The sequence below is a fragment of the Dasypus novemcinctus genome, chromosome 22 (assembly GCF_030445035.2).
Source record: "Dasypus novemcinctus isolate mDasNov1 chromosome 22, mDasNov1.1.hap2, whole genome shotgun sequence".
NCBI lineage: Eukaryota > Metazoa > Chordata > Mammalia > Cingulata > Dasypodidae > Dasypus > Dasypus novemcinctus.
Genome location: NC_080694.1, coordinates 58,649,278 through 58,721,366, shown reverse-complemented (window position 1 = coordinate 58,721,366; position 72,089 = coordinate 58,649,278). Strand labels below are relative to the sequence as shown.

General features: G+C 38.8%; 1 protein-coding gene across 10 annotated transcripts; it reads left to right on the top strand.

The window, feature by feature from the left end:
• Positions 1 to 17,150: 17,150 nt before the first annotated feature.
• LOC101422437 (sodium-dependent phosphate transport protein 1-like) lies at positions 17,151 to 64,648 on the top strand. Of its 10 annotated transcripts, none has more exons than XM_004463480.3 (13): positions 17,152 to 17,380; positions 20,210 to 20,290; positions 31,558 to 31,730; positions 44,075 to 44,308; positions 44,392 to 44,479; positions 44,834 to 44,920; positions 46,910 to 47,028; positions 47,128 to 47,289; positions 48,226 to 48,373; positions 48,469 to 48,616; positions 56,357 to 56,447; positions 62,656 to 62,792; positions 63,570 to 64,648. In XM_004463480.3, exons 2-12 carry the CDS (start codon positions 20,263 to 20,265, stop codon positions 62,788 to 62,790), a joined length of 1,413 nt encoding a protein of 470 aa, XP_004463537.2. In that variant the 5' UTR covers positions 17,152 to 17,380; positions 20,210 to 20,262; the 3' UTR covers positions 62,791 to 62,792; positions 63,570 to 64,648. The 10 variants fall into 10 exon arrangements, with proteins under 10 accessions (XP_071067103.1, XP_004463537.2, XP_058141325.1 ...); XM_058285342.2 differs by lacking the exon at positions 63,570 to 64,648 and adding an exon at positions 62,002 to 62,041 and having other exon boundaries at positions 62,656 to 62,793; XM_004463481.4 differs by having other exon boundaries at positions 48,241 to 48,373; positions 62,656 to 64,648.
• The last annotated feature ends 7,441 nt before the right edge of the window (positions 64,649 to 72,089 follow it).

Here is a 72,089-nt window from a genome sequence, read left to right as displayed (position 1 = left end):
CATAAATGGGGAAATGATATTAGATAAAATTTTACTTTAGAATTGATGTGCATAAAATGAACTACCAGGTGGTTTATTATTTAGAGCAGCAAAATTGGAAATCAACTTAAAAATAAAGAAATAAGGGGGGACTTTTCTAGAATTAATAAATCTAATTCTGATGTGGGCTATGGGTGGCAGGCTCTTTGTCTCTTCAGAGATAGCCTAAACTATCTGTGACTTGTGGGTGTGGGATGATGAAAGATTGCAGTCCTGCCCTTGGTGAGCAGGAAACAGTTTAACAATGCAAGGTCTATAAACTTTAAGTATTCAGGGGAAATGCAAAGCAAATATGCTAAAAGCTTATCGAATGCCTGAGGTCCATGCTAAAAGCTTACTAAGATGTGGAAATATATGCTAATTCAAACCTATTGAGAACTGAAACAAAAGGACCATTTGGCCTTTCCTCTCTGTATAAAAGGGACTAAAAAATCTTGTTTGGGGCTCGGGATTCAAACAGAAAGCTCCCGAGTCCGGCCGGCCGTCAATAAACCATTTTTCCTTCTCAAAATCATTCCTGAGTCCTGGCCTCTCTATACTCAAATAATTGAACTTCTCTCAAATTCTACAACATTTTTGGTGACTCTGGTGGGATAACAAATGAAGGCCAGAGATGGTAGCATTTTGCTGCCCCTTCCAAATCCCCGAGGAAGCCGGGAGGACTTGGGTGAACCCCAAATCTGGGCGCCCCTGGATTAAATTTAATCCAGAAAAGATGTGGGCTCCACCAGAATCTTCCCGGCAAAAATCGAGGGCAATGGAAGGTCTGAAGAGAAAGATTCTGGGAACGAAAAAGAACTCCGAACATGGAAGAAGGTAAGACTCCCCGGGTGAGCAGAGTCTGGAAGGCCCTAGCTTTAATTGCTAGGAAGGGGAGGCTGATCACCTCCCGAGAGAACCCTAGTAGCCCCAGAAGGTTGGGGGGAAGCCGTTCTCTCTAGGCTTGGGAAAAGGAGAAAAACCGGGGAAAGGCCCTGGTGTGTTGGGTTTGTCTAACTGCATGTTAGAATCTGGTACTGGTCTTATATCCACTAAGGGAGTAGAATCTCGATTTTAATAGGAAGGGCTATTTATAGATTCAAGTCCTAATGTCTTGGAAATTGGTCTAGATTAAGGAAAACAAAACTTGGTTACAGGAAAATGGATCGGCTTTTCTGGTGGAGCTTGGTCTGGGTGTAAAGTTTAAACAGTGGAAAAAGTCTAGCTGAAATATTTTGTTATGGTGCTAATTTGTGAATGAATTCGCTTTATACCAAATGTTAAGTGTTCTGAGGTTTGTGATGGCTGTGGGGGCAGCCATGGTGAAAATAAATATATAAACTTGTGGGTCAGATTAGTGACCTTTGTGCTTCTGTCTGTGTCAGCTCAATGCTAGTGTTGGAGTTGTGTCCTTATGTAAAGTAGAATTACAGCTGAGCTGGAGCCCTCCCTTGCCATTGGCAAGGGGGTGAAATGATTCTGGGGCAAAAGCTGAGGAGTCTGGATGTTTGCGGAATCTAGATGTTTGTGCATGCTCTGCTGTCTTGTCTCTGGTCTGGCCCTTTGCCGGGGCTTGGAGGCCATCTGTATCCGCGCCAAGCACCCAAGTTTGTTGCGAATGTCCCAGTCAGGGTGGCTGGGTCCCCGGGAGAGTTGCCAAATTTGAGTAGGTTCTGTCTGCCCATTTTGGCTGAAAGCTGGAAAGGGGGGAGTGGCTTGCCCCTTTCCAGTGAGTCCACCCTTCTATTCATAAGCCGCATTCCTGTTTGTTGTGCACCCGACTGCCTGGAAGCGGGGGAAGTGAAGGGGGTGAAAAGCAGAATCAGAATAAATGCAGTAAAGTTCCCTCCTTAGGGTGTCAAAGCCAAAATACCTTTGCTTTCTGCCCAGGTTCTTAGAAGGTATTGTAGTAACTTTAAGTAAGAGAATGTGTTCTGTGAAGGTAAAATTTGTCTTAAGGGTATAAATAATTATAAAAGTTTTACAAAGCATTGTTTAAATTAAGGTATTTATTTATTTATTATTTTTTTTAAAGATTTATTTTTATTTATTTAATTCCCCTCCCCTCCCCCGGTTGTCTGTTTTCTGTGTCTTTTTGCTGCGTCTTGTTTCTTTGTCCACTTCTGTTGTCGTCAGCAGCACGGGAAGTGTGGGCGGCGCCATTCCTCGGCAGGCTGCTCCCTCCTTCACGCTGGGCGGCTCTCCTTATGGGTGCACTCCTTGCGCGTGGGGCTCCCCTATGCGGGGGACACCCCTGTGTGGCAGGGCACTCCTTGCGCGCATCAGCACTGCGCATGGGCCAACTCCACACGGGTCAAGGAGGCCCGGGGCTTGAACCGCAGGCCTCCCATGTGGTAGACGGACGCCCTAACCACTGGGCCAAAGTCCGTTTCCCTAAATTAAGGTATTTAAATGGCTAATTGCAGAAAGTCATTATTTAACAAAACTGAATTGATAATAATAATAATAAAAGGCAATTTTATAACAAACTTATTCGGCAGCCAATCTCCCCTGCCAACTTGCTTCCAAAAAAACTGTTTCTGGTATTACATGCTACTAAGTATTTAAAGTGAAGAAAAGTTCATTATTTTAACAAGCTTGTTTAGTATTAATGGCAATTATATGTTGTAAGAAGTTTGCCTGGTAACCTAGTATGTGGGATATATGGAGTGTGTTTTTATTGTTAAGGAAACAGAAGATGATTTTGTCCTAAGATAAAATGATTGATTATTGGAAAGAGTAGAGTGTGGGACAGAACCTGAATGAATACTGAAAGTGTAGAAGGTTTGTGGAAGGAAAATTTTTATGATTAAAATTGAGTAAGATCAATATACAAAGAAAATCTTTTATCAGTAGCTTCTTGTGCTTTAACCTCATCATTTCCTCAGTGTTTAAAGAAGAGTCTTACCTCTTTTAAAAGAACATTTATGTTCTAGAAATCAAATCCTGAAAAGTAGCTTTTTATTTCAAACTAACTGCAAGAGATTTATTCTTTTACTTTAAAGGAAAAATTAAAGTAATGGTTAAGTTCATTTAATATGTTATAAGTCGAATGAAAGGTATTTAAAGGTGTTATAAAATTAATAGGTTTTTTAAAAAAATTAATAAAAACTGTAACTAAGAGTTAAAATCATTTATAAATGCATTTATATTATAAAACAGTGGAAAGACAATAACTGAAATTATAGCTGGGTGAATTTAGCCTGAAACTATTATTTAAGTGTAAATTCTAAACTAACCTTTCCTTTGTTTATGGTTATTTCAAGCCTAACCTCACCCTTTGCCTTTGCCTATGGTTATTTCATAATTGAGAAGGGCTGGGACATCAATGTCTCCTCTCCTGGTATTAGTAGCCCTTTCTCTCATGAATTCAAGTGTAACCTAAATAAATGGCTGCCTGATGGAATAAGGTTAAATGACCCCTGGAGTTTTATTATCTCCAAAATCAAAAAGGGGGGTAGAGGGGGAGAAGTCTCCTGCCTTGACGGTCAGTTTTCCTAAGAGTGGCAATTCATGAGAGAAAGCAGTCTGTCTCCCTGAGGCTTCAAATAGCCTCAGTAAATATATATAAAATTAATCTTGTTGCTTATCCAAAATTCTGCTAATTTCAAGGTAAAATATAAAGTTCTAAAACAAAATGGTGCTAAGGCATTGAGAACATTTTGGTTATTACAGTCCATTAAGTAAGAAGGAAAATTCTTGTGGTAAACTGCATGGTCATAGTGCAAATTCAGAAGAGTTTCAAGAGTCTTTGAAATGTTTGCAGTCACACTTGTTTTGTAAAGATTAGAAGTTTAAAGTAATTAAAGTTATGTTTTTGTCTCAAACTATTCATATCTGCCTATTTGCTCAAATTGTTGAGGTTAAATATGCAGTTATATAAGTAATATGTATTTCTGGACCCCTAATTAATTAAGCTAAACAGTATATAAAATAACACAAATTATAAGTAATATCAATGAGTTGTGTTTGTGTCTAACTCTTATGTGTCTGCCCATTTTTAAAAAATGCTCAATATATGTCTTCATACATCAGGATAATATCAAATTAACAAATAAAAATTCTTAAAAGAGGTCTATTCAAATTGTTAAAAATTAAATATGCAGTTATATTTATAAATATTCTTAAAGCCCAAATTAAACTAAGCAGGATGAAAAAGTCATAGAAATCTGATTATGGAAACAATTGGGAAAGGGCCTCCTCTTTGCAAGAGCTTTTAAGGCAAGACTAGGTGTGGCAGATTAAACCTATCTACTAGGCTAGGGAATTAAGAATCAGTTTGCCTGGTAATTTCCCAGTTTAAACCTTTGTCAGCCATAAAATGCAAAAAAAAACCCCACAAAGATTACGTTAATTTTCACATAAGAAAAAAGTTGATGTAACCTGGTGGCCTGCTGCCTCAGTCTCCCACTCCCGGGTTGGACAGCAGTGGAGGAGACCAGTTTAGGCCAGTCCTATGGGCAGTGGAAGGATGCCCAAGAAGGAGCTAACTAAGTTGGTGCCATTTCAGCACTAAATTCTATTCCTTATTTGACAAAGGGGAGCAGGTAAAAACTAAAATGGTTGGAATGTGATAGAAGAAGCAGTTAAATCAAACTTTTGCGTGGGAAAGTTAAATCTCAGATAAGCTGTAACTTCTGAAGTATCCAATCTATGGAAAAACAGAGGAAGAGCTTGCATGCTAGGCTTAGGGGTATAAATTGTGTCATTTTTCTTTGTTCGTGGCACCAGCCATATCTGGCTCTGCACCCCTTCTTGCAAGATTGAGAATAATTATTTTCTTCTCCACAATCTGGTGAGCCTTATTTTCTTCCAGAAGATTTCTTTCCAACAAAATAAAGGTAATTAGTGGCTCTATTAACAAATTTCAGTAAGTAAAGGAAAGTCCATAAAAACTATGGAGAGATCTTTCCTGGGTTATGATTTTAAAAATTAAGTAATTGTATGCTTGTGAGCTGATAAGCCTAAAATAAGAACAAGGCCTAGAGCAGCATTGTGCCTGGGAATTTCCTCCTGTCAGCCTTCATGTTACTCAAATGTGGCCAGTCTCGAAGCCAAACTCAGCATGTAAATGCAATGCCTTCCCCCCAGCATGGGACATGACACCCGGGGATGAGCCTCCCTGGCACCAAGGGACCACTATCAACTACCAACTGATGATGCAACTGGAAAATGACCTTATACGGAAGGTTCAATGCGGATCAGCAGAATATCCCTGTCTACATAAAGTAACATGTCTTTAAAATGCTGTTTGACCTAATGTAAGGGGGAAATGGAAAGGAGAAATGAGTTTATATGGCTACGAGTCTCTAAAAAAGAGTCTGGAGGCTGGCAGAAGGATTGCCCTTATGCACAACTGAGCAGAGTCTGAGAGACAGATAAAGCAGATACAACCCCCAGATATTGGTTCCTTTGAGGGCTAAAGAGACCCATGGGAGTTATGGTCATGGCCGATGGGGTTAACTACCAGGTCAGATGGCCCCTCTTTGGAAATGGTGTTTATGTTTGATGAATCTGGACTCAGATGGGATCTCTCTTCATAAGACTTTCATGCTAATGTGCTGGAGGTGCAGTTAGTGTTGGGGTTTAAGATATATCTAGGGGATTTGAATCTCTAGACTGACAATGTGATAGCCAGGTCCTGAGCCTCAACAGACTCCAGCACCTACAATCTGATTTATTGGACTTACCACACTCAGCTAAGATGGAGTTGAAGAAGGACAACCACCACACCATGGAGCCTAGAGTGATTACAACTGAAAGTGGGAGGATTGCATCCAGCATCCATGTGGAATCTGAGCCTCCTCTTGACATAGAGGTGCAATGGACACAACCAATCCAATATCCACATAGAAGAGGTGGCATTGGATTGGGAAAAGTGGACATGGTGGCTGATGGGTATGGGGAAAGGCAGGAAGAGATGAGAGGTGGAGGCATCTTTGGGACATGGAGATGCCCTGGATGGTGCTTCAGGGGCAATCACCGGACATTGTAAATCCTCACAGGGCCCACTGGATGGAATGGGGGAGAGTATGGGCCATGATGTGGACCTTTGACTATGAGGTGCAGAGGTGCCCAAAGATGTACTTACCAAATGCAATGGATGTGTCATGATGATGGGAACGAGTGTTGCTGGGGTGGGGGAGAGGTGGGGTGGGGGGGTGGGGTTGAATGGGACCTCATATATATATTTTTAATGTAATATTATTACAAAGTCAATAAAAAAAGATAAAAAAAATTAAAAAAATAAAAATTAAGTAATTGTGTCATGTGTTTTAAAACCTGGTAGTCAGTATGCATGTGTTTTAAAACCTGGTAGTCAGTATGCTTTTAAATTAATAATTTTCATAACTTAAAGAAAAGAAGTTTTTAGCTTCCTGTAAGGGAAAAAGAGAACATTCCTTGCATAAACTATTATGGTTTCAATTTTATTTAACTTGAGTGTAATCTCCCATAGTTAATATATAAACTAAATTAACATTATGTACGAAATCTTTAGAGTAATGAAAATTGTAAGTTCACATTAGTGAAATTAGGCTAAAGGAAAAAGATTGTAGATATGCTCTCTTAAAGAGTGAATTTCTTTCATTGGTAATTGTAATTTAGTAAGTTTATTTAAACATGAGGTGGCTAGTCAATGTGGTTATAGTCAATTATAAAGAGTTTGTAAAACATCTTCCAAACTGAAAATGTTTAAATAGTTCTAGTTGTAGAAGTCATTGTTAACTAAAAAACTTAGATTGGTATTGGTAGCAGAAATAACTTCATGATAATAAACCTGTCTGAAGGCCACTGCAAAGTACACATTTAAGTAAATGGTAATAAAAAGTTGTCTTGATTCTATTGGAAATATTCTGTTTTCATTCTAACAATGAAAAATAATATTTTTCCTCTATTACTAAAGTAAAGTACCTACTGTTATCTTCATAGTAAAATTGTGTAAGTAAACAGTCATTTGATATATGTGTTGCATTAAGTTGTTTAAAATATATATAAAAACAAGGAATAAACTTTAACATTGTCAAACTCTTGTGCATTCAAACCAGGCCTTGAATACATTACAGGTGGCCTCTCCATGTGAGTTATTGGTTAGGCTGGTCACTGACCCCTCAATTAAAATATGTGCTATATCAGTCTCTGGTTCTGCTCCTGAAGTTGATGGAAACTATATTGCAGTTTCAAGCTCCTGCAGCAGCCAATAATGACTCGGTACAGCCAAGTGTACAATGGATATCGCCTCCAGACTGGCACTGTTCCATAGTGCCAGAGAGCACTATGCACCAGGCTAGTGGAATACTGGAAAATCTCTCTAAGATGAAGGATGCTGCAACTTGCTCACTGCGTTGAAGAACATGCTAAGTGAAGCCATGATACCAGGATACTGTAAGTGAAACTTAAACACAATTGGCATTATGGCCTGCTCTCATGGAGAGATAACATGTAAGGTATTACAAACCTGAAACTCAAAACTAATAATTGCAACTCTGAATCCTTATGCATTAAGTAATACATTAGTTAATATTAAGTGATGTACTTTTATCCTGTACTAAATATATGCCTAATAATTGTAATGTTATCTTTTCTATTTTGGATCAAGTGCAGAAGTATATTAGACATGTTAAATTCCTGGTAAAATCATTTTCTAAACAGTTAATAACATGTCTATAGAATAAGGTGGCAGTCTCAGCCAGTCTCAGTCAACTTCTATATTCTGCTGTACTCTGCTGTGTAGCAAAAGTGAGGCTTGCTTGCTGATGGTGAGTCACCTATTGAACAAGTCAAAATTGCTAGAAATTGTACAATGAAAACCAAGGTGTAAAAATCTTTATTCTGTAGTTCTGATCACTCCCACAGGTGAAAACTAAGAGTATTTCCAAATTAGTGTTCTAATCCTGAGTGAAGCCGGTTGCCCAAGGAGTGCCAGTTCACCAGGAGCATCTGAGAGAGCGAATGAGTGTCAGTCATTCAACAGCTTGGAATGTGTCTTCAGACAAAGCTAAGTGTCTGTTGCAATTTATCTCTAAAGATGGATAACTTAAAAAAGAATATATATGCTGTTCCCACCAGCTTTTAAGGAGTGCCATCTTTATAGGCATCTAACCTTGTCTACCTCTGTAATCCAATGTGTCCTCTTTTAAAAATGGGTATTCCAAATTTTTAATTAAGTTTGTTTCTTTCAGAGTGAACATCTTATTAACCATATGAAAACTTCATCCAACTTCGTACAGAATGCCAGATCCATCTTCCTCCAGTTAGAATAAATTAAGAGTTTTACACCTTATTAGGCAATGACTACAGCCCATGGCCAGCAGGAAGCAGTTACAGAAAAGAGATCGTCTCCCTTCAGCACCCCTTTTAAATTAAAGGTGTAAAGTCTTTAAGAGTAAAATAAAAGTAATAGAGGGATCTGGAACCTGACTGGAAATCCACATGAGTGCCAGTGGCAGCAGAATAACTGCAGGAGGCCCCTGCCCAAGATTCTGCTGTCCAGAATGAAAAGTTCTAAACTTCTAAAAACAGTCCTGGATGCTGTACTAAAGACTGATAAATAATCAATCAAAACAACAAACAGCCATCCACCTCATAGCTCCAACAATAATTATGCCAAAGCTTAGCAAGTTAAACTTTGGCAAAAGGGGGGGAATGATGTGGGCTATGGGTGGAAGGCTCTTTGTCTCTTCAGAGATAACCTAAGCTGAAGGCTGTGGGTGTGGAACGGTAAGAGGCTGCAGTCCTGCCCTTAGGGACAATGACAACAGGCTCCAGTCTCAGGAAACAGTTTAACAATGCAAGGGCTATAAACTTTAAGTATTTAGGGGAAATGCAAAAAGTAAATATGCTAAAAGCTTATCTAGAATATCTGGAGTCCATGCTAAAAGCTTACCTAAGATGTGGAAGAGATATATGCTAATCGAAGCCTATTGAGAACTGAAACAAAGGGACCATTTGGCCTTTCCTCTCTGTATAAAAGACGTTTGAAAATCTTGTTCGGGGCTCGGGATTCAAACAGAAGTTCCCGAGTCCAGCTGGCCATCAATAAACCATTTTTCCTTCTCAAAATCATTCCTGAGTCCTGGCCTCTCTATACTCAAATAATTGAACTTCTCTCAAATTCTACAACAGTACCATCTTACACCCATTAGTCTATTGGCTATTTAAAAAATAGAGGATTATAAGTGTTGGAGAGGATGTGGAGGAATGGGAACCCTCATCCATTGCTGGAGGGAATGAAGAAGGATCCAGCCATTTTGGAGGACACTTTGGTGGTTCCTCAAAACACTAGCTATAGAGTTGCCATATGACCCAGCAATTCCACTGCTGGATATATACCCAGAAAAACTGAAAACAAGGAAACGAACCAATATATGCACACCAATGTTCACAGCAGCATTACTTAGTATTGCCAAAAGCTGGAATCAACCCAAATGCTCATAAACAGATGAATGTATAAACAAAATGTGGTGTACACATACGATGGAATATTACTAAGTTGTAAGAAGGAATACGGTACTAACACATGGGATAACATGGATGAATTCTGATGACCTTAGGTTGAGTGAAGCAAGCCAGGTATTGAAGGATAAATACTACATGACTTCTCTGATATAAATTAAGCAAATCAAGCTATCTCAGAGAGCTAGAGACTGGAATATAGGCCTACAGAAAATAGAGGGGAGAGGATGGTTGTAAGTCAATGCCCACACAGGCAAAATCTATGATAAAGTGGAGGTAAGTAGTTGTGCAGTGAAGGGATAAGACAGGGGCATAGGAATACTATTGGGTTAGGTTTTGCAGGCTTGAGGGGGACTAGGTATGGGAGTATGGGTCAGATGGTCCAAAGAATTGGGGGGAGAGTTAGGGGAGAGCAAGTAAACACAGGAGATAGTTGGGTATGTGATTGAAACTATAATGTTGAGAAAACTCATTAAAAAATATAATAAGGAAGGGTTACTGGTTTGAGGTGTTTGATGGGGGCATCTGACACAGAGTGCACCTGGGGCAGGCTTTTAGGAATTGTATGAGTGCTCATCATATCATTGTACGTTATATCAGTGGGTGGAGACCCATACAATGAGTGAGAAGGTCTTATGCCTCCATCCTAGGGTGGCCTGATGTTCTCAAACAGATGGAAGGGTGTCTCTCAAGAGCATGGGTGGCTCCAAAGGGGGAGAATAAACTAGTGTGTCAAGCCCTCAGCATTTTTGCAAGTGTATATGAATCTTGTCCTTCAGCAGTGAAGCTTGGTTATCACTGTGGGCTCTGAGGGGATGGGGAGAAAGGAATAAAAAAGTTCGAAGAAGAGGTAATTGTGGGGTCATGGAAGTGTTCTGCATGATGCTGCAATGATGGATACAGACCAGGTTAAATATCACCCAAAATTTATAGAGGTGTGTAGTCTAAAATGTAAACCATAGTGTAAATCATAATGTAAACAAAAATATATATAAAAGTGTACAGTTTAATATGTAAACCATAATGTAAACCATCATGGAAACATGGTTAGTAGTTATGTCTCAATATCTGTACATCTGTTGAAGGAAATGTAACATCCACATGTAAAAAGATCATTGCTGTTGAAGGGGGAAAATGGCTTGATGTTGAGTATGTAGGAATTCCCTATATTCTATATGTGACTTTACTGTGACCTAAAACATTTGAAGATATAATAATTTTTTAAAAAGGATGTAGAGACTAAGAAAGAAATTAAAGAGTTTGCCTTGCCACTGTACATACAGGGTAACACCTATTAGAGTGATGAAAGGCAGAATATCAAAAAATTTTTTCTTTTGATTTTTCATTTTTTAAATACCCCACTTTATTCTTTTACTTTTAGATTTTCTAAACTATTGTGTATTCTATTTCTAATCGTTAAACCTATCTTTACCATTCCATTTTTCTATTAATTGAATTTGGCAATAAATTAGATTTCATTTTTGAAGAAGTTTTGGATCACAGAGGGGTCCAACTATGGCAGATGTTAATTGGGTATTGACATGGGGGAAGAATTTCACATGACAACTGAAGGAGTGCTGAGTTTGCATTCTGAGAAACTGTGTCTCACTCCCCAATTGAGCAGGAACAATCCCCCAAATACAAGGGCAAAGACCTGTGAAGAAGAAAGGTCCAATGATGTACCCTTGATATGGATGACTAAGCTTATGAGTCAGTTGCACTCGAAACTTTAACTAGGCCTAGAGCTCCAGGGTGTTTCAGAGTTACCTTCTGAGAGTCTTCATGTTGCTCAAATGTGGCCATACTCTACTCTAATCCAAACTCAGCATTTAAATGCATTACCTTCCCCACAACATGTGACATGACTCCTGGGAATGAGCCTTCCTGGCACCAAGGGATTACTACCAAGCACCAGCTGGTGATGCAATTAGTAAAAGGCCTTGAATAAAGGGGGGAAATGGTAAAGACAAATGAGATTATATGGCTAAGAGACTTCAAAATGAGTCAGGAGATCATCAGAGGGTCACGCTTATACACATCTCAGCAGGGTCTGTGAGACAAAGTAAATATAACCCCAGATAGTGGTGTGACTGAGGGCTACAGAGACACCCAGGCCCTACAGTCATGACAAATGGCTCTGGAGTTCAGTGCCATGCCAGTGGGCCCTACTTTGGAATTTGTGTTTCTGAGTGTGATGGAGTTGGACTCAGATGTCACCTCTATATGCATGCATCTTCTATTACTTTTACTGAACCCATGGTTGGTGCTGGGATTTGTGTATGCTCAGGAGACTTGAATCTTTGGACTATCTATATGCCAGCTGGGCACCAAGCCTCAGCAGAGATGCAACACCTACTTTCTGGTTCATTGGACTCATCCAGGTCAGCTAACAGGGAGGTGAAGATGGTCAACCTCCACACCAAGGAACCAAGAGAGCCTACAGCTGTAAACAGTATTCCATCCATCAACCAAGTGAGATCTATGTCCCCTCTTGATTTAGAGGTGGAGTCAATATTACCATCCCAGGAACTTCAGGAAAGGGGAATAAAATATGGATTAGATTGGACTGATTGGTATTCTACTATAGAAATATTGTGACTCTAGCAATGGAAGAAATTATATCATTGATGTGGAGACCAGGGCCATTGGAGATGCTGAAGGCAGGGAGCGGAAAAAGAGGTCTGATATTGGGGCATTTTGGGGACTTGGAGATGTCCTCAATGATATTGCAGTGATAGATGCAGGACATTATATATCCTGCCATAACCCACTGAATGGACTAAGAGAGGGTGTAAACTACAACATAAACTATAATCCATGCTGTGTAGCAATGCTCCAAAGTGTACTCATCAAATGCAATGGATGTACCACACTAATGAAAGAAGTTGTTGATGTGGGAGGAGTGGGGGGTGAGGGAAGTGGGCTATACGGTAAGCTCTTAAATTTTTTAATGCAACATTTTGTGTGATCCATGTATCTTTAAAAAAATGATAATGATAAAATAAAATAAATAAAAATAAATAAATGGAAAAGATGCTCAACATCATTAGCCATTAAGTAAGTGCAAATCAATACCATAATGAGATACCACTTCATATCCACTAGGATGTGTAGAATACAAAACTCAGATAAATGTAAAGAAACATGGAAATATATAGACTTCACATATTGCTGAATAGAATGTAAATATGGTGCAACTGCTTGGGAAAACTCAAATGGTGAAACCTAGAGTTACCATAAATAGGATGGAGGAATTCCACTCCTAGGCATGCACCCAAGAAAAATAAAAATATTTGTCCACACAGAAACTTATATACAGCAGTTTATAGCAGCACTATATATTAAACCAAAGGCTGAAACAATACAGATGTCCTTCAACAGATGAATAGATTAAAAAAATGTTCTGTTATTACATGTAGCTTATCCATACAGTGGTATAGTATTCAGCCAAAAAGGAATGAAGTACTGATACATGAGACAATATGGATGAAGCTTGAAATCATTATGCTAAGTAGAAGAAGCTTGTCCAAAAGATTACACATTATATGATTCCACTCAAATGAAAGCCCCAAATATGGACTCCTATAGAGACAGAAACCAGATTAGTGCTTGCTTAGGGTTGGATTGAAGGAGATGAGGTGTTTGGAGTTGATATCTAAAGTTTATGAGATTTCCTCTTGAGGTGATGAAAATGGTTGAAGGTGCTATTTGTGTAGATCTGTGAAAACATATAAAACCTTTGAATTGTACACTTTAAAGAGGTGAATTTCATGCTATGCACATTTTATCTCAATAAGCCTCTTTAAAAATACTGGAAAGAAGAAAAAACTTGAATCAGTTGATTGAAACGATTCTACTTTTAGGTGCATTATTTTTTTAAAGTTAAGAATTACCTTAGGAGAATGACTTAAGTTTGACAGAAATTTTCTTATTACTGCAATGACTTTTTAAAAGGAACTTATGTTTGTTTTCTCTGAAATCCTAAACATATAAAATGGTTTCTTTCTTGTGGCTTTGTAGTGCTTGCTTTCTGTGACTATACTCTTCCTAAGAAGGGAAGATACCCCTGTATTGTTTGAACAAGGAAGGAAAATAAGTAAAAATAGTACAATGGTGATGATGAGAGAGGAGAGAAAAGTGATGGGATTATGGAGTTGATTTGCTATTCTGGATGAAGGGTTGGTCTGTCCACATGAGTGTTCATTTATGTCCACATGAGAGCATAGTGATGAGTCAGGATGGGTCCATATGACAGTACATTGGGGTTTCACGGGCTCATGATCACAGCCCACCAGCAGCTAGTAGATCCTTTTGAAATGACACTAGATACTGGTAGACCAAAGCGGAGCATACCGATTGGTTTGTATGTTGAGATGACAGCACATTGGGTGCTGCCTCTTCCGTAGGACAGAAGTTTTGGAGTAAACCTGCATGGGAGCACATTATATACTGTTTTCCTCACATGATAGCAATTTAGGTGTTGGTACGTGCATATGGCTGCACATTGGAAGGACTGCATGAGCACCGCCACTGTGGAACTTGTCATTTCAGTATATGGAATACTTACTCACTTCCTTGGCTCTAGGTAAACTGGCAGGTATGACAGTAGTTCTGCAAACTGGTCCTTGCAGCTTTCCCGAAGTCAGCACTTGCAGGAGACACTCTGGGGTAGATTTTTTTTAAACATAAGGGGATTTACCCCCATTGTATTCTGAATTCTGCTCTTTGATCATTTGGTCAGTAGTGACCAATTCCCTTGATGAAAGATTGAGTTATTGGGCCTTTCTACTTGAGCACCCACTTTTGCTTAGAAACACACCCATTGTGGAAAAATATTTTTATTTTTCTTGGGTGCATGCCTAGGAGTGGAATTCCTCCATCCTATTTATGGTAACTCTAGGTTCCACCATTTGAGAAACCGCCAGACTGTTTTCCCAAGCAGTTGCACCATTTTTACATTCTATTCAGCAATATGTGAAGTCTACATATTTCCATGTTTCTTTACATTTATCTGAGTTTTGTACCCTTGCCTTAAGTCGAGACCCTTGGATCTCCCTTCCTGTGATTTTGTGTACAAGTAAATCATTACCAGGCAAACAGACAGCCTCTAGTACAATGTCTTTCATATAACAGGTTTTGAAAGTGAAGTTTTTATAGGTATAATCCACATGGTATTGAGGGTGAACTGTTTGTGAGTAAAACTACTGAGCTTTCTCATTAAAGTAAGAAGTTTTCAGGTGATATTTAAGAAGACCTTATGCATTGAGATACCTGTGTTTCCCACCTGCACTAGCATTCCAGGGGTGGGGAAGATTCCCATTTATAGGAGAACTGCATATATCTGACTTTAGCAACAGCTGGTTCTTACTAACACTTCACCCTCTATTAAAACAGAATTATTTCTGTCAATCTCAACAGTGTTATGTGTCTTGTATCATTTCCACATCAATATTTAGTGTCAAATCAACAGAAATGTATTCCAGGATATTCATTTGACTCACCTCTTTTCATTACTTGGTACACAGGAATGGGAAATGCAAGGAAGGGAATATATGTGTTGGCTTGGTCAGTACCTCTAAAGTTTGAGAAATCTGGAGGTAATGGCAATTACAAGGAGTTCAAAATATGTGGCTTGTTGATTAATTCCACTGATGAACTTAGGCTGCTCAATTATATCAGAACACAGTGTGAAATTCAGAAAGCCTCCAATGGCAGTATATAAAGATATCCTTATAGCCAATAGTTAGAAGGCAAATTATACTGAAAATCAACACGAAATTGACTGTAAATTTAGCAGAAACTCAATTAAGACTGATTTGAGCCACAGCAAGTTTCTGATGCTAGAGTCATTCCTGGGTAGGAGAGAAACTTCTCATCCTGCAGGGAGTGGCTCAATACCCCAGGCTGGGAGATAGCACCTTCTTTGGCCAGAAGATCCCACAGAAGGTGCATTTGGGGCAGGTGACTTGCAAGACAATATTTTCATTCATGAGTTCTCTCCCTCAATTTCTCTAAAATTGTCTAGACAAATCACTAAGTGAGGTCTTAGCATAGTCCAACTGGTGTAGGACCATGCTGGGAAGGGATTATTCACCCACAGAGTAGAGACAAGAGCCTGCCTGGAGTATAGAATGAGAATGTTGAGGGCAGAGTATAAGACTGGTCAAGGGAGAGGTTTCCATACGGAGATATACTATGGTGATTGAGATACAATGTCATTTAATTCAAAAGGAAATTCCCCAAATGGCTCACTCTTCCTGAATTAGTAAATCAGAAGCAATACTGCATCTCAGGTGGAATAGCAGAGAAAAATGCCATTTTTATAGACTTAAAAGCATGCAGGCTGATGGTCACTAACATATTCCCATTCAACTCACCAGTGTGGGCCCAGCAAAAATAGACTTTAGCAGATGGTTGAGGATTATCATAGAAATAATTCAATAGTAGTTGTGCTGCAAGGGCTTCCTTCATTCAAGTTATGCTCTTTTGCATATGCTGTGCCACCTGGGATATCCTTAACAGAGAAGATCAACACAGGCTTTCTTAGCTGGTATGCAGCTACTCATCTGGGGAGTGTGTCTTTTAGAGTAGTCATCAGAAAGGAAGAAAAGAAGCAGCTCACATTCCCTCAGGATAGACAACAGTAGCCATTCCCAATCTGTCCAAGAATTGTGATACCTTTTCAGTCACTTTCAAATATAATCTGAAGGGAACTTGCTCACCTGGAATATCACATTGTCCCATTACATAGATAAAAAATCATGTTATCTGGATGAGAACAAGACATGGCAAGGATTCTGGGTGCCCGGTAAAGATATACACACTCCATAGGGAGGAAGAGAAAGTATACACAGTGTCAGGGACCTGGACATCAGTGGAGTTTTCATAACCTAGTGTTCTGGAAAATGCCCAGAGTTCCTCTCCAAGGTCAGGGACAAGGTATCACTTTTTGATGATCCTGTCACAATGAAATAAAGAACCACATTGTTCAGTAGAAAAAGTCATAAAACCCATGAGGTTTTGCAGACAGCATATATCACACTTGGGCACACTGCTTTGTACAGCTAAGATGACTCAAAAAGGATGCAAATACTGAGTAGGGTCTAGAAAAATAAAGGACCTGTTGGAGGACCAAGCGGCAGTATAAGAAGTAGACTCCATGGTGTCATATAGAGGTGTTAGCCAGTCCAAGTAGGAGAGTCAAAGCTGAGTTCCCAGGGGTTTTGCAGCAAGGTCATGAAACCTGAAACAATGCACATACTCCATTCAGAAGGAATCTCCCAGTATATTACTGGCTCCAGGTAAAGAGCAGCATCTAACCAAGGGAGAAGAAGCTACCCAGAGCTGGAAGCTGTCATCAAGGAGCAACTTTAACAGACCAGAAGCAATCCATCATGCAATGGAAAAAAGTTCATCGAGGATCTGATTTAAGCATATCCAGAGGGCACAAGAAAATTTCATGAGCAGATGGCTGAGATCTCCATGCCATCCACTAGTGTTGCACCAATCCTAGTTCATGCTTTTTTTTGTTGTTGTTAATCCCAGTTTATGATGGAAAATGGCATGATTGAATTGCACAATCATTATTTGCAACATCAGGTGACATGATTTACTAACAGCTACTAAAAAGTCTAGATGAAAGGTCAATGGAGAACCTTATTAATGGATAACTGGAGATTAGCTGAAACCACTGATCAGTCTTACCATCACTAAGAGTGAGACAACCTGCTATCAAATTCTTTTGACAGATAGGAAAGAAATAACTAGTATCTCTCTATGGAACATTCTTACACTGAATCTAATCTGGCATCTGTGTCATAATAGCAGGTTATAGGATATAAGGGGAAAAAGAAAGATATCAGATGGCACTAAAAGGAAGAAGTGAGTCAAGTCAATGATCAGATAATCTGTAAGTAACCTTGCTTGGTTTTCTGTTTCCTAAGTATTAGGAAAGGAAAATGAGGGAAGGGGTTGTGATAGAATAAGAGACATGAGACCCACAATTGGTTGCCATATATGGAACCTGTTTAGATCCTGATTTTTTAAAAATTCCTGTATAAGAAGATAACTTTGAAGCAAGTAGTAAAATTGTTATAATGACTGATTTAGATGATATTAAATGATTATTGTTAATATATTAGGTGTAATGATGACTTAGGAACTATGTTTCGATAAACTTTTTCATCCAATAGATATTCATAGTGAACGATTTACAGGACAAATTACATTATGTCTTAGATTTGGTTAAAAATACTACAGAAAATATCAGCTGGGTATACAGAAACTTGAGCAGTAAAATATTGAGAATTTTTGAAGCTGGTTAGTGGACACTCAGTAATTTTAGTCTGTTCTCCTTTTTTGTAAATGTGGAAGTTTGCATAGTAAAATGTTAAAGTAGAAAATTAGTAAGGAGTCAAGAATCTAGAAGCGGTGATTTTGCAGAGTCTTTCAGAGTGACAGAAAGCTTTGTGGGCAGCAAACAGAAAGACGGTTCATGCTGCGTTAATCCAGGCACAGTGAGAAAAGATGGGAGTGGGAGTTTATTTAAAACGTGGATACTCAGGACCTGCTGACCTCATGCTTTCAATCAGTAAAAAGGGCCCTGATTGTGGCAAGTGTCCGAGACAACAAATAGCACAAATAGCCTGGGATATCCAGAGGACTCTCAGCAGAGCCTGCACTTCTGAAAAAGAAAAAATAGAAATGAAAAATAAGGCATCAAGTTTCCTTAGGCAAAGGAGTTAGAAGTTTTTAATATTTCTTTAAGGAGAAATAACTCGCTCCATTTATTGACAATCTGCTATGCACCACGAGTATACTGGGCACTTTAGAAACAATACGAAAAGAGAAAAGTAAAAAATGATGCTTGAATAAATTATTTACTGTGCAAAATGACCAATTTAAGGGTTTTTAGGTTCCTTACTGACGATAACATTGTTTTCAAAATTTTCCAACTTAAAGTCCTCCCAGGCACTGGTATGGGCAAGGCGCTGAGCCAGAAGAACTTACATATTATTTGCAGAAGCCCGGTACAGAGGACATAGATTTAAAAATGTTCTTCTCCCTGGGGCATTCGTGACCCTTAAGAGAGAGTGAAGAGGAAGAGTGGAAAGGAGAAGGGTAGAGAGGGGAGGGGAGGGGAGGGGAAAGGAGGGAGGGGAAAGGAGGAGAGGGAAGGGAGAAGGGGAAAGGAAAAGAGCTAATAGGACATCTATAGGGCACTTAGAAATCATAGCATTTCCTATAAGAATAGTATGGCATATCCAGAGCCATCCTCAGGGGAAAAAGTCCAGAGAAAAAGTCCTGGGAGCACGTGTGGAGTGGCATGCTCTACCTTCTAGGCCGGAAGTCCAGGGGAATCAGTTAATGCAGCCATGAAATTATCGCCAGATTCCCAGTAAGTTTCTAGTCCATCTGGGATTTTTGTCCTAGCTCTCTCTCTGAAGAGTCAAGGCAAAGTTGAAAGTAAAGTTAAAAATTAAGCTTTTAACTATTACATACTGAGGTTAAAGGATTTAGTGAAAGATAACGGGCTGGAATTAGTACCCGTGGAAACTGAATATTTTGCAAAGTGGAGAGGAAGTCTTCTCAGTAGAAGAAGGTCTCTTGTTTTCTGCCCTGAATCAGGTTAGTTTTATTCTTGTATTCTGCTTGTTAAGTGATATTTTCAATCAGTTAATTCCCCAGAGGACAGTAAAGAGCCTTCTCTGGCTAAGAGCTTTTCAAAGGAATTTAACAATTTGGGGAAATCTTTTGGAAAAAAATATGCATACCTCCCTTCAAAGATTTTTCAGAAGGAAGAGAGGAAAGAAAACTTTCCTGAGGTGGATGAGGATTGGGGAATGCGTGGATACACAAGGAAAGAGGAGAGAGAGAGAGACAGAGAGACAGAGAGACAGAAAGACAGAGAGAGACAGAGAGAGAGTGTTTGGCACTCGTATACTTACAAGTGGTGTGGTGTGTCTGTGATGTGTGTGTTGGGGGCTGTATGTGTATTTATGAGTGTAGGGCATGTGCGGGGGTATAAGTGGTAAGTGTGATGAGATGTGTGGAATGTGTACTGTGCATGTGCTGTGTGTGGTGTGATGTGTATGGTTTGTACGTGTGTGGTGCATATGTGCAGTGTGCCTGAGTGTTTGTGGTACACGTGTGTGTGCAGTGTGTGTGTGCTTTCTGTGTTGTGCATGTGTGTGATGTGTGTGCTGTGTATGTGTGTGATGTGTGTGTGCCTGGAAGTAAAGAGCAGCCTGGGCTCAGTTCCAGAGTGTGCTACTGCTCAGCGAGCTGCCTCTTGAGACACCCGTGGCCTTGCGGGCCTGCGGGCACTGCTGTCCTTAGCGGGTGAGGTCACAGGTCGAGGTCGAGGCTGCCTAGTGCCTGCTGCACTGCCCTCTCTGTTCACCTCCTGGGCTTCCCTGCTGAGCTTCCAGCTATAGGCATTTTGAGGATAAAATCTTTATTTCTCTTCTGCTTTTGAAAGATATTTTCACTGGATGTAGAATTCTGGGTTGGAAAAGGGTTTTTCTTCTTTGCTTTCTGTAGTTTTCAGTTTTCTGTGTATTTTTAATCAGCCAAAACATTTAAAAAGTGAAATATCAAAAGGAGCCCATGATGGAGGTGACTGATGGGATGAAGCAAGTTTCCCTCTGGAGCACGTCTGAATCAGGGAGGAGTGCGGGGCAGAGGAGGCACAATTCCCTCCCATGTTATGCTGATATGGATGTGTTTTGACTCTCAGTAGGTGGAGACAAGCCCTCTGGGAAGGAGAGAGCAGCTGCATCCCGTTTCCAAATGGAGGACGAGCAACCTCCCCGGAAAGGTGACACTCTGCCCATCTCACAGGGTTTCTTCTGTTCAATATAACGTCACAGAGTCCATATGAGAGGATTTTCCATGGAAATATGTCAGTGTCTTCAAAATGTTCAGGAAAGGAGGTGGGAAAAAAATCAGTCCTACTACTGTTTACATCTGGAAAAACCTAAATGAAAGTATCCATGTGCCCTAGCTCCTCAAATTTTTAAAATTTTTTTCCATGTTTGTTCACTTGTCTGTGTATCACTTGGAGGTGAATATAGAAAGAGGTAGGCTATCACCATGTCATCTGAAGCAACAGGAGACCCATCAGGGGAGGGAAATGAGGCAGAATCAATGTTCTTGAGTCCTTGCATCTTTGGATGAGAGCAGGAACCGTAGATGTTCACTGATCATCTTTAGAGAGAAACTTTTATGTTAAGCAGGGGAGGGACAATGAGGAAATACTGTTATTGACTCAGAGTTGTGTCCATGTCATTGGGAACAAAATCACAACAAAGAAAGGTGGGATAGTGGGTTGAATACTTTTGGAATTTATATAAAGGACAATAGTTTAATTTTATATTTCTTCTTCAATCAGTCTTGATATTTCATTATTTTTATATTATTAATATTCCATTTCATGTAGTTTCAAGTTTCTATATATGAAACATATATCTTTATACATAAAAATATTTCTATATATCATTGATATTTGTTTTTTTTGCAGAGCATTTCTTTCATCTTTTGGCTCTTTGGGCTTGTTCCTTTTCCAAGTTTTTGAATTTTCTCCTTACCTGATAAACATATTTGGAGATACACATTTTGCTCTAACTGAAATCCATGAGTTTCACATGTAGTGTTTTACTTTTCTCATTTCCAAGTACTTTAGAATTCCCTGTGACTTTATTTTTAACTGAAAAATTATGTAGAAGTAATTTGAGGTCTTCCTTGAGGAAGATAGAGGAAAGAAATGAACAAAAGTCAAAGGCCATCCCTAGGCAGTCACTGGGCCATGACATCCAGCCCTCCTCTGCCCACCATAAGGATTTCTTCTCCATCCCCCTCCAACTCATGGCCTTATTCTCTCTCCTAGCAGTTTTCATAGGGTGTCTGCTAGCTCTCCAGGACTATTCTCTTCCTCTTTCTTTTGGAGGGTTATGTTTTGGAATCTTTGGGGGAGGCCATACTGAATATTTGCTTGTGTCTGTGTGTCCAAATGTGATTCCATTTTAAACACAACTCCTTGGTTTGAGATATTTATAGTTAGTCCAAGTACAGTGAATTAAGGTTGCAAAGCAAAGCAAGGGCTGGCTGGTGACAAAGATTTCTCAGGGCCTTTGCTTTTTTTCCTTCTGTTCATTTGCAGGGTTCATACAGGGCAAATTATTTTACTAGTCCCTGGCAAGGTGGAGATCCTTTAGCATCAAAACTTTTGTGAGAGGATTCCAACTGAACTCTGCCATTGTCAGATCCCTAGAATTAGACTCTGATGTCCCTATGTCCTGGGAGGTAAAAAGAAAAACTTAGACAAAATGTCTTTCAAGCAAATCTGCATCCACTGCTCACCATATGTCTGAGGACCCATTTACACAAGATCCTTTCCCTGGATGTTTTATCTTTTCTGCATAATTATCCATTCTTTTGATGAAATGTGCAGTTTAAATACATCTTATCTAATATGTTTTCAATAGGTGTTCAATCCAGGAAACTAGCCCACTGGTTTCACAGGCACTAATGTTTAGGTTTCTTTTTTTTTTTTTTTCACTTTATAATATAACTGAGAAAATATTTAGAATTGTATATAGAAATCTTCCTCAACCATTTTTTATAGTTGTATATGATTAACAAGTCTTTCATTTATAGACATCTAATTTGTTTAAAATCTTTTACTACTTCAAAAACTTATACAACAAATTTGCTTAGTGATGTAAAACTAATTCATAAGATATATATATGGTAACACATTATAATGTGTATAACATTTGTAAATGTGATTTGTAAATCTAGTGAAGTTAATTTTAATTGAAACAACTAGAGGATAATCTAGGAACTGTATAATATAATATTAGGTGGCATATGAAGATTGTGGCTAATAACAAGAATACAAGAAAATCCTCTTTCATGGTGTTAAGGATATGTGATATATGGGAAAAATACATCTAATATAACTTACATATTATAGTTAGTCATATTACAATATTACAGCAAAAGTTAAGCAGGTATTATATCATTGATGAAGGTTAAAAAAAGAATATGGGAGAGAACCAGCAAGATGGTGGTGGAGTAAGGAGCTCCTAGAGTCAGTCCTGCTACAAGGCAGTTAGCAAACACCTAGTCCTCTCTAGAGTTAGCTGAAGCACCTGTTTGGGAGCTCCAGGAAGCCAGAAGAGCATCCTGCAATATCCTTGGGGGAGTAGAAGGAAGAGACTACCTGTGTGCAGAGAAGACTGTAAGTAGAGTGCACCACGCTGCGGAGGCCAGTGCCCATCCTCCACTGGAGGCAAAAGTCGCCTTGGGAGCTGTTCTGTGGCTGAATTGAAAGCTCCACTTCATCAAAACAGGGGAGGAAGAGACAGTTGGGCACTCATTTCAGCTATGATGAGAAAATTCAGTGGGCTACAGTATGATCCTTAGGACAGCTAAGGTTTGAGTCTGTCTAGGTCAGAAAGAGGCTGGGAACTGCCATCTTAACTCTGCACCTGGCACGAGGGAAAGTGGTGTGGACTGAAAATCCCATTGTTGATGGGGACTGGCTTCCTCCCATCCAGATCACATTATAGGTCTAGCCTAGGCCCCAGTGTCACCTCCAGAAGGGAGGAAACTGCAGGGACCTGCACCAGTTTCTCCAGGAACTTACCAGCCAAGCCGCAGTGACCGGTGATTGTTCTACTCCGGTGGTATGAGCCACCCCAAGAGCTGCTCTGTGAAGGAAATTGGGAGCTCCATTTCCCAGACACAGGGCAAGAGGAGTGAGTTGGTTGCCGATTTTGGCTACTGATTGGGAGACTTTGCTGGCTAAGAGATAACCCTGGGAACAGCTGGGGTGAGAACCAGCTCAAGTCAGAAAGAGGCCAGTAGTCACCATTCTGACTCTGCCCCCAGCCTGAGGGGAAGCCAGACTAACAGTTTCTTTCATGCAGATCAGCCTGCAGCCCACCTAGACTTCAGCCCCACCTCTGGCAGGGAGGAGGCTGAGGAAACCTGCATCAGCCTATACAGGTAACTGCAGGTAACTTTGGCCAGCATAGACTGAAAATCAGAAGTCTACCAGGGCAACTGCAGTCATCTTGGACCCACACTGCATAGATTGATGCCTATACCTGCAACTCCATCCCCGCACCATGCAGGGGAGAATAGGGCTTGAAGTTTCATCAGTCTTTCTGGGCAAACAAGGTCTAGGCCTGCATGTGGATTATTCCATATAGCTGTAACACTGTCCCTACCCTTGGCAAAGGAAAAAGTTGGAAGAAGCTGCATTGGTCCCTGGTGCAATGAGGGCAGCTCGAGCCTCCACAGCTTGCAGCACCAACTACCTGCTTGACTCCTACTGCATAACCAGCATGGTAGAAACCATAGGAAGCCCTAAACTAAAGAGAAAAACTGCACCTAGAAAAATTACTCTAGTATGCCAGATGCAAAGACACCAACAAAAATTATAATCCCACCAAGAAAGAGGAAGCTATGGTCCAGGTAGAGGAACAAGATAAGCCTCCAGATGTCATAAAGGAGTTGAGACAACTAATTATAGATGTTCAAACAAATCTCCTTAATAAATTCAATGAGATGGCTAAAGAGATTAAGGATACTAAGAAGACATTGGATGAGCACAAAGAAAAATTTGAAAGCATACATAGAAATATAGGAGATCTTATGGGAATGAAAGGTGCAATAAATGAAATTGTAAAATTATTGGAATCATATAGTAGCAGATTTGAGGAGGCAGAAGAAAGGATTGGTGAGCTGGAAGACATGGCCTAAGAAAGTGAGCATACAAAATAAGAAATGAAGAAAAGAATGGAAAAATTTGAACAAGGTCTCAGGGAACTAAATGATGGCAAAAGGCATGCAAACATTTGTGGCATGGGGGTCCTAGAAGGAGAAGAGAAGGGAAAAGGGACAGAAGGAATATTTAAAGAAATCATGGTAGAAAATTTCCCAACCCTATTGAAAGATGTAGATATCCCTGTCCAAGAAGCACAATGTTCTCCCACCCAAAAAAATCCAAATAGACCAACTCTGAGACGCATACTCATCAGAATGTCAAATGCCAAAAACAAAGAAAGAATTCTGAGAGCAGCAAGAGAAAAGCAATGCATAACATATAGGTGATATCCAATAAGATTAAGTGCTGATTTTGTACCAGAAACCATGGAGGCAAGAAGACAGTGGTCTGATATATTTAAGATACTACAAGAGGAAAACTTCCAGCCAAGAATCTTATATCCAGCAAAACTGTCTTTCAAAAATGAGAGTGAGATTAGAATATTCACAGATAAATAGAAACTGAGAGAATTTCTAAGCAAGAGACCAGAATTTCAGGAAATAGTAAAGGGTGTGCTAGAGCCTGAAAGGAAAATACAGGAGACGGGTCTGGAAGAAAGTCTAGAAATGAAGATTATATAAAAGTAACTAAAAGTGTCAAAAGAGTGGTGAAAATAAAATGACAGATAAAACTCAAATAGTCATGAGTAAACTTAACCAATGATGTAAAGCAGTGCAACTCAATGTTAAAACAAATCATAAAAGCCCTAAATAACTGGAAGAACATTCCGTGTGCATGGATTGGAAGACTAAATGTCATTGAGATGTCAGTTCTACTCAAATTGATATGCAGATTTGATGCAATCCCGGTAAAAATTCCACCAGCATTAAAGAAAAAATTGAAAACATGATCACTAAATTTATTTGGAAGGGTAAGGAGTCCTGAATAGCCAGAAACATCATTAAAAGGAAAAGTGAACCCTCATCCCCAGACTTTGAATCACTATACCTACCTATAGTGGTAAAAACAGCATGGTAGTGGTCTAAAGATAGAAACAACAGACCAATGGAACCAAATTGATGGTTCAGAAACAGACCCTCACAGGTATGGTCAAGTGATTTCTGACTAACCTGTCAAATTCACACAGTTCGGGCAGAACAATCCATTCAACAAATGGTGCTGAAAGAATGGGACATCCATAGCTGAAAGAAGGAAAGAGGACCCCTATCTCACACCTTATCCAAAAACTAACTCAAAATGGGTCAAAAAACTAAAAATAAAAGCAAGAACCATAAAACTTCTAGAGAAATTATTGGAAAATATCTTCAAGACCTGGTGGTAGGTGGTGGATTCTTAAAGAAGATAAGAGGAGGACTGAGTGGATTACTGATATTTAATGTATGTAGAACATTTAATTAGCTTTACTGTAAAAGTGTGGAAATATATAGAGTGGATGGTAACACACAGTGAGTAACAGGCAGTTTATAAATGGGGATATGATTGAAAATGGTAGTCTAGTTATGTAAATGCCAATTGACAGAATGCTTGAGAATAATCTAGGAACTGGATAGCACAGTGAACCTAGAGGTGGGTGAGGATTGTGCTTGATGTTACAGATGCAAGAGTGTCCTCTGTTAGCTCGAACAAATGTATATCACTACTGCAGGGTGTTGGGAATGTGGAGAAGCATGGGAAAAATAAAGCTGAGTGATCTATGGACTGTGGTTAGCAGTAATAATATAATATACTTGCATCTACACAAAAGATGTACTGTGTTGATACTGAGGCAGTAAGGAAAATGTGAGTCACATGGCAATAATCAGATGACATTGTCTTTATCTGTAGCAAATGACATCACATTGTGGTGTGTTGATGGAGGGTTGTTGTTTGGGAATTCTGCATATGTGCATGATTGTTTTATAAGTTTACAACTTCTGTCATAAAAAATATATTTAAAAATAATAGTAGGTTGGGTTGGGGGAAAAACACACCAAATGTATGATAAGATCTATGATTAGTAGTAAGATTTTGACAATGTTCTTTCATAGTTTGTAGCAGACATCTCATGACAATGCAAGGTGTTGGTTGAGGGTTGATGTATGGGATTCCTGCATGATGTTATACATGTTTGCTTTGTAAGTTTACAACTTTTACTATACACTTAATTGTTTATATGTGTTCATATATAAATGATATAAAGATAATAATAATCAGATTGGTTAGGGGAAAATACTTTGTTTAGTAGTAATATTTTGACAATGCTCTTCAATCATTAGTTAAAAAGGTTTAAAAACAATGCAAGTTATTGTTGGTAGGATGAGATGTTTTATGTTTGATGTTACATATTTTTGTTTTGCAAGTTCACAACTATTATACATTTATTGTTTATATATGTTTATGTGTGAGTGATATATTTCAATAAATTTTTTAAAAATCATAAAAAATGGGATTGAGTTGTATGAGATGTGAATATGATCAGGCTTTTTTTTTCAGTTTCTTCATTAACAAGATGAGCTTGGTCATGTCATGCATAAAAAAGAAGAAATATGTAAACTTTCAGTTCAACAGAAACAGAAATAAAATATCCACAAATCATAGAAGACAAAATATAACAGGCAATAAGAAATCACACATAAAGATATTAGTAAAACAACCTTAGCGATTTACAAAAAACATGAAAAAACACTCTAAAACAATGTTGGTGTTATCCCAGGAATGAAAGAGCTGTGTGCTATTAGGAAATATATATATATGCCATTAAATACAATTAAATAAAAGAGGAAAATTTTGTGTTCATCTCAATAAACATGGAAAAATCTTTTTATCAAATGAAATGTTCATTCACAAAAAATCCTCATTAACTATGAATGTGTGGTAGGCAGAAATCTAAGATGACCCCCCCAAGGTTCCCAACCCCCGAGGTGCTCAGGGTAGAACTAAGTGTGCGGAGAGTAGAGCTGGAACCCCAGAGAATGGATCCAAGAGCCACAAAGGGTTAGTTCCAGGCCCCAAGAAAAATGGAATATTGGTGTGGCTAGACTTCAAAACTCTTACAGATTAGTGACCATTTTATCTCCCTTTCCCCACATTTTAAAGTAGAATGTCTGTTTTAGCCAGGGTTTCTCAGGTTTCTCAGGAGATATCTGTAAATATATAAGATTGTATAAAATTGTCTTATGCGCCCATGAGGATGCACTAGTCCAAATTCTACAAGGCAGGTAGCAAACCAGGGATTCCTCAATGAGTTCCCCAGGAGAACTGGTTGTCTGAAGTAGAGACAGGGATTCTCTCTCTGAATGCTGAAATCACTTCTCCTTTTAAGGTCTTCATCTGATTGAATAAGTCGTCACTCATTGCTGAAGGCAGTCTCCTCAGTTGATTGTAGATGTAATGAGCAATATGCATTCAACTCAGTGATGATTAAAGTCCATGAAATGCCCTTGTATTACAATTAGACCAGTGCTTGCTTGACCAAAAAACTGGGCAGCATTACCTGGCTGAGTTGACACATTAGACTAACCATCACAGTCCACCTCCTGTCAACTTGGCAGCCATACACATGTCTTTTAACTGTACTTAATGTCTAAATTTAAAAAAAGACACACATATATATATATATATATATACAAATATACACACACATATACACATACTTATTTTGAATAACTATACTTAACTGTCTTGAATATAACCAGAAATGGAGTAAATCACCCCAGAATACTGTACAAGTCCTTGTTCAATATTCACATTTAAATTTATGTCAGAAGTTAAGGGAAATAGATAGGGAAGTAAACAAAGATATTCATTTTATGACCATACCCAAACACACTCAAAACAAACCAAGGAAGACCTCTTCGTGACCGTTACAGTCTTCATTTCTGTAACTGATTGTGACAGTTTGACATTATTTTATGAATCTAAAAAGGGGATTATGTTTGCAAACTAATCTAGACCTCTGGGTGTGATACCCTTTGATTGCATTAAATTCTGCTGAGGTGTCTTTGAATAGATTACCTGTTAAGATAGAGTCAGGGCTTTTTGATTTGACTACATCAGTGAGTGTGACTCAGGTTCAGTCCCCACCATCTTGCTGTTTCTGATATAAATGGACATTCATTCAAGAAGACACATCCCATGGCCCACTGGGTGGACTGTGGGAGAGTGTGGGCTATGATGTGGACCATTGACCATGAGGTGCAGTAGTGCTCAGAGATGTATTCACCAAATGCAATGAATGTCTCATGATGATTGGAGGAGGTTGTTGTTATGGGGGGAGGAGTGGGGTGAGGGGGGTGGGGGGTATATGGGAACCTCATACTTTTTTAATGTAACATTAAAAAAATAAAGACAAAAATATTAAAAAAGAAAAAAGAAGACACATGGAAGAGAGGTCTCTCATTTTTTGATATTTCCATGTGGCAGAAAGGAGAAGGCTCAAACAGCTAAAGCCCCAGGGAGAGGTGAACATTTTTGCCTGTTGGTTGATAGCTGAGACTGATATAGGAGGCTTGGAAAGAAACAAGCTCTATGCCAGGAGAGGACTTCACTTAACCACCAGGCCCCAAGAGACTAGGCCCAATGAGCCTCAGAAGGAAAAGGAAACCCAGAGGGGAAGGCAGAGATCAGCCAGAGATAGGCAGCAATATTGTGTCAACTTGTGGGAACTGACTTTGCTGAGAAAGTAACCTTGAAGTGAACATTTTACAGTCCTGTAAGTGTAAGCTTTTATCCCAAATAAATACCTTTTATAAACGCCAACAGAATTCTTCTACTTTGCACTGGCACTCATTTTGCTGACTATACACTGGGTCATGTGGTGGAAATTTAAATTTATCAATACATTCTCCCTTTGCTCAATTGCTGTTCCCTTTACCTCAGCAAGTACCTCAGCTGACCATGATTCTTTGCCTTGTGGTTTGACCCAAACCTTCATTCGTGAAGATTCTGGGCCATTATTATTCCTGCCTGGATTAGGTTGTTGCAGTTTTCCGTTGAGTTTAATCACAGGGTGTGGTAGTACTAAAAGATGCCTAAGGAGATTTCCTGAGTCCTTGGATGGGGTAAACTTATTTTATATGTAGGACACACATAAATCTTTGGGCCAGAGGGTGGACTTTGGTAGGCGGAATTCTATGATTGAGGCCCCCTTGTTGCCTATCTCCTGGACATATACCTCCCCGCAGTTATTTAATCAAACATAATCTAGTAGCTGTTTGAAAGGATTTTTCAGATGTAATTACAATTTCAAATTAATTGTCTATAAAATAGGGAAATTATCCAAATGGGGCTGCTCTAATCACATAGGCTCATTTAATATGGATGTAGAAGAGAAAAAGAGAGAGAAACTAGCAAGTTTTGATGCTTGAGAGGGATTCAGCATAAGGGAGATTCTCTATTGGTAGCTTTGGAGAAAGAGGTGGCCCCCCAAAGAGTAATATCAACAGCCTCTACTTGCTGAGAGTAGCCCTTTGAATGACATTCATCAGGGAAATAGAGACCCTAGTCCTACATTCACAGGAAAATGAATTCTGTGGATAATATGAATCACCTTGGAAATGGATCTTCACTAGAGTATACAGATGAGAACTTACCATGGATCATTCCTTGATTCCAACCATTGAGGCACTGAACAGAGTCCTAGCCATGCCATGCCTAGATCTGACCTACAGAACTGTGAGATTATAAATGGATATATAGGTGCTGTTTTAATTCACTACATTTGTGGTAAATTTTTACACAAAAATAGAAAAGTAATAAACTTTGTGAAGCTTGTGACATAAAAACCTTCACATACAGTATCTGAAATGTAGAAACATTAGAAGCAGTTGGAATAAAATCAGGAACAATGGTATAAAATCAGGGATGCTCAGTGAAATCAATAACGCATTGGTAGTTCTGTTTCAATGTGAAAATGAAATTCAAGATATATGGAAATGAAAATAAGAAAATAGAAATCATCATTATTTTCACACTGCCTACATAGTAAACCTCCTCAAATTAACAGATATATTTTTAGAAGTAATAATAAGATTGGTATTGTCTGCATATGCCATCAATATTCAAAAGTCAACTTTATTTCTCTATGCCAGGCATTCAGTCTCAAAATGTAATCAAAAAGGCCACAAATTGCCCTTCATTCAGTTGTAACAATACAACTTCCCACTTCTTTGTTGCTTTCCTGACAACAAATGTGCTGTTAACTTTTGGATCTATGCCTATCTTATATGTGCTCCTAATTTCTCAATCTATTTTTAATTTTTTGAGGTTTAATTACATACAAAAAAAAGCACATGTCTTGGGTGTACATTTTGCTGTGTTTCAACAAACCTATGCATGGGTGAATAACCAAACCCAGAGAATATTGCATCATTTAAAATGCCCCTTCTTGCCCCTTTCCAGTCTATTCCCTATTCTCCCAGAAAGAAGCACGATTCTATTACCTAGCAGCATAGAGTCATTGTGACTGTTTTTGAACTCTGTAAGAATGGATTCATGTAACATATATGCTTTGGTGTCTAGCTTCTTTAGCTGAGCATATTTTTGTTGAGATTCATTGAGATTCATCCAGATGCCTTTTTATCCCTGATTACCCCCATTGCATTAATAAATCACAATAAGGTTATCCATTCCAAACATTCTCTTGGATAAAACTCTTATGAACATTTCTGCAAAGTCTTGTGTAGTTGTATATATTATTTCTTTTGGGAAAATGCCGTTTTTTCAAAAGACTTTACTTCCCCTTGACATAGCTTTAGTGCCTTTATTCAGAAGCATTTGACTATATGTATACATCTCTTTCTGGACTCTACTTTCATCAAGTGTTGAATTTGTCTGAAGTTACACCAAGACTATACTAATGATTACTCTAGCTTTATACTACATCCATATGTAGGTACACGTTTAAAATTTTTTTTTTCAATGCGCATATAAGTGTTTCTCAAATAGAGCTTTCCCGTAAATTTGTAGAATGGAAATGGCTTCTGGAGAATAAATTTCTTTGTTGTTAGTAATGGAACATATATTCAAGGGTAATCTGGGACATTTATAAAGTATCACTTTAAAATAGACATGAGAGAGAAAAGTGGAGAACTGGCTTGATTTTCTGGGGCATTTGAGTTGGGATTATATTTTAGCAACTAAGATCAGTCAAACGTATTCCTGTTTTTACCATAGTTTCTGAAAATTCATTGAGTACAATACTGTTTGAATTCCTACATAGTGCTCCAAATTCTGAGTGACCTTTCTTAAAACTGAAGTGTGTCTTGAATTTGGTTGGGATAACTATTGCTGTTTCTCATTGTTTTGTCCAGTTCCTGGTTTCTGCTCCGTCCGTTATGGTTTATCCTTTCTCCTGCACTTCTGCAATGTCGTGATAATGGCACAGAACATGTCTGTGAGCCTCACGATGGTGGTGATGGTGAACCGCACGGAGCCACACAGTGTGACCAACCTCTCTGCAAACCAGCTCCCAGCTCATGTAAAGGTATCTCAAAAATATTATCCACAGTCACAAATTTAAAATCCTGTTGTGCTAATTTGTGCATGTTTGAATGTTACATTTGACATAAGAAAATTACAATTAGAAAAATAATATCAAGCCTTGATTTGCTTTGCTCTAAGAAGCCTAAATAAATATGACCCATGATTAAAATATGCCACAATATTTGTGAAAGGCTTTGTTATGTGACTCCTTCTGTATCAAAAAGAATAAATTCCAAGAGTTAGTGCTACTTTAGAATTGAGAAGCTTAAGGAAGAGGAAAAATGGAAAGTATTTTAAGCCAGAAGTGGAAGTTAAAGATTCATTCTCTTTTTTTTAAAACATTTTTTTAATGTTACTTTAAAAAAATATGAGGTCCCCATATAGTCCCCACCCCCCTCACCCCACTCCTCCCACATCAACAACCTCTTTCATTATCATGGGACATTCATTGCACTTGGGAGCACTGCTGCACCACATGGATAGTGATTTACGTTTAGTTTACACTCTCACCCAATCCACCCAGTGGGCCATGGCAGGACCTACAATGTCCAGCAACTGTCCCTGCAGTACCACCCAGGACAACTCCAAGTCCTGAAAATGCCCCCACATCATATCTCTTCTTCTCTCAACCTACCCTCAGCAGCTACCATGGCCACTTTCTCCACATTAATGCTACATTTCCTCCCATTACTAATCACAATAGTTCCAGAATATGGTATCAGTAAGTCCACTCTAATCCATACTCTATTTCTCCATCCTGTGGGCCCTGGGATGGTTATGTTCACTCCACCTCTATATCAAGAGGGGGCTTAGATTTCACATGGATGATGGGTGCAATTCTCCTGCTTGCAGTTGTAGGCCCTCTTGACTCCCTGGTGTGGTGGTTGACCTTCTTCACCTCCCTGTTAGCTAGCTGGAGTAAGTTCATTAAACCAGAGGGTAGGAGTTGCACTTATGTTGAGGCTCAGAGCCTGGCTATCACATGGACAGTTCAGAGATTCAGGTCTCCTGAGCATACACCAAACCCCAGCACCATCCACAGGTCTGGTAAAAGTAACAGGAGAGACTGTGGACAAAGATCACATCTGAGTTCAACTCCATCACACTCAGAAGCACAAACTCCAACGTAGGGCCAACTGGCATGGCATTGAACTCCATCTGCCATGATCATAGAACCTGTGGGTCTCTGTAGCCTTCAGAAGACCAATACCTGGGCTTGCATCTACTTTGGCTGTCTCTGGGACCCAGCTGAGGTGTGTGTAAGAGCATCCCCTCTGATGACCTCCTGACTCTTTTTTGGAGACTCATAGCCATATAAACTCATTTGTCCTTTCCATTTCCCTCTTTTATTCAGGGACAAAAAGTTTTTTGACACCTTATATTACATGTAGGCTGAGATATTCTGCTGGTCTGAGTTGACTCTTTTATTCAAGGTAGTTTTCTAGTTACATCATCAGCTGGTACTTTGTAGTAATCCCTCAGCACCAGGGAGGCTCATACCCGGGAGTCATGTCCCATGCTAGGGGGAGCATAATGCATTTACATGCTGAGTTTGGCTTCGAGACTGGCCACATTTGAGCAACATGGAGTTTCTCAGGAGGTAACTCTTAGGTACCCTGTCTCTCTAGGCCTAGTTCTTATTTCAGGCACACAGGCTCACAATCATAATCATTAGTATCAAGGGCTTGTTGTTGAGCCATCCTTCTTTATTGGTCTTAGCTATTGCATTTGGGGGATTGTAGCTGTTCCATTGGGGAATGTGATAGAACGCCCCCCCCCCCCGCCCCCCCCTCCCCCTGGCTAGGAACTCAGCACTCCCTCAGTTGTCATTTTTAACTGCAACCACTATGAAAATATCCAAACATTTTTATGTACCCTGTATACATGCCCTGGAGAACTCCCTTCCAATCATATGCCCCCTATCAATAACACCCCACATCAGTATTCTTCTTTTTATTTAAGCTTTAAAATATGCAAGGTTATTTACATGTTTCATTAATTTCTTCTCTGGAAGGTAATGTGTTATTACTCATCAGAAAATGTTGGTACTGGATGAAATGGAAATGGGTGGAAGGAATTTTTTTTCATGCTCTTCCTGTATTTCATTATAAATATAATGGCAAAGATTAACATATTTTCTTATTTTTACACCTTTTGCCTTTCAAAATAACATAGTAGATGGGATGTGCTACATCTCTGTTTTGTTTGTTTTTGTATTATAGAAAAATGCTTTTACACTTTCACTCCCAATTATTACATAAGAGGTGATCTAAGAGCTTATATTACATCATACTTTCTATCCCTTTTTACATTCCACTTTTTCTTAGCTGTTTCATTTTTACATTGTAAAAGCATATATTAGTAATTACACTAATTCTATTACCTTTCTCCCACTATAATTTTAGTCTTAGTTCTATAGGTAAACGTATTCCTTTCTTCCCATCTTCAGTTCTTTAGGTGATGTCCTAATCATGTCTTTGTTGACTAAAGTTTGACCTTTAGAAATTCCTTAGGAAATACTAGTGGGCACAATATTGATTATGCATATTAGACCTTGATAGTTAAAGGACAACGTGGCTGGAAAGAAAATCTTAGGCTTCTGAACAGTTTCCCTGAGTTACTTGAAGGTGTTACTGGGCTATTTGTGTTGCTCCACTGTTTTCTGACAGTGAATTTTGCCATTAAGAATTCTCATGCCAATTGATTTTTTCCCTCAAGTGTGTTTTGGTCTTTTGAGTTTACTAAGTTATATTGTGTAGGTCAATCTTCTGAGGTTCCTGGGAATAATCCATCCAGGCTCCCAATTTCTTCTCCTATGTGAGCCTATGAAACTAAAAAAGACAAGTTCTATGCCCACAACACTCCCAACACAGAAGGATGGGACAAACATAGGACAATAGCTATAGACATATGACTTCAAAAAGGAGGAAGATCGAGAATAAAAGAGGAGTTTGTCTCTTCCAAATATAAAGTTTTTCCATCTCTGGATACAATGAACTAACTGGGACTGGATTATTTCCCACACTAAACATCCAAGAAATAAGTAAAATTTATGATAGGATGGTATTCAAGGTACTGGATATTATTTAATAAAGAATAGTAATCTCTGAGAAAATGGAAACACATGAGGCCAGCTCTAGGATGGCCCCAGCTTATTATTTTGAGAGAGTTTCCAGATCATAACCAAAAGAGGTGGTGCCCAAGCAGAACCCACCTGCATCCCTGCTTAGAGGTTTGGAGCTGAGAGCCCAGGGAGGCCAAGGCAGCTAGGATTTGCAGGACAGGATACACTGGAGAGTAAATACCTCTCTAGACAGAGAGCCCTGAACATTTGTAGAGGGTGTCATAGAATGTTCAACAGAACATGAATCAACATATGCATAAGAGGAATCTCTGACACTGAGGAAAGATCAAAACACAATGATTAGATGGAGAGTAACCAGTGCTCCCACAGAGCTGGGAGTATTACCAGTCCCTCAGCCACTTTGAAAAAGCTACTGATTCATAGGGCACTGTGTATAATACTCAGAAGGGCCATACTCACTAGTGGAGAATTAGTAGTTCTAGAATAAGAACTCCATCAGATTCACCTAATAAAGACACAAAAGAACCAAACTATTTCAATGTAGCTTAACTGAATCACAGAAAATAAAAATCATAAGAATACATAGAAGAATGCAAAGGTATTCAGCATCCACCAAGAGAAAATTCACAATGTCTAGAATTTAATAACAATGTTTTCAGGCCTGTAATGTGGAAAAACACAATCCATAATGAGGAGAAAGCCCAATCTATTGAAACTCACTTAGAACAAATGCAAAAACTAAGAAGAAGCAATAAAATACCTTTAAAAAAGAACTACATTCAATGTTGAAAGACAGAAACTTTCTCTAGGTTCAGGAATAAGAAAAGGGTGCCTGTTTTTACCACTAACATTCAATATTGGAGTGGAAGGCCTAGCCAGAGGAATTGGAAAAATAAATAAATACAAGGCATCTGAATTTGAAAGGCAGAATTAATACTATCTTTATACACAGGTGTCATGATCCTACATATAGAAAACTAAAAATCCTAAAAGATCCACAAGAATACTATTAAAGCAAATAAACAAATTCAGCAAAGTTGCAAGGTAAATGATTTATATTCAAAACTCAGTTGTGTTTCTGTACACCAACAATGAACAATCTGCAGTGGAAATTAAGAAAACAATTCATTTATTATAGCATCTCAAAGAAGAAAATACTTAAATATAAATTTTACCACAGAGGCAAAGGCTTGTATAATTACAACCGAAAATCTGTTGAAAAAAATTAAAGAAGACCTAAAGAAATAGAAAGTCATCCATATGGAAGGAAAGATATCATTAAGATGTCAATACTACACAAATCTATCTGCAGATTCAATACAATCTCAATAAATATTCTAGCAGCATTTTTGTAAAAATGGAAAAGATGACCATTTAATTCATAAGGAATTGTAAGGAACCCTGAATAGTCAAGACAATCTTGAAAAATGAGAAGTAAGAAGGTCTCTGTGATTTCGAATTTGCTACAAAGCCATATAATCAAGAGTGTGGTTGTTGCATAAGGATATATATAGAGAGAACAATAGAATAGAATTGAGAATTTATAAATGAATCCTTACAGCCGTTAGCCAACTGTTTTTCAACAGGACCAGGGAAAGGGAAAGAATAGTCTATCCCAAATAAATACTCTTTATAAAAGCCAACTGACTTCTGGTATTTTGCATCAGCACCCCTTTGGCTGACCTATACACTTGTAAATCTTTGAAAATGAATAGAAATATTTAAAGTATATCAGGGTGTTGTAACTAGCTGTGTTGTTGTATGGATATAACAGTAGCTGAAATGGATAGTCCATGTCATGTGTATTATTACTAAAAGGAAAGCTAAAAACTGTAACACAGGACTGTACAATATAGTAAAATGTCATGTAAAACACGAATTTGGATGATATTGCATATATAGGACTGTTTTTACAAAATAAAACTACAAATATACTAAGGAGAAGGTAAAAGAAGAGGAGCTTTGCAGGCACGGAAGCATAGATAGATTGAGAGTTAATGAGTTTTGTTTGTTTTTTGTTTATTATTATTATTGGAATAAAGAAAGTGCCTAAAAATGATTGAAATGATGAATGTGCAAATATGTGATTGCACCCAGTGCATTTGCTGTTTATTTTAGGGTGGGTTTGTGCTTTGTTAGTGAGTATCAATGGGATTGATTTATTGAGGAAAAAAAGGAGGGGCAAGAAGAAAAAGAAAAAAAATATGCTCAACAGCATTTTTTTGCATCAGGGAATTCAAATCCAAACCACAATAACATAGCATTTCACATTCACTAGGATGGCTATTATTTGAAAAACGGAAAATAACTTTTGAGGAAGATATGGAGAAATTGGAACCCTTGTACATTGTTGGTGGGAATGCAAAATGGTGCAGGCAATGTGCAAAACAGGGCCCTGGTTTGGCAAAAAGTCACATATAGAATTAGCATATGATCTGCAAAACAAATGGAAAAAAAGCCCATGAAAAAGTTTCAGTATCACTAGCTATTAGGGAAATACAAATCAAAACAACAATGAAATATCATCTCATACCTCATAGAATGGCCATTATTTAAAAACAAAATCAATAACCTACATGTGCTGGAGAGGATGTGGAGAAATAGTAACGTGTCTTCATTGTTGGTGGGAAAGTAGAATGGTGCGACCTCTAAGCAAGACAGTTTGGCTATTTCTCATAAAGCTAAATTTAGAACTGCCATAAGATGTGGCAGTCCTTCTACTAGGAATACATCCAGAAAAACTGAAAAAGGGGGCACAAAAAGACATTTCCACACTGATGTTCAGAGCGAAATTATTCACTATTGCTATAAGTTGGAAACAACACAACTGTCCATCAACTGATGAATAGACGAACAAAATGTGGTCTGCACATACGATGGAATGTTATGTTGCTGAAAGAAGAATGAAGTTGGGACTTTTATGGCAGCATGGATAAACCTTGAGGACATTATGCTGAGTGAAATAAGGTAGACACAAAATAGCAAATATTGATGGTCTAGCTAAAATAACCTAAATACAAAGAATAAACACATGAAGTTAAAATCTAGAGTATAGGTAACTAGGAGATAAGATGAAGGCTGAGAAGGGGTACTGATGTTAATATACATAGAGCTTTTAATTGTCTTGATTGTAAAAGTGTGGTAATGAGTAGAGCTGATGGTAACACATTAGCGTGGATATAACACTGGAATGTGATTGTGGCTGTAAGGGGATGTCTAAGGATGTAAATGTCATTTGAAAGAAAGCTAAAGGAATCAATTTAGGGACTGAGTAACATAGTGAACCCATAGGTAGATGAGAATTGTGGTTAATAGTACATATACAAGAACGTTCTTCTATAAACTAAAACAATGTATGTCACTATTACAAAGTTGTAAGAATATAGTGATGCTAGAGAAAATACAATTAATGTAACTTATGGACTATAGTTGACAGTAATGTAATCTTCATGCTTCAATGTTAAAAAGTTACTCTATCAGTACTAATGACCAATAATAGGAGGGTAATAATTTTTTTTCTTTAACTAAGGAAAACATTCATTTCAAAAATATATTGAGACAATGACTGAAGATATCTGTGATGAAAGTAAGAGTCACTGAATGTATACTTTGGAAGGATAGTACAAGGCATGGGATTGTGTAAGACAGTGAACCATGTAGTGGATGGTGGACTGGGTTAACAGTACAAACATGAGAGCATTCTCTAAGGAACTATAACAAAAATAAACTATTAATATATGGTATTAATAATAGGGGTTATGAAAAAATATGCCAAGTGCAAGCTAAGGACCATATTAGAAGTTATATTTTGATGATGTCTTTCACTAAATTGTAGCAAATTTCCTACAACTATGCAAGGGGTGATGTATGGGAATTCTGCATGTTATGCATGACTGTTCTGTAAGCTCACAACTTCCTTAACAAATTTTTAAAATGTAATTGTAATCCCTTGGGAAACCACTAAGCTGATTTAAAAGTACAAATGCTACATCAAGAGAGGAGATAAAATTAAATGAAATAAAATGCTCAATTACAATCAGAGAAGAAGGAAAAAAAGTTAAAAATGGAAACAAAGAACAGAAGCCACAAATGGCAAACCATTTCCAAGATGATAGATTTTAATCCAACTATGTCTATAATCACTTCAAATATGAAGTGAAATGATTAACAACAGTGTCACAGAGATGGGAGAGAAACATGGGAATACTTGGTTCTAAGGCAACTGCACTACACATGAAGTAACCTAGGGTTATTTGAAGGTGGATAAACACACCGTTAAAAGACAGATGATCCAAACGGCACTAAAAAAAAAAAACAAGAAAAAAACAAAAACAAGATCCCCAAAAGACACTCTCTACAAGAAACCCTCAAATATAAAGATGAATGTAAGGTAAAAGGAATGAGTGGGGATGAAGAAAAATATACCATGTGTGATGGTTTGGAGTTAGATACCCCCCAAAATTGTTCTTAGACTTTGTCCACTCCTGTGAGAGGAAACTCTCTTATAAAAGACCCCGTGAGGAGGAGGTTACTTTGGTTAAGGTGAGGCCCAGCTGAGCCAGGGCTAGTTTTAAACCTACTAATAGAAATACAGAAAAATGTCAGCTCATACTACTGCAAAATCTAAGAACACTGCCAAGAGAGTGAAAAGACAAGTCAGAGACTGGGATAAAATATTTGCCAAGTATGCCTGATGAAGGACTTTTATCAAAACTCAATAAAAGAAAAACAAACAATGTAAGGAAAAAAACAGGCAAAAGACCTAAACATATAAACTTCACCAAAGAAAATACTGAACATGGCAAATACTCACAGGAAAAGATGTTGAATATGATTCCTCTTTAGGTTCAAGCACAGCAAAACCACATAGATACATTACTACTACACACTGATTCAAATGGCTAAAATAAATACTGGATAGACCCAGTGTTGGGAAAAAGTGGAAGAACTGGAACTTTCCCTTACTGCTGGTAAGAAGGTAAAATGTTGCAACCACCTTTGAAAGTAGTTTGTTATTTCACAAAAATATGGCATACTGCGACGGTTTGCTCAGTCGGTAGAGGTGGGGTCTGGCTGCGGATGAGGGGCCGGTCCAGCTCAGGACGAGGGGTTGGTCCCGCTTGGGACGAGGGATCGGTCCCGCTTGGGACGAGGGGTCGGTCCGGCAGCAGACGAGGGATCGGTCTCACAAGGGGTTGCGCGGTTCGGCTGACGGGGTCGCCCGGCGAAGCCGGCGACGAGGGGGTAGCCCGGAGAAGCAGGTGACGAACTGGGGACAAGGGAGGCCAGGCCCTTGTCGGGGGCTCTCAGGACTGGAGGGCGCACGGCAGAAGAACTACCGCGGAGACAAGGTAAACACACAAGTCCACTTTATTGAGGGAGAGGCAACAGTTTTATAGGGGCTGGGGAAGGCTGATTGGTTGAAGCCACGCCCTGTTCTGATTGGTTACCGGAGAAAGGTCAGCGGGCGGTGCTGGATGGGGGAGGGGTGGTGGTTAGGGATTGGCTGTCGCTGTTGCTGGGGGAAGGGGCAGGGTTTAGGGATTGGTGGCTGCTGTTGCTGGGGTGGAGGGCAGACTTGAGTTTCCCGCGCATGCCTGGCTGTTGCTGCTGTCGGGGGAGGGGAAAAGGGCAGACTGGAATTTTCCACCCTGTGCCTGCGCAGGGAGGAAGAAGAAGAAGGGTGCCGCCCCACAAGGCATCGTGTGGCGCCATCCGGGAGGAGGGGAGGCCGCGGAAGCATGGCTGCCGAGAAGGGTAGACCCGAGGGCACTCTGCGCCCATGCCGAGCTTCCTTCAGGGGTGGCGGTGGGCCCGACCAACCACCCTATTATGGGGGCAGCGGAATTAGGCCTACCGCGGCCGCTCCCCTCGCCAGGCCAGCAAACCACACTTCAGCCCGAGGGGTGACCGCAGCATACTACTATCAAATGATTTCATTACAGAAAATCAAAATATCCATACAAAGACTTGTACATAAATGTTCACAAGAGCATTATTTGTAATAACCACAAATCTGGAGACCACCAAAATCTCCATCAATGGGTGAATGAATAAACTAACTACAGTTCAAGCATAAAATGGAATACTACTCAGCCAGTAAAAGGACTGAACTAGTGATATGTTGAACCACATGGATGAAACTCAAAGTAATTATGCTGAGGGAAATAAGTTGTCAAAATTGCAAAACGAACATCTTTGGTTGCCAGGACTTCTTCAACAAATACCTCACAATCTGTTGGCTCAAATAACAGGAATTCATGGTCTCATGGTTTTGGAGGCTAGAGGTTGAAAGGCAAGCTCTCACCAGGCCATGTTTTCTCCCAGGATCTGTAGCATTCTGTTCCTCATGACAACTGTTGGGTTTCCCTGGCTTGCTTTTCTCCTGACGTCTTCTCTAGTGGCTGTCTCTGACAGACTTCTTCTTCTTCTGACTTCTGGCTTCTACTGACCACTATGACCAGTTTCCTTTGCTTAGAAGTTTCTAGCCACATGGGTTAAGGCCTGCCCTAATTTACTTTGACTGCATCTAAGTAGGATCTTCAAAGGCTCTATTTTGAAAGGAATTGGTTCATAGCCAAAGGAATGTAGATGAAGCATTGAATATATCCTTTGTTTAGTCTCCAACAGTGAATGGTTACATGCAGATTAAACTTCTAGAAAAATGAAAATAAGTTATAGTAACAGATCAGTGGTACATATGTGGCAGGATGAATGGAGTGCAAAGGAACAAGAAGAAACTTTTGGAAGTGAAAAATATGCCAATCATAGTGATTGTAGTGATGGCTTCACAGGTATACACATATGTTATGAAGTAGTACATTTTAAATAAGCAAAGTTTAAGTATGCAGTGCATTGTGTCAACTTGTACTTTCAAAATCTGTTGAAACCTACTTTGTTGAAAATATTTATTGAGTCAAATTTCTAAATATTGATGACATTCCAGTGCTTTGGTGCAAGCATTGAGTATCCCATTTTCTAGAGAAATGGCTGCTCAGAGGGGCCATATTTTAGATCTTCACTGTGAAAAAGGTGGAAGGAGCTCCTGAACTGTGGAGCTTGGATCATTTCTCTTCCACATTCACAACCCTACAGAAACTCCCCACACAATCTAGGAAAATCCGTCTCCTCCAAATATGAATCCCAAAAAAGAAAATCAGTTTACTGCTATACAAAGGTACTAGATGAAAAATGAAGACGTAGAGCAATATAATTGCTCCAACAATGAAAACACATCAGAAAATTGTTTCTGCAAAGCAGATCTAAATTGTAATATAACATTACCAAAGGAACTTAAAATTTAGTAAAGCAGTTACATCTAGGGAAGGGACACCATGGTGTAGTGCACATGGGAGCTCAGCAGACATGGCCAGGGAATAGGAGGCTGTGCATAAATAGCAGAAAGGTTTAAAAAATGACATGAGAACACAGAAAATAATTATGAAAAAAAGACGGAACTTTTTAGAAAAGAAGGCAAATAAATAATGAGGAGAATGTAGGTGAACAGACACCACAAAGAGCAGAGGATGGGGCACTGCATATAGAAAAGAAGAGCAAGGGAATTCTCCTATAATGTTAAAATAGACATGATTTTTTTCTTAAAGGAATTGCACCAATTTATATTTGTCACTTAGGTTTATTGGTCATTTCAGGTTTTTTTCTCTCATAAATGATCTATTAATATTCCAGTCTATTTGTATGACTCATCCAAGTTCGTATGTATTTATTCATAACATTTATGTAGGGAAATTTATATATGGGGTGCTCTGTTTGATGATAATTAGTGAAGGCATTCAAAAAGGAAATACGAGCTGAGGTTTTACCCTTCTGGTCCAGGCAGTTCTAGATGAGCTCAGTGGTTTTAACCCAACTATTGTGGACTCTGGTACTTCACTCTGCTAAGAACAGTGGTGAATTCATGCAATAAGAAATACAACCAAAGATTTTATCTGTTCACTTAACAGGGAAAACTGAACAAACGTCTGCCGTGTGTGGGGACGGGTAATTACTGATTTCGTTGGTGCAGCTCCTGTGACTTATAAAACTTGATGGAACATTCTGCCCCATTCTATGGGTAGCCCCACCATGTCTACTGGAAAAGACGTAGAGCTTCTCTTTCCCCTGGATACTATACGGATGCCCCTCACTGGTTGTTATCCATTATAGACTGGTACTCCTAATAGATCTATCAAAGGAAGTCCTTTTCCATCAGAGAGAGATTCTACACAGAATCCAAACCATGGTATGACAGGGACTTAGGGAGGGGAAGAAAAAAGAGGAATGGAGGGGACAAGATACTACGATTAGAGTGAGCACAAACCCATGAATTCCTACTTCCTTCCTTCTTTCATGTTCCAACCCAAAATACCAATCAGCACGTTTCACCAAAAGATCTCTCTATCCAGCTAAACATTTCAGTTTTCAAAATGCTCCTCCTACCTATTCGACCAGCAGAGAAAGCTTTGGGTATGGAACTAATAATCTTAGTGCCTCACAAGAAGTTTAATCCTGTCCTAACCTAATATAATTAAGGATTCTATCTTGTGCAACAAGTCCAAATACACATGCAACCTCACCCCAATTGTCCCAATGATAAATGCAATGTTCAGAATTTCTTTCATCAGCTTAAAAACGTGATAAAACTATAGAAGGGCCCCTACCTAGGAATTAACAGATGAATCCCAAGAACGATAACAAACCATGTCACATCAGACCCAAGCAAAGGAAGAGAAATGACCTTTTCCTTCATCATGCATTCATATAATTTCCACAACTCAGCCTGAGAACTTCTCTTTATGGTTGATCTCTTTTCTATTGTGGATTTTCTCTCTGGGAGGAGGATGTATGGAGGAGTGTGCATGTCGTGAATGAGCTTAAATTAATGGAGGTGTTAGAGGAAGAGGCAAGATAATGATATGTAGTATGACACAGTACTCTACAGGAGACTTTACCTGGAATTTAATGGCATTCATACCACAAATATTGATTAAATCCCTGTGCAGTGACAGGTACTAGGGGGTAGAGTTGGAGCCCTTGACTGTGAGAACTGCACATTACGGTAAAGTATACCAATGATAAAGTGTAAATGTGTATGCAAAATGAGTGCTATAAAGGAAGAAAGAAGTTCCCATGATAGAGAATATTGGGCAGAGGAGAGCTATCTACCTATGGAAGGGAAAAGCAGTGTCCCAGCATCCCTGAATGTAACAGGAAATATCCAGTATTCAGAGAATTTAGATGAGTCTCCTCTTTTCCTTCAGAACCCGGTGTATGACTGGAGCCCTGACATCCAGGGAATCATCCTCAGTTGCACCTTCTATGGTTCAATTTTCTTCCAAGTTCCTGTTGGATACTTCTCTGGAATATACTCTATAAAGAAAATGGTTGGCTGTGCAATGCTCCTCAGCTCACTATTCAACCTGTTCATCCCACTGGCTGCTGACCTTGGCAAAACTGCAATCATCTTGTGCCGAGTACTCCAGGGTATCGTCCAGGTATCAAGTCCATGCAAAAACTGAACTAAGGTTAAGTTCCTGCAAGTGCCAGAGATCAATTGACTCGATTCTTCTCATTTCAGAATACAGTAGCAACAGGTCAGCATGAAATATGGGTCCGATGGGCCCCCCCCTTGGAACGAGGCCGACTTACCAGTATAAGTACATCAGGTAAGGGCTTCGGACCTTGAATGCTGGAATCACACTTTTATTTAATGATGTCATGTTCTTCCTTACACCCTTAGGAAACATATGTTTGGAACTGCCAAAGGCCTGGGAAATTATCTATACCAGAATCCTAGATTTAAACAAACAGAAAATGCCTAGGATAAAGAAGGGGCTTTCTAATCCCAAGCAGCAGAAAAAAAGAAAGAAAGAAAAGCAAATATCTTATTCTCTTCTGCTTAATGTTATTCTACACACATTTCTTTGGCATGAAATTGTTCATTGCTACAGTGAGGCCTTGGTACCTCCACCTGCAGATGTCTGCATTAATTAGGGGTCCTCTTTGTGTCTTCTCACTAGGGTTTGTACTGGGCCCCTTCGTTGTACTCTTGGTGACTGGATTAATCTGTCAGTCCCTGGGCTGGCCAATGGTCTTCTATATTTTTGGTGAGTCACTTTCTAAAAAATCCTAGTTATTATTCAGAATTAAGGTAACAAAAATAAAAACCTAATATAATGTAAATACTCCTATGAAATTATTTTTGCTAAGATGCATTAAACCCATTGAAAGCAGAGAAAGAAAACAGCATTTATGAAGTTCTGATTATAAGCCAGGTATTGTGAGGAACTTCCGTTGCCTTCCTGTGCCTTCCCAGCACTGGGCTGCTTCTGATCCCTCCTTCTCAGCATCATCCCCTGCAGACCTGTCCTCTTCCAATGCTCACTACCCCTTGTCTTCAGAGTTTTGCCCCAGGCTCCTTCTCCTCCAGGGCTCTATTCCCTCACTAGAGGAAGTCATCCGTGCTGAGGGTCAGTTGTCACCATGTGTCCCTGATCAAGTAGCCCGGCCTTTCTGAGTCTCAGTTCTCTCCATTTGATAATGAGCTGCTGCTTGCATCATACAGATTTTTTGAGGGTTAGATAGAGACATCCAGAATGCACAGGCCCCTAGTGGGTGCTCATGTCTTTCCACTCACATTTTCCCTTGAGATTGGGCTCTGAGGTCACAGTGTGAAGAGAAAAGACTAAATTGTCAAGGTTTTCCTTGACCACTGCTAAAGGGTGTTGTAAAAACCTAAAATCTGACAAGAGGCTATAGCTTTCTACCTAGTCTGGCCCTGTTCTCTCTAATCCCAACCTGCTCCCACCCTCCACCCATCACAATGGCCCCCTATATAGAGCAACGGTACCTACTCCTCCCGCTGCATGGAGGGTCCTTGGCCCAGAAGTTCTCAGCTGTTTCCCCTCTTCCCTGAGCAAGGCACACATCACCCTCTTTCCCCTATAACTTCTCTCCTTTTCTCTGTCACTGTCTGACATCTAATACATTTCACTACTGCTTAAAAAATGATTTATTTATGTATTACCCCCTTCCATCCCTCCCCCTTACCATCTGCTGTCTGTGTCCATGTGCCATGTGTTCTTCTGTGTCTGCTTGTCTTCTCATTAGATGCTTTTGGGAACCAATCCTGGGACCTTCCAGGGTAGGAGAGAGGATCACATTCTCCTGCACCACCTCATCTCTCTGGTTTGCTGCATCTCTTGTTGCCTCTCCTTTGTATCCCTTTTTGTTGTGTCATTTTACTCCACCAACTCTCTGTGTGGGCCAGCACTCTGCATAGACCAGCACTCCTCTTGGGCCAGCTAATCATGTGGGCCAGCTTACCTTAACAGGACACCCTGAGTTCGAACTCTGGACCTCCTACATGGCAGATGGGAGCCAATCGCTTGAGTTACATTCACTTTGCACTCACTTATTTTTTTAATGATCATATTTCTTTTCCACTAAAATGAAAACTCCTTGAAAGTCAGGATTTTTATCTGTTTTATTCACAGCAGTGACCCCAGATCCTAGAATAGCTCCTGCCATATAATGGGGTTGAATAGAAATTTCTCAAATGAATGAAAAGATTTCTGGAAAATTGACCAGTGAGCTCCACCTACTCCCTGTCCTAAGCCAGGGTCCCCTAAGGTCAGGTATTTAGTAGAGGAAGTTTAGAAACAAGAAGCAAGCTGGCCAACTCCTCTAGCACCCAAGCAATGCTGGAGGCCTGGGCTGTATCTCAGGAACAAGACTGCGCCCAGCTCTCAGAGCTGCTGATTGTCCAGCCTTGTGGGAATAGCTGTGCAGCTGGCCTGGACTTTGTGTGTTGGAAGATATAGGAGTCTGTAGAGATGAGGGCTGAGGGTGGGAGGCTGAGCTGTCGTGAATAGAGGCACAGCGAGGGGAAGTGCTTAGCACCATTTACTTAAAGTTCATTCTGGAGGCAGGGACAGTGCTGGATGCAGGGTGGCCTGTAAAAAGTGAGAGCTTTGTAGCAAAGTCTGAAAAGAGAAAGAGGTCAACTCTAGGATTCGTGAACTAAAAAACGTCATTTAGGAAAGAGTCCTACCATGCCATAAATGATTCTAATACTAATTGTCCCGCTTTGACAGGCATCTGTGGCTGTGTCCTGTGTCTTCTCTGTTTTTTCCTGGTTTACGATGACCCAAAGGACCACCCGTGCATCAGCATCAGTGAGAAGGAGTACATCACCTCCTCCACCATCCAGCAGGTAGAACCCAGACACTCGGCGTCACACCCCACCCCCAGTTCTGTCCAGGCATGTTCCAGAGGGTTTGTTTGAGCTAATTCTTCATGGGTTCCTTTCCAGTTCAGTTCAAGGAGACAACCTCTGCCGATCAAGACTATGCTTAAGTCTCTTCCACTCTGGGCCATTTCCGTCGGGAATTTTGCTTATTACTGTACAAATAAAACTATGCTTCTGTATGTCCCAATGTTTATCAACTCCATGTTTCATGTTAACATAAGAGAGGTGAGTAAATCTGTTCTCCCTTTACCCATATCTGTGCTGCATTCTCAGTCTTTGGTACTGAAGTCACAGCAGCATGTTTAGCTGATGGTCTTTACCTGGATATGCACCACTTCCAGTTGTGATGCCAGCACAACCTGTGACAAAAGGCACAGGTGTCTACACCATGCCTGCCACCTGCTACCGTGTGCCCCACAATCATTACTGCCATTCACTCTCTGACTGTACTTGCCTACTTGAAAGCTCAATGCCACCATCCCCTGCTGGTTCTGGTCTCCTTCCCTGAAAACCCTGTGGCTAATCCCTGAGGCCTACCCACCTCAGCAAACCAAGCCCTGACTTGGTTCTTGTTCTCCAAGGACTGGCATTTCTTATCACAGACCTCTTCAGGTGCAACTTAGAGAAGCACTGACCCATGGGCCCCTCCGTTGCATGGTGAAGGGTTAACAGAGAAGAACATTTAGAAATGGAATCTGGAGTTTCACTTTGGGGCACTCTGCAGTGAGCATCCATTCACCCAGCCTAAGGCCAGTGTAACAGTTTGATTATCTGAGTTCTCTGACTCAGTTTTCTCTTCTACGAAAACATGGGCTTGTTGTAAGGATGAGCAGCCCAAAGTAAGCACAAGGCACCTTTGCAACGGCTATGGCTGTCACCTCTCTGTTTCCAGGGCAAGCACTTCCCATTTCCAACGCCCTCTTCCTACCTGCTGCCCAGTACTCTCAGGTCTCTGGTGCTCAAAATAGAAATTAGGCCGATTGTGACAACTGTTATTGGCCTCAAAACTATTTTCCTCTCTCAGGTTGTGCAGCCCCAGTGTAATTCTTGGGTTGAAATTTGATAGTTTTCTGTAAGAGAGTGTGGGATTTAAATACTTAATTTCAGTGCAAGAATTACTTAGTTGTCAGCAGTTATCTTTCCTGTCATAAGCACTCTCAGATTCTTCTTCCCCAGAATGGGTGGCTGTCTGCCCTCCCCTACTTGTTTGCCTGGATCTTTGGCATCCTTGCAGGCCAGATGTCAGACTTCTTTCAGTCCAGGAATATTCTCAGCCTACTCACCATTCGGAAACTCTTCACCTCTCTAGGTAAGGACCAGCCAGGACTTTCAACACAGGGCAGGGGGAGTCACTTCACCCCATCAGGGGATTCTCCTGACTGTGTCTTCTGCAACTCTCCCCAGGGCTTCTCCTTCCTGCCCTCTTCAGTGTGTGCCTGCTTTACTTGAGCTCCAGCTTCCTCAGCACTATTATTTTCCTGATACTGATTACTGCAACCCTAAGTCTCAATACAGTTGGAACACTTCTGAATGTGTTGGATATCGCTCCCAGGTAGGTTTTTTTTTTTTAATTATTTATTTATTTTTAAAAATTACATTCAAAAAAAATATGAGGTCCCATTTAACTCCACCGCCCCCACCCCCCACTCCCCCCACAGCAACACTTGCTCCCATCATCGTGACACATCCATTGCATCAGGTAGGGTTTTTAAAAGTCTCTTTCTTTCTTGCATCCAAGTTTTCAAGGGGGACTGATGATTTCATTCACTTTGAAGTTTAAGGCCAGCAGGCCAAAGGTTCTGGAGCAGCATTTCTGCAGGTCAGGCACGTAACGGAGGAATTAATTCTGTATATATTAGTACGTGTATGTGTATGAGCCTCTTGTGTACTTATGAACATGTACTGCTTAGGAATTAAGAACACAGCTCCTGGAGTTAGAGGATGTTGGGTTTCAGCATCACCACAGCCGTACACCTCTAGCAAGTTACTTTCCTTTCTCTGCCTGTCTTCTTGCCTGTAAAATGGGAGGAAGAAGAAAATACTTCCCTCTTAGGAGCATGACAATTAAATAGTTCACATCAAGTATGTGGAGTAGTGCCTGCCCCAAGCAAACACTCTCCAATTGTTGGCTGCTCCATTGTATGCATGACTATGTCCTATGATCTCCTCATGTCAGCCTACCAATATTAGTCATTTTTTCTTTACACATAAGGAAACTGAGGTTCAGATAATTGTGAGCCCAGGATCTCAACCCTGGTTTGGGATTTTCCTTGGGATTTGAATCCAAATTTTTTAGACTCATCTCTTTTTACCCTGCTAAACCTTGTTTAAAGAGATAATAAGGGTGACTAATGGATGCCTCCCTGCCTTTTGCACAACCCCATGTGTGGCTGTGCACATTTTGCTTCGTGGGCTGGGTACACCCTGGAGAACACAGATCTGATATGTACAGAGTTCTCTGAAGTTGTGTTAGGCAGTAGCCCTGGAGTACAGAGGCAAAATCAACCAAGCATTATCCTCTTTCTCATAATTCTATAAAGAGTACTGCCTGTCAGATATATGTGTGGTAAGTGCCAGGGCAACGAGGACATAGGTACATTTGATTTATCCTGTTTGGAGGCCCTCCTAAAAACTATTTGGAGTTGTTCTGATTATTTGACACAGTGCACAATATCAGTGCACAATATTCAATTCAAAAAGCAAGTCAGGTAAAGAACTATACATAAATAGATAAGGGAAACTATAAATAGCTATCATTTATGGGGTACTATTTGTGTGCCTGGCATGCCCCAGTTTGAGTGTGAGACTATTATTCACATTATAGCCTGCATGAGGAAGCAAAGTCCCAGGAAGTTAACTGATGTAAGTCACATGGCCAGGAATAAGGTGAGTGATGGCTCATGTGTAGGTGTGCCTGCTGCCAAAGCTTACTGGCTGTAGTTCCTCACTCAGTAGGGATACCTACCAGTGCCTGCTCAGTAGGATGTGAAATACCTCTGCCAGCAGAGGTGTGGGGAACATCTGACTTGACCTGAGCTGCAACATTCTAATGGACCAAATCCATATTACCCAGGTACTTTGAAAGTGTCAGAGTCAGTACATGACAATTTGGTAAAAATTCTTTTACTGTGAAGCTACTTCAATGTCATTCTCTAGGGCTTTTAAGTTTTATGTCTCAAGCCTATTGATTTCTATTGCGCTAACTAATTTTTACTAGTGAATGGAGACAAAACTTATTTAAAAATGCATGTTCCATATCATATATCTCTCTTCTCTATTATAGGGAATACTAGCTTTATGCCTTTGGGGTCAATTTTCCAAATTGTCCTCCTAGGGGAATTTGATCTTTCTTAGAACTTAAGAGTTGTCCAAAGGGATTGCATCCCTTGGGGAGGAACATAAGCATCAAGAAAGGACTTCAATGGGACCTCATAAATATATTTTTAATGTAATATTATTACAAAGTCAATAAAAAAAAAAGAAAGGACTGGAAGGAAGAAGAGTAATATAGGTGTGCTTTTGTGTAAATACTGGGATATTAGAATGAGAGAGATAGAGGTGATGTGGCCACCATCTCCTTCAGGATATCAAGAATAGAAAAGCACAGGGTTTTTAAGGTAGTTTGTTGAAATTTGGATGTCACTGTCACCCCATTGACACTCTTAAAGGGAGGCTATACCAGAGATTTAGGTTGTTTTCAATGATTTGTGAATGATAAAATGTGCAGACCTGAATTTCCCTACACATGGAATGAACTATAGTCAGATATCTGAGTTCTACTAAATCATAGTTCAATGAAATGCTAAAACCATTAAAATTTCACCATGGGGAGAACCAACAAGATGGCGGTGCAGTAAGGAGCTCCTAGAGTCAGCTTCTGCTACAGGGCAGTTAGCAAACACCCTGAGCTCTCTGGAGCTAACCGCAGCACCTATCTAGGGGCTCCAGGAGAGTAGAAGAGCATCCTGCAACGTCCTTGGGGGAGTGGAAGGAGGGGTCTGCTCGTGTGCAGAGAAGACTCATAAGTAGAGTGCTCCACACCACAGAGGCGGGTGCCCATCCTCCACTGGAGGCACAATTTCAGCTACTGATTAGTAGACTTGGCTGGCTAAGATATAACCCTAGGAACAGCTGGGGTGTGAACCAGCCCAAGTCAGAAAGAGGCCGGTAGCTCCCATTTTGACTCCGCATCCAGCCTTCAGGGAAGCCAGTATGACTGAAACTCTCAGTGTCCACGGGAACCAGTTTCTTTCACACAAATCAGCCTGTAGCCTTATCCTAAGCTTCAGCCCCACCTCTGGCAGGGAGGAGGCTGAAGAGCCCTGCACCAGCCTATACAGGTAACTGGCTTTACTTGTATATAGGCTTTGGCCAGCATAGACTGAAAATCAGAAGTCTACCAGGGCAACTGCAGTCATCTTGGACCCACACTGCATAGCTGGCTGCCCATACCTGCAGTTCCATCCCTGCCTAAGGCAGGGGAGAAAGGGGTGTGAAGCTTCATCAGTCTCTCTGGGCAACTACAGTCTAGGCCTGCACTTGGACTTTCCCACACAGCTGTGACTCTCCTCTGTCCCTACCCCTGGCAAAGGAGAAATTTGGAAGAAGCTTCATTGGTCCCTGGTGCAATGAAGGTAGCTTGAGCCTCTACAGCTTACAGCACCAACTACATGCTAGGCTCCTAATGCATCACCAGCAAGGAGAAAGGATAAGAAGCCTTAAACTAAAGAGAAAAACTGCACCCAGAAAAAAATACTCTAGTAAGCCAGATGCAAAGACAATCAGATGATATTATCTTATCTGTAGCAAATGTTCCACCACAGTGTGGTGTGTTGATGGAGGGGTGTCGATTGGGAATTCTGCACATATGCATGATTGTTTTATAAGTTTACAACTTCTGTCATAAAAATATATTTAAAAAATAATAATAGGTTGGGTTGGGGGAAAAACACAGCAAATGTAAGATAAGAACTATGATTAGTAGTAAGATTTTGACAGTGTTCTTTCATAGTTTGTAACAAACATCTCATGACAATGCAAGGTGTTAGTGGAGTGCTGATGTATGTGACCCCTGTATGATGTTATGCATGTATGCTTTGTAAGTTCACAACTTTTACTATACACTTAATTGTTTATGTATGTTCATATATAAATGATATAAACATAATAATAATTGGACTGGTTAGGGGAAAAATTGTTTAGTAGTAATATTTTGACAATGCTCTTTAATTATTAGTTTAAAAGATTTCACAACAATGCAAGTTATTGGTGGTAGGGTGAGTTATGAGAGTCCTGTATGAGGTTATATATGTTTGTTTTGTAAGTTCACAACTATTATTATACACTTATTGTTTATGTATATTTATGTATGAGTGATATACTTCAATAAATTTAACAAAAAGAAAAAAGAAAAAAATTTCACCACGGGCTGCTGCAGCTGTACAATAAGCCATTTGAGGTGAGTTTTCTCCATAGAACTGTCCAAAATTAGAACACTCTCAAGGTTGTTTCTATGCCCATACCATATAACAACCAGGAGGATTTGGCATAAAAAGCTCTTACCTTGCTATCCTAAGAGCAATGAGCATAGTATCCTGTGGATTTTTTCAGAGGAACTGTCATGGATTCAGCATTCTTGACACTGGGGTTTCTGCTAACATCTCTGACCTTGGAATTAAATTATCTCCTTCTGTAAAAATTTCAAATCCTCTCCCACAGTCACATCACTATTGAACCTCCAGGTAGGACGGGGCAGCTTGTGGCAAACTGATTCCCCAGCTAATGCCAATTAGGAAAGACCAGAAAGCACTCCAATGTATACACTGACCAGCATCGGGGAGTAGCAGAGGGAGCCAGGACTCCTGAGGGTAGCACCTCCAGAGATGAGCTGAAAATCCCCATCAGGGCTTTCCTGTGGTTTTGCCAATCCTGAGGGCTGGAAGGAAGCTGTTGATGTTGGTTAGGTCCTGGCAGAACTCTAATGCTGTGGAGAGAGAAATCAGCAAAGCCTTTGGTAATTGTGCAGGACTAGGGTAATAATACTGAAAATTTGAATGGCCTTAAACACAATGTCAGTTTCCCCTTGAGATAGCTGTTGCACTGGAGGCCAATGGGAGAAGAGGCAAAAAAAACAAAAAAACAAAAAAAACAGAAATAAACAAACAAAACTCAGTGATAAACCTCTGAGAAGCATGGCAGAAATTCCCATATTGTTTCTGCTGAGAAGACAAGAGCCACCAGGATTTTGAAGGACCCAGGTGAATAGACTGAACTCTCCATTGGAAACCAAGGAGAGATACATCTGAAGGACAGTGGTGATCTTGAGGTAAACTCAGTCTTATCAAAGTTTAACGTTAGCCTTATCTCAGCTTATCCTCTAATTAGATTACAACTATCAGATCCCTCTTCTCCAAATCTATTGAAGAAAAAGCCCATTTTTTTTTTTTCTGGAAAGAGATAACAGTTTTTTCTGGAGATTCTATAACTTTTTTCATTCACAATGTCCAACATTTACTAAAAATTGCTTGGCATGCCAAAGGACAGGAAAATGTCATTAAAAGCCAAATAATACAAACAAACTGCCACGAGAAATACCCCATGACTAATAGAGATGTTAGAGCTAACAAACATGAAATTTAAGAGCTGTGACTTAATTATATCCAAGAAACCAGGGACACACTAAAGGAAATACATGAGATAAAAATTTGACCAACATTGGAATCTCTAACAACAAGCAAATGGAAGTTTTAGAAATGAAAAGTAAAATGTCCAAAATTAAGGGGTTGATATATAGATGTAAAGACAAATTCGCCACAACAGATGACAGGACTGGTAAACCAGGAGACACATCATAAGGAAATATCCAATCTGAAGTATATAGAGAGGAAAGAATGGCAAATAATGAGAATAAGAGAAATACATGGGAAGCAGATGTGGCTCTAGTGCTAGAGCTTCCACCTACCATATGGAAGGAACTTGGTTTGAGCCCTGGGGCCTCCTGGTGGAAAAAAAAAAAGAAGGCAAAGTGTGCTCACACAGCAGGCCAGTGCCAGCACAAGTGCCAGCGTGAGTGCCCGCTTGGTGAGCCAGTGCTCTGCTCAAGTGAATCACGTATCAAGATATTGACACATTAAAAGAGAGACAAGGGGAGAGTCAAGACGAAGTGAAGCAGAAACCAGGAACTGAGATGGTGCAATTGACAGGGAACTTCTCTTCCCATCAGAGGTCTCCAGGACTGCACCCTAGCTAATCCTAGATGAGAAAAAATGAGAAGAGAAGACAACACAGATAGGAAATACAGCAGGGCAGGAGAAGAGGAAAGGGGGGTAAATAAATAATAAATCTTTAAAAAAAAAAGAGGGAGAGAAATATAGAACACAGTTAAAAGGCTAACATATTTATAACCATGATAGCAGAAAGAAGGTAGAGAGAAAATGGGACATAAGCAAGATTTTAAAAGACAACAGCTCTAAATATTCTGTAAACAAATGAAAGACAGTAAACTACACATAGATAAACCTTGTGAATCTCAGTCATGATAAAACATAGGGTTTAAAATATATAGAGAAAGAATGCTGAAAATCAAAGAGTGAAAACTCTAAAAATTAAGCAACCAGAGGAAAAGACATGTTGCATTCATATAGGTAGAATGACTAAAATGAAAAGGATAGGAAGTGCCAAATGTCAGCAAGGTGGAGCAAACCAAATACTTATATTGCTGGAGAGCGTGCAAACTGGTACAATCATTTTTGGAAAACTATTTGCCAGCACTACTAAACTTGAGGAAAATGATGTATTTTTCAGAACAGCACCAAGAATTTTGGCATTCACACATAACAAACAAACATACACACACACAAATCATCATCACCACCACCACCATCATCATCATCATCATCATCAAATTTAACTCCTACCTTATAGACTTCTCAGAAATCAATTCTAGCTGCACTGAAATTCAATTGCCTATATGAAAGATAGAGTGTAAAGTTTTTAGTAGTTAGCACAGAAAAATATCTCTTCTAAAACTATACTCAAAATGAATGATAAATTAAAATAAATTACATTTGAGATTTTAAAAAATGATAATTTTACCATTAAGATGTGGAGAGACATTAGGAAAGGATATCAGAAGAAGAAGTGCTTTACTTTGTAACATGGCTATGTTTACCCTTATAATAATGCCAGTCATAAAATATATTTTTAATACTTTTCATAGATGAAGGGGTTCATGAAGACAAAAGTGACAAAGGCTCAAGAAAGTCATAATTTGGCCCTGATTCCCACCTGAAAACCCAAGGATTATATTGCTAAAATGAAGAAGGCAAGGATGGGTACTGGCAAAAATGAATGGTTTCTGTCACTGTCTGCGCATCTGGCTCCTCAGTAACCATAAATATCCTTTTTCAAAGTCTTAGAACACACTCTCCTCTCCAGAAAAGATAACAACTCAATTGTATCAAAAGAGACGGTTCTACTCAGTGGCTCAGGGAGCCCATTATCCAAGAGCACAGGGTCCAGGCTTGCCTTATCTCCAGTCAGGAACCTGTGAACTAACAAACAAGCTACACACCCATTTCAAATTTAAATTGTAAAGGTGGAGTGGGAATGGGTAGCCCTAGTGAAACAAAGCCAAAACAAAACACAGAGCAGAAGAGAAAGGAAAAACTAAAAATGAAACCAAAATAAAACAAAAGAGCCCGTCACTATCATAAAAGGGAAGCACTTGAAATGCAGAGCATTCAATGCGGAAATCTGCTGGGCAGTAAAGGTGAAGACTCCCTGTTCTTGAACAATCCATTAATAATTCTGTGATTAGACACTGGCTTTGCTCTCCAAAAAGCAACCTTTTATTTTTCATGGCTGAAGGGTCTGACGCCTTCCCTACCCGGTGGCTCTATCTGAAATGGGTGTTGGAGAGCTGCCCCTCCTTGGGATTGTGCTGCTCTTGTGGCTCATTTCCAGCGGAAGTTCATTTGAATAAATAAGAGTTGACCAATCACAGTTGGGTGTAAATGAGGTTCCTCTCATTAACCTAAACCAGTTCCCATTAACAAGAGGTTGCCTTCTGAATTTCTAAAATGCATTTGTGGTTTTCTCAACTCTACTAGGTTTCACTCTAAATATTATCTATCTTCTGTAATAAGTGAATGTTAATGGAATTTGAGAAGTAGCAATGGGAAATCCATGAAATCGACCTTTATCCCTCTTATAGCTGATTTGACTAGGCTGGCTTTTCCTGCAGCATTTGAGTTGCTTTACATCTTTGTATTGTCATTCTTTTTATGTATAGATATTATGGATTTTTAAGAGGAGTTACAACTTTAACGGGATTAATGGGAGGACTAATGGCTTCTACTTTGACTGGCATCATCATTAATCAGGTAAGGAATTATTTTTGAAATATTACTTATACAGAGAAAATATACATGAAAAATATAAGAGGAGACTTCAGCAGAGGATGAATTATGAGGTTTTTAAAATGAATTTTTCATTGAAGAAGTTGTAGAAAATAGAGTTCCCATATAACCCCACCCCTCCACACACTCACACACAAATTACCCTATTATTATCAGTGTAGTTTAGCAGAGTGCCTTTATTAAAATAGATGAAAGCATATTAATATATTTATACTATATTTCACGGTCCATAATTTGCATTAGAGTTCACTGTGGTACACAATCCTGTGGTTTTATAAAAATTTTAATCCAGTAAAGTTTTCTATTTAATTATATTCAGATATATAATTCAGTGTTTGTTAAGGACATCCACAATGTTGTGCTATCATCACCCCCATCTGTTTCTAATACTTTTCCATCTCCCCAAACAGAAACTTTATACTGATTAAACATTAACTCCCCATTGTTTACCACAACCCCAGCCTCCGGTAAACTTTATTCAAGTTTCTGACTATGAATATGCTTATTCGAATTATTTATCAGTGAGATCGTTCAATATTTATTCCCTTGGATCTGGCTTCTTACCATTCACATGATGTCTTCAAGATTCATCCATGTTGTCACATGTATCAAAACATCATTTTTTAATGTGGGGTAATATTCCGTTAGCTGTATATACCATATTGTATATTCTGATAATCCATTCACATATTGATGGACACTTGGGTTGCTTCCATCTTTTGGCAATTGTGAAATAAGCTGCTGTAAACATTAGTGTGCAAATAAGTTTTTGAGTCCCTGCTGTCAATTATTTTGGCATACACATAGAGTGGAATTGTTGAGTCATACAGTAATTCTACACTTAACTTCCTGAAAACTTGCCGAATAGTTTTCCACAGTGGCTGCACTATTTCACCCCTTACTACCAAAAATGAACAATGTTCCTATTTCTCCACATCTAGTCAACATTTGTTAATTTCCCTTTTTTAATAGTAGTCATTCTCTTAGGTGTGAAATGATATCTTATTTTGGTTTTTATTTGTATTTCCCTAATGGCAAATGATGTGGAGCATCTTTTCATGTGCTTATTGGTCATTTGTATTTTCTTTGAAGAAATGTCTATTCATGTCTTTTGACCATTTTTTTAATGGGTTTGTTTGTCTTTTAGTTGAGAACTGTAGGATTTGTTCATATAAACTGGAAATTAGGGCCTTATTGTATATGTGACTTCCATATATTTTCTCCCATTCTGTAAATTGTCTTTTACTTTCATGATGAGGTCCTTTAATACACAAAATATTTTTATTTTGATGAAGTCCCTTTTATCTATTGTTTCTCTTGTTCCTCATGCTTTTGGTGAAAAGTCTAAGACCATTGCCTAACACAAGGTCCTGAAGATGCTTCCCTATGCTTTCTTCCAGTAATTTCATAGCTTTGGATCTGATATTTATGTCTTTGATCCATTTTTATTTAAAATTTTGTATGTGGTATGAGGAGGCCACTCACCTTCATTCTTCTGCATATGGATATCCAGTTTTTCTATCACCATTCATTAAGAGATTATTCTTTCCTCATTGAGAAGACTTGGCACTCTTGTCAAATTCAATTGGCCATAGATGTGAGGGTTTATTTCTGAACTTTAATTCAATTCCTTTGGTCTATATGTCTGCCCTCGTGCCAGTGCCTTGTTTTATTGACTATTGTGCTTTTGTAACATGTTTTAATATTGTGAAGCATGACCTCTCCAACATCATTCTTTTTCAAGATAGTTTTGACTATTCAGGGACAGTATCTTTTCATATATATTTAATCATTTGCTTTTTCTTTTCTTCAAAGAAGGATTTTGGAATTTTTACAGGAATTTTGTTGACTCTGTGAATTACTTTGGGTGGGATTGACATATTAACAATATTTAGTTTTCCAATCCATGAACTCAGAATATCCTTCCATTTATTTAGGTCTTCTCAGATTTCCTTTAGCAAAGTTTTGTAATTTTCTGTGTACAAGTCATTTGTATCCTTGGGCAAATTTCTTACTAGATATTTGATTCTTCTATTTGCTAATGTAAGTGGAATTTTTCCTTGATTCCTTCTTCAGATTGCTCATTAATAGCATATGAAAAACTACTAATTTTTGTATGTTTACCTTGTAGCTAGTTTATAATGCTGTTTAAGTCTCAGTTTCCTTATTGATCTTTTGTCCAGATCTTCTATTGGTTTTGGAAACTGGTGTTTTGAAGCCAATTAATTTAGAGCCATCAGTTTCTCTTTTGGAATCTGGCATTATATGCTTCCTATTTGGGGGCCCTCCCATTATATACATATGTACTTATATTTGTTCTGTCTGCTTGTTAAATTGACCAATTTATCAGTATACAGTGATCTTCTTTGTCCCTCATAACATTTTTGACTTATCTAATTTATGTCATATATATATATAGCTACGCCAGCTCTCTTGCATGGAATATTTTTTCAGTCCTTTCACTCGCAATCTACTTGTTGCCTTGAAGTTAAGGTTAGCCTCTAGGAAACAGCATATAGATGGGTCTTGCTTTTTGTCCATTATGTACATCTCTGCCTTTTGAGTGGAGAGTTTAATCCATTTATTTTTGCTTTAGAGATGTTGCAGGTTTAAAGAAAAATCATTCACAAAATAGAGCACCTTTATGACATTCTATTATTAACACCTTGCATTGATGTGATACTTTTGTTACAATTCATGAAATAACATTTTCATAATTGCACAATTAACTATATTACATTGTTAACAGTAACTACTGATAATGCACCACTTCTTTCATTTTGCTGTTTGTTCTTTGCAAGTTTTATCCCTTTTTGCTCTTAATTTCTTCTGTTAATGCCTACTTTCACATTTATTTGCTTTTTTGGTAGTTTACCATTGAATCCCTTTCCATATCCTCATGTCTGTATTTTTCAGATATTTTCTTTGTGGTTTCCATGGGACTTAAATTTAGCATACTAAATCTATTGCAATCAAATTGAATGATAACTACTTAATTTTAATAACATAAACATACCCTATTCCAATATTCCTCCATCTTTCCACTTTTTAGGTATGTTTTACAAATTATATCTTTATGTATTGTATTCCAGAACCATAGATTTATCATACCTCTTTATGGATTTCCATTTTAGAAACAGTATGAAATAAAAAGTAAAGTTAAACTCCAAAAATAGTACTGGCATTTATAATTAACCCACATGGATGCCTTTACTGAGGTTTTTTTGTTTTGCTTTGTGCCACCTGATCCACTGTCTAGTGTCCTTTCTTTTAAGTCCAAAGGACTCCCTTTAGGATTGTTTGTAGGGAAGGTCTGCTGGTGACAAATTCACTCATCTTTTGTTTTCTGGGACAATCTTAATGTGTCCCTGATTTTTTGAAAAATGGTTTCACCAGATGTAGAATTCTTGGTTGGTGATTGTTTTCTTTCAGCACTTTACATATTTCAATCTACTGCATTCTTGACTTCATGATTTCTGTTGAGAATTTGGCAATTAATCTTATTTGCGCTCCCTGGAACATGACATGTTTGTTTTCTCATGAAGCTTTAAGAACTCTCTTTTTCCTTGACATCTGATACTTAGATTAGTATTTTGGTTCTCTTTGAGTTTATCCCATTTGGGGTTTGTTGGTCTTCTTGGATTTCTATATTCATGTCTTTCCTTACATTTGGGCCATTTCTGCCACTATTTACTTGAATATTCCTCCTACATCTTTTCTTTTTTCTCCTCTTTCTGGAACTCCCATAATGAATATATTTGTGCACTTGATGGTTGCCCATAGGTTTCTTAGGTTTTTTCATTCTCATACTAAGTCTGAATCCTTTCAATAGTCTTGCCTTCAAGTTCACTGATTCTTTCTTCTGCCAGTTCCAATCTGCTATTGAAACTTTTCATTCCTGTTATTGTGGTGGTTTTCATCCCCAGTATCTCTGTTGATTTCCTTTAAATTTTCTACTTCTTTATCATGGTTCTCATGTTGTTCTTTCATTGTTTTCCTGATATCTTTTATATCTTCCCCTCTGTTTCCTGTTATGTACTTGCACATAATGTTATGTACTTGCACTTTTTAAAAGTCTTTGTCTGGTTTGTCCAGTCTGGTCTTCATTGTTGATGGTTTCTGGATATTTTCTTGGTCCTTTGTATGGGTCATCATTTCTTGTTCCTTTTTGTCTAGTAATCATTTTTTGCACATTACACATTTTAATATTTTAAAATGTGTCTCCAGGATTTAATTCCTGATTTCTCTGGTTTTTTAAGTTTGTATCCAGCTAGTGACTTGACAGAGATTTCCTTGACTGTCAGGATTGTGTTAAAAGTTTCATTTTCTTATTTGACTGTCACAGGTTTACTGCAATACTTTAACTGTTTTCTGAGAATTTGAGTAAGATGGCTCTGCCAGTTTTAGCCAGTTTTTTTGTTAAAGGAGTTCTGTGGAAATGGCACCCTGGAGCACCTTACACCATCATCTTGGTCTACTGGACCCCAGAGATAGCATCAGGCTGTTATGAGATTTTTTGTCACATCAAAAGAAACTTGTTCAAATTAGACATCTCTTCAAACCTATAGGTAGTACAATTTCAAGTTCCAAGTATGGCATGAGCCATCTGTTCATCAGGGTGTTATGCACAAGATGCTATATCTAAGGGTACTCCATCGTATTGTAAACTATAGTAGTTTAGCAACCTAAGATTTAGTATAAGTAACTCTTTTCATAAAGGGAAACAAATGGGAGCAACTGGTCCAGAGAAGCTAGGAAGAAATTCTGAGGGCCACCTGTGGGGGAATATCCTTTAACTTGGTCCTCAGGTGGCTGAATGTAGGGACTAGATGGGACTTTGGGGTGTTCTCTCTTGATTAGTAGGTTCTGTATATAGGAAGGCAAGTAAGGCAATTATTTGGTGAAGAGAAAGGCAGACTGGGAAGTCAAGTAGTTTAACCAAAATAATTTTCCAGGCTCTCCTCCTGGGCATTTCCAAACTGCTTGAAGTTAGATATATTCATGGAACTTCCTTTGGCCAAGAAAATATGACAGGAAATGATAGGTGCTAATTCTGAGGCAAAGCATTAAGAAACAGGAGCCACTCTTCTGCTTGCCACAGCTACAGGTGTAACTCCTTATAATGATGTTACAGTTCAGACTAGAGGGGATGATTTGATTTTTATAAAGCAAAATGGCCAGAATACTGGCTAACCCACTCAAGAAAAATGCATTTACAGTCTGTTCTTGAATCTTACTCCAAAGTTAATTCAAGATGATTTAAAAAATGACGAAAAAAAAATAGACAGTAAAGTAAATAAAGGGTAAAAATTATATAAACTTGAGGCAGAAATTCCTTCAAAAACATGGAAATACAATAAAACACTGTTCAGAATACATTACTAGTTATGTAAAATTTAACCTTGGCTGATGAAAAAGATAAAAGGAAAAATATTTAAACAAATCTGAAACAAAATGTAAACATAATGTCATCTTTGAGTATAGGCACAAATAAATGAAATTAATTACTTCTGCATAGGATCCATGAGTGCATTAAAAGGAAAAGACATCATAATCAAGTAAGTTACTTTCTATGAAAGCAAACATGTTTCAATATTGTACAGTCTATTGATGAAATTGACCTAGTTAATAGACTGAAAGAGAAAACATGTCAGTCATTTTCATAAATGAGGAAAAGATATTTCATAAAATTTTACTAGGGATTAATGAGTATAAATTTAACTACCCTGATATTTATTATTTATAGCAACAAAATTGGAAAACAACTTAAATATAAAGAAATAAGGGATGGTTTATATGTTTTATAATCTAATCTCAAGATCACTAATCAGGTAGGTTATGGGACAGTAGAATATTTATTGGTGTGTAAGCATGTGTATGATATGTATCTAGATGAAAAGACATTCACTTTTGACATTAGTGTTATGTATATAGCAATGATGTTCTTACATATTTTAAAAATTATATGTACATAGACATAGATATAAGAGTAGAATGATAGTGTGATCATCTCTGTGGAAATGAATTATGACCTTATTTTGATGGGTATGTTTTTTCATGTTTTTAAGTGCTTTTTGCTGAGTCTATATTATTTGTAATATTATATTTTAAATGCTAAGAAAACAAAAATTAGACCTCTTATTGATAATTACTCTGCATTTTACTCCCTCAGGATCCAGATTCTCCCTGGTTTAAAGTCTTTATGCTGTTGTCAGCCATTAATGTGGGCAGCAGCATTTTCTACCTTGTATTTGCTGCAGCGGAAGTCCAGGACTGGGCTAGAGACAGAGAACAGACACGCCTCTGAAGGTGCAGTGGTCAGATTAGGCACTGTTGTTGGAGAGTCCACAGCACTAGGGGGGATGCAGCACAAAGAGGAGTTGAGGCTCATCCCTTGGGTAAACTGGGGTGCTGATGACTGAGAGCGGGAAGAAGGTTTGGGGATTGGGGTGAAATGCTGAGTCTGAAACACTTAGGCAACCTGATGGTGCTGGTCTGGAATTCCGGGGATCTGTTGGGACTGGAGATACAGATTTGGGAGTCTGAGTCTCTATCATTGAAAGACAAGGAGAAGAAAGGCTAGTTCTCATTGGAGATAAGAGCTGGGAAGGACTGGGAAGAGTGAGGAAGGACAGTGGAGAATATGGTGTTTTAGAAGGGAGGTAAAAAGAAGGTTCTGAGGTGGTAGTGATGACCTGTGGCAAAGGCCATCAGAGCATCAAATTATATAAAGCTTAGAATTTCCTAATGGATTTGGCAGTGGGTATCTTAAAAGTGTCCCTGGCAAAATTCTGGTGAAAGCCACACATCCACCACTGTCTTGCTAAGAAAATCAAACCTATTGTGAACAGTCCTCTAGATAGTTTTTGTTTTATGTGAAATACATCAGAGAACATGTTGAACTACATCCTAAGGATATCATTGGCAAATCTAAACTGTGGGAGATTTTACAGGTATAAATGATTCAGATTCTTCAACAAAAAAATCATAAAGAATAAAATAAAAGGGATGAAGGAAAGCCAGTAGATTAAAAGGAATTTAAATGGTATACCAATTGTTTTAAAATTGCCTGTGTAAATGCTATAGGGCCCCAAATATCAACGGATGTGCAACACCTACACTCCAGTTTATTGAACTTACCCTGGGCAACTAACAAGGAGATGATAATGCACAACTACCATCCCAAAGAACTGAGAGAGATTACAGCTGCAAGCAAGATAGTCCCATCCATCTGCCCTGTGGAATTGAAGTCCCTTCTCAATTAGAGGTGGAGTGGGCATCAAATTTCAGAATCTTCAGGACTGAAGAATATACTACGAACCAAAATAGACTTACGGCATTATACTATAGATTTATTGTGATTCTATAAACATAAGAACTTATATCATTGATGTGGATGCAGTGGCCACTAGAGGGTCTGAGTGCAGGAAGAGGGAAAAACACGTGTAGTATACGGGCATTTTGGGGACTTGGGAACAGTCCGGAATGACATTGAAATGGCATATACAGGCCATTATATATTTTGCCATAACCTACAAAATTGTGCAAAGACAGTTTAAACTACAATGTAAACTCTAATCCATGCTTATTGGCAATGCTTCAAAATGTATTCATCAGTTATAATGAATGTACCACGCTAATGAAGGATGTTGTTAATGTGGGAAAATGAGGGAGGTGTAGGGAGAAGGGAATATGGGAATCCCCTTTATTTTTTAATTAACAGTTATGTAATCAAAGTATCTTTTAGTTTATTAAAAATATATTAATAAAGAAAAAATCCTTATAAAATATTACAAAAATAAAAATATCATTAATGACAACAGTTTATCTTGACCAAATATTAAAAATAAACACCGTCTTCATATTTAAACATAAATAAAAAAATGATATGGGGATATATACATGGGTGAGAAATCTACAGAGTAATAAAGAGAACTATGAATATCATGAGAGTAGTCAGTTTTAGGGATAAGGGAGGGGGAGGAATTAGAATGGAGCACATGGAGAATCTCTAAGCTGATGGCAATATTTTATTTTTCATAACCAGGTGGTGGTGATTAAAAAGAATGTTTACCTTCTAATAATCCTCTGAGACATACATCTCTTCTGTGATGTTTTCTGTATCTTTGTTACATTTCAAAGTAAAAAAATTAAGGAAAAAAGAATGTGTGACTCTAATGCTTATCTTTCAATTAGTTAATCCTAAAGTTAGGAGACAAAGAGAGGCTGTTATTTTTTTTTTTGGTCTCCCCTCAAACTGTACACACAGGAAATGAGAATGGGATAGCTTGGCAGGAAAGGACTTAGTATACTTGAGACAAGAGGCAATTACTGGTGTATTTAGAACATGTCAAATATATCCTGCTTTTACAATTAAAAAAAAATGAAACATAAAGAGAAAATGAATTGAAATAGAGAAAGCAAGTATAGACAGTCCTGTGAAGGACAAAAGAGAAATGGCTGGTAGCTTTAAGGGACATGAAATTGGGGAGCATCTTTTGAGTGTTTCTTTGTTTCTCAAGATAAAGACACATGCGTGTTTCTCTTGTGATGGAATGATCAAACAGTGAAGAGTCATGGTGTAGGAGAGGGCACAAACACAGTATTGAAGTATTTGAGTCTCCCAGAGGGAGGAAATTCAAGCCCCAGTGCAGGACTTGGCTTTGGGTAGAAACCTAGAGCCCATCACAGTAACTATAGAGGCATCTATACTTACTGATGGCTAGCAGCCCTGGAGAGGAAGTTGGTGGACATGACTTCTGCTCCCAGCCCCCAACCCCATTAGCTGCAGGACATCCATTCTTCTTGTCAGAATGGGTCTGGACTGTATGTACTTTCCCTTCTGGTCATTTTCCACCCAGGCCTCCAACCCATGCAGTGCCTCCTCACAGTCCTCCTCTCCTGAAGTGCGGGCTGTGCTGACTATGGTCTCCGGGTCCAGGACTTCGAGTAGTGCACACAATGCCTTCTGTTTTCCAGGCTTGCTTTTAGGACAACTCTCAGAATTAATTTTATGGGTGTTTGGACACAAGTCCCCTTATCATTCTGAGTTCCGATTCCCATGGTTCCAGCTCCCTCTTTTGCTTTGCTGAGAAACTGTCATCCACCCCTGATGATTTTACCAGGGTATCAGTGGAAAGTGTTAGAAAACACAAAGAAATTCAGACACACTTAGGACTTCAGAAGATCACAACTAAATAGCCTTTTTTTTTTTTTTTTAATTCCTATAAACTCTCCTAGGCAGAATCTTCAGTATCACATAGTCAAGACCTTGAGAAGGCTCTGGAAGCAAAGGGAACACAAACTGAGTGGCTAATCAGTCAAGCAAGTATAAAGAATAACAATGAACAGACTCACCGGCTCTGTCGCATCACTCAATTTGCTCATAAGTGGGTGGCTGTCAGCTTTTCAGCCCAGTCCTAGATATCTCCATGCCAAAAGAAGAGGTAGAAGACCATGTCTAATACCTCAGTGGCAGCCAAGAGCAAGAAGGTTTTTCTCCAACCAAAATGAATCCTGAAATCTACAAGTCATTAACCGTCACACAGTTCTTGTTCTTCTTGATACACAGTAGTTCTCGGAGGTAAGTAGAATTAGGTCCCCCAGACAACAAACAATCAAACATTTTCTTCATGTCATTCCTGTGGGTGTGAACCCCATAAAGAGGACCTATGGAAGATGTTAATTTTAATTATCCTGAGGCTAACCGAAGGGGAATGAGATTTAATCCTATTACCTGAGGCCTTATAAAGAAAAAGCCACGGAGGGGAGCAGGAATCCAGAAATTAGTGGACGCCCAGAAGAGACCAAAGAGGCCATTGCCATGTGGAAGAAAGCTGAGGGACACAAGGATTGCTGGCCCACAGAGCAACACGATCCCAGCCGGCAGCCAGCCTTCCAGCTCTGAAACCAGCAGCCAATGAATTCCTGTGCTGAACCCAGCCCACTGGGTGTGTGTGTTAGAGCCTGGAGAACCAGGACGCCCTCCCTGCAGTCTCCTGCCTACTCCCCCAGTTCTCTTCCAGTCACATGGGCTTTTTGTTTGCTCTTGGAATCTCCCAGGCATGTTTCTGCCTGGGGGCTGCTGGGCTCTGTGTTACCTTGCCTGGATGCTCTTCCTTGTATAGCACCTTGGATCACCCCTCACTTCCTTCCAGTCCTGGCTTGAATGTTCCTTTTGTTATAGACCAGCAATATTGACTAGACTCAGACGTTGAATAAAGTTCCAATTGAGAGCTTTATTAGCCGCACAGCGACTGCCTCATCCTATGCAGAGGAGAGAGCAGCCCCAAGTTTAAGGGAAGAGGTATTTTTATAGTTTTTCGGGGAGGGGGTTACTAGCAAGCAAGCAGGCACAGAAGCAGAACACTGCGGTTAGCTGAAGATAGCGTATCTATTTTTTTCCTTTTAGAAAAGCCCCTTCTTGTGAGCAGCCCCATGTTATTTATTGACACTCTCCTTGGAGGCTGCCCTAAGTTATTTATTGGCACTCTCCTTGGAGGTCGCCTTAAGTTATTTATTTATCTGAAGGCACTTGCAATTCCCATTTCCTAATGTAGTTCTATTCCTATTTTCCCAATGTGGCCTTATCCTTACACTTCTCCCTTTCTTTTATGGTAATTTAAATCTTTGAATTTCTTCGTGGGAAGGCACTAACTGGTAGGGGGCATTTAAAACTATAAGTTTAACAGTTTGGAATTTTTTTGCACTAATTTTTTAAATTACTGATTATATATGGGCCGCAGGTAAGCAGTACAAGGAGGATAAACAGGGGCCTTGCTAAAGCAGTGATGAGGGTTGTGAGCCAAGGGGACCAGTTAAAAAGGCTGTGATACCAGTTGGCGGGCATTTCCCGGGTTTTGTTATGCTCTTTCAATTGCCTGGGAACTGAGGCTACGCTTTCTTTAATAACTCTCGAATGGTTAGTATAAAAACAGCAGGTTTTTCCTAGGGCTACACACAGGCCTCTTTGCCAGAGGAACAGTAAATTTAACCTTCGCCTATTCTTGAGAACTACTTCAGCGAGGGAGTCTAAGGCTTGTTCCAGGTGGCTTATTTGATATTCAAGGTTTTTAATGATTTGGGTAACTAAGGAGGACAGGGTATTTAAGTTATTGTTTCTTTTCACTAGGGCTGCTGATTTTATTGTGACAGAGCTTGTTACCCTTAGACTTTCTAGCAGCAGAACAAGAAAGGGGGCCCTCTTATGTATTTGGTGACCTGGTTTTGGTACTTCTAGTAAGTTGAAGAGCTCCCTGCCCTTAAGCCCTGGATAGTAATAAACCTGGGGGATTATATTTATTAGGAGACAGAAGTTGTTGGAGTTGGGGAGAATATAAGGGGTTAGACTTGAGATGCAGGCAAACTAAGTTCTCGGAGGGGCAACCAACACTCAGAATTTGTCCGAATTTGTCCAGTTTATAGTTGCATGGTGTTTATAGGAGTTAGCAGAAGTTGAAAAGTTTTTATTCTGAACAGCAGAATCCTTGGGCGGGGGCTCTCCTGCAGTCATCCTGGGGCCACCGGCACTTATGTGGATCTCCAGTCAGGTTCCAGATCCATCCATTAAATTTGTTTTACCTTTAAAGAGTTTACACCTTTAATTTTAAAGGGGTGCTGAAGGATGATGATCTCTTTTCTGTAACTGCTTTCTGTTGGCCATGGGCTGTAGTTATTGCCTAATAATGTGTAAAACTCTTATTTTGACTGGAGGAAGTTGGATCTAGCATTCTGTATGAAGCTGGATGAAGTTTTTATATGGTTAATAAGATGTTCATTCTGAAAGAAACAAACTTAATTAAAATTTTGGAATACCCGTTTTTAAAAGAGGACATTGGATTACAGAGGTAGACAAGGTTAGGTGCTTATAAAGATGGCATCCCTTTTTAAAAGCTGGTAGGAACAGTATATATATTTCCAAGTCATCTATTTTCAGAGAGAAATTGCAATAGATAATTTAGTTTTGTTTGAAGACACATTTTAAGCTGTTTAATGATTGGCACTCATGTGCTCTGTCAGATGCTCCTGGTGAACTGGCACCCTTTGGGCAATGGGTTTCATTCAGGATTAGTATACCAAGTTGGAAATTTTCTTAGTTTTTAGCTGTGGGAGGGATCAGAACTACAGAATAAAGGTCTTTTGCATTTTGGTTTTAATTGTACAATTTCTGGTAATTTTGACTGTTTAATAGGTAACTTATTATTAGCAAGCAAGCTTCATTTTTGCTACACAGTAGAGTACAGTAGAAAAGTAAGTTGACTGAGCCTGGCTGAGACTGCCACTCTATTTCATAGACATGTTTATTACCTGTTTAGAAGATGAATTTACTAGGAATCTAACATGTCTAATATACTTTTGCACTTGATCCAAAATAGAAAAGATAACGTTATAATTATTAGGCATATATTTAGTAGAGGATAAAAGTACAGCACTTTAATATTAATTAATGTATTATTTAATGCAAAGGATTCAGAGTTGAAATTAATAGTTTTAATTTTCAGGTTTGTAATACTTTACATGTTATCTCTCTGCGGGAGCAGGCCATAATGCCAACTGTGTTTAAGTTTTACTTACAGTATCCTGGTATTATGGCTCCTCTTAGAATGTTCTTCATACAGTGAGCAAGTCGCAGCATCATTGATCCTAGAGAGAGTTTCCAGTATTTTACTAGCCTGGTGCATACTGCTCTCTGACACTATGGAACAGTGCCAGTCTGGAGGCGATATCCATTGTACATTTGGCTGTACCGAGTCATCATTGGCTGCTGCAGGAGCTTGAAACTGCAACATAGATTCTATCGACTTCAGGAGCAGAACCAGAGGCTGATATAGCAAATATTTCTAATTGAGGGGTCAGTGACCAGCCTAGCCAATAACTCACATGGAGAGGCAACCCGCAATGTATTCAAGGCTTGGTTTGAATGCACAAAAGAGTTTGACAATGTTAAGGTTTATTCTTTGTTTTTATATATATTCTAAACAATTTAATGCAACACATTATATATCAATTGACTGTTAACTTATACAATTTTATCATTAAGATAATAGTAGGTATTTTACTTTAGTAATAGAGGGAAAAAACTATATTTTTCATTGTTAAAATAAAAACAGAAGATTCCCAATAGAATCAAGATCATTTTTTATTACCATTTACTTAAATATGCACCTTGTGGTGGCCTTCAGACAGGTTTTATTACCACGAAGTTATTTTTTGCAACTAATATTAATTCAAGTTTTAGTTAACAATGACTTTTAGAACTAGAGCTATTTAAATGTTTTTAGCCCAGAAGATGCTCTACAAACTTTTTATAGTTGACTATAACCACACTGACCTGTTACTCTACGTTTTAATAAACCTATTAAATTACAATTACTAACCAAAGAAATTTACTTTATTTATTTGAGAGGACATCCACAATCTTTTTTCTTTAGCTTAATTTTATCAACGTAAACTTATAATTTCTATTACTCAAAAGACCCTGTACATACAATGTCAATTTACTTAATGGGCACTTCATAAACTGAGGGAGATTACACTCAAGCTAAACAAAATTGAAATTACTATAGTTTATGCAAGGAATGTTTTTTTTTTCTTTACAGGAAGCTAAAACTTCTTTGTTTAAGTTATGAAAATGAACAATTTTCAAAAGCATACAGACTACCAGGTTTTAAAACACATTATACAATTACTTAATTTGTTTAATCATAATCCCAGAAAGATTTTTCCATAGTTTTTATGGACTTTTTTACTTGTTGGAAACTGAGGCATGGTGGTCTCACAAAGGGAGATGTGCTGTTTTTATGGCTACACTTTTAACATAGGAATGCAGCAATTAATCCTTTCAAGTTAACAGGATAGAGCTGTCCAGGGCAGGGAGAAATATGAGTAAACACACTGTGTAGTTTGAAAGGAATACTGAATCTTTGTACTTTGAGATGAGTTCTTTAATTTATGAGTCTTGTTAATGTGTAGTTACACTGCTTGTTATCTCTATAGTTTGAGTATATATAATGCCACATATAGAAAATAAAGTTGTTTGAGGAGTCATTACTCACAGACCCCCTGATCCCAGCTTGTTAGTTCTTTTTTGTTTGTTTGTTTCCTCCCCCCTTTTTCTCTTTCTTTAATTCCCGATACCCTTTGGGTACAAATCTCCAACATTTACTTACTGAAATTTGTTAACAGAACTATTAATTACTCTTATTTTATGGCTGTTAAGAGGTCCAAACTGGGAAATTACAGGGCAAACTGATTTCTGATTTTCCAGCCTAGTAGATAGGTTTAATATGCCACACCTAGTCCTGCCCTTAAAACTCTTGCAGAGAGGACGACCTTTTTTAATAGTTCTTATAATTAGACTTTTATAAGACTCTTTTCATCCTGCTCAGTTTAATTTGGGCTCCAAGAATATTTATTCACATATATAACAGCATATTTAATTTTTAACAATTTGAATAGAGTTTTTTAAGAATTCTCACTTGTCAATTTGATACTATCATCCTGATGTATGAAGACATCCACTGAGCAAATGGGCAGACACAAATAGAGTTAGACACAGAAACACAACTTATTGATGTTACTTATAATTTGTATTATTTTATATACTGTTTAGTTTAATTTGGGTTCCAGAAATATTTATTACTTATATAACTGCCTATTTAACCTCAACAATTTGAGCAAATAGGCAGACATGAATAGTTTGACACAAAAACATAACTTTAGTTACTTAAAACTTCCATTTTTTACAAAAAAGTGTTACTGCAAAACATTTTAAAGATTCCTGAAACTTTTTTAATTTGCACTATGACTGTGCAGTGTTTTATTAATAGCTTGTAACTAAAATGTTTTCAATGCTTTAGCACCATTTTTTTGTTTCAGAATTTTATATTTTACTTAGAATTTAGCAGAATTTCAGATAAGCAACAAGATGAATTTTATGTATATTTACTTAGGCTATTCAAAGCCTTAGGGAGACAGACTGGTTTCTCTCATGAATTGCCACTCTTAGGAACACTGATAGTTAAGGAAGGAGATTTTCTTTTTTTTTTTTCCCCCCCCAGTCCTTGGAGATAATAAAACTCCAGTGATCATTTAAACCTAAGGGCTAAGAATGTCACTAAGCAGGAATTTAGTTTATACTTGGATTCATGAGAGAAAGCAGGGTTACTAATACCAGGACAGGAGATAGGGATGTTCCAGCTTTTTTCTGGACTGTTGGGGCAGAAGTTATCATGAAATAACCATAGGCCTTAAGACAAGGGGTGAGGTCAGTCTTGAAGCAACCATAAATGAAGGAAAGGTTAGTTTAGAATTTACACTTACAACAACAGTTTCAGACCAAATCCGCTCAGCTAAAATCTCAGTCACTATTCCTCTGCTGCTTCACAATACAAATGCTTTATAAATGATCTCAACTCTTAGCTACAGTTTTCATTAATTTTTTAAACCTGTTAATTTTATAACACTTTTAAACACCTTTTACTCGACTTATATTAAATGAACTTAACTATTACTTTGATTTTTCTTTTAAGGTAAAAGAACAAATCTCTTGCAGTTAGTTTGAAATAAAAAGCTACTTTTAACTTTTTAGGATTTTCATTCTAGAAC

Excerpts from the sequence above, each read along its gene's own strand:
- LOC101422437 (XM_004463480.3), top strand. The coding sequence starts at position 20,263 with ATGGAGGACGAGCAACCTCCCCGGAAAG. Across the intron at positions 31,731-44,074 it reads AGCTCCCAGCTCATGTAAAG|AACCCGGTGTATGACTGGAG; the intron begins GTATCTCAAAAA and ends CTTTTCCTTCAG. Across the intron at positions 44,921-46,909 it reads AATGGTCTTCTATATTTTTG|GCATCTGTGGCTGTGTCCTG; the intron begins GTGAGTCACTTT and ends CCGCTTTGACAG.